This window comes from Hemiscyllium ocellatum, unplaced genomic scaffold (genome assembly GCF_020745735.1).
Source record: "Hemiscyllium ocellatum isolate sHemOce1 unplaced genomic scaffold, sHemOce1.pat.X.cur. scaffold_384_pat_ctg1, whole genome shotgun sequence".
NCBI classification, from domain to species: domain Eukaryota; kingdom Metazoa; phylum Chordata; class Chondrichthyes; order Orectolobiformes; family Hemiscylliidae; genus Hemiscyllium; species Hemiscyllium ocellatum.
Window position 1 is genome coordinate 443,702 of NW_026868685.1, and position 72,089 is coordinate 515,790.

Genomic DNA, 72,089 nt, shown 5'->3' on the forward strand with positions numbered 1-72,089 from the left:
CAGCTCTCTGTCGTCCACTCTGTCCCCGCATCTCTGTCCCCACGTCTCTGTCCCCTTAAGTCTGTCCTCCTCTCCTGTCACCCCCTCTCTGTCCAGCCTCTCTCTGCCCCTCGCTCTGTCCCACCTTCGCTCTGTCCACCCTACCTGTCCCCCTGTCTTCTGTCCACCCTCGCTCTGTCCCCCCTGTCTGTCCCCCCTCGCTCTGTCCTCCTCCCTCTGTCCTCCCTCTCTCTCTGTCCCCCTCTCTCTGTCCGCCATCTCTCTGTCTCCTTCTCTCTGTTCCTCTCACTCTATCCATGTATCTCTGTTCCGCTGTGTCTGTCCCCCCCTGTCTCTGTCAAGCTCTCTCTGTTCCCCCCTCTCTGTCTCTTTCTCTATGTTCCCTTCTCACTGTCCCCCCTCTCTCTGTCCCCTCAATCTGTCCCGCCTCTCTCTGTTCCCCTCTTTCTGTCCCCCATCTCTCGGTCCCCTCTCTCCTTCCCCCAATCTCTCTCTCTCCCCTTCTCCCTGTTGTCCTCTCTCTGTCCCCCTCCCTCTGTTCCCGCTTTCCCTGTCTCACCTCTCTCTGCCCCCACTCTCTCTGCCACCCTTCTCTCTGTCCCCCTCCCTCTGTCGCTCTCTCTGTCCCCCCTCTCTCTATTCACCCTCTCTCTGTCCCACTCTCTCTTTCCCCATCTCTTTGTCCCCCTCTCTCTGTCCCCCTCACTCTGTGCCCACTCTCTCAGTCCCCATCTCTCTGTATCCATCACTCTATTCCCGAATCCAGACCCGCTCTCTCTGTTCTCCTGTCTCTGTCTCCTTCTCTCTGTCCTCCTCTCTCTGTCCCACTCTCTGTCCCCCTCACTCTGTCCCCCACTCTCACTTTCCCCCACATCTCTGTCCCCACCTCTGTCCCCATGTCTCTCTGTTCCCCTCAGTCTGTCCTCCTCTCTCTGTCACCGCCCTCTCTGTATCCCTTCTCTCTGCCTCCTCTCTCTGTCCCACCATTGCTCTGTCCACCCTCCCTGTCCCCCTGTCTTCTGTCTCCCCTCGCTCTGTTCCCCTCTCTGTCTCCCCTCTCTCTGTCCCCTTCTCTCTGTTACTCTCACTCTATCCCCTTCTCTCTATCCCCTTCTCTCTATCCCCTTCTCTCTGTCCCCCTCTCTCTGTTCCCCTTTCTCTGTCCCCTTCTCTCTGATCCCCTTCTCTGTTCCTTCTCTCTCTGTCTCCCCTCTCTCTGTCCCACTCTCTCTGTTCCCCTCTATCTGTTCTCCTCTCTGTAACCCTCACTCTGTTCCCCACTCTCGCTGTCCCCCAGCTCTCTGTCCCCCACTCTGTCCACACGTCTCTGCCCCCACGTCTCTGTTCCCCTAAGTCTGTCCTACTCTCTCTGTCCCCCCTCTCTGTCCCCCCTCTCTCTGTCCGCCTCCCTCTTCCCCCCTCTCTCTGTCCCCCTCTCTCTGTCCCCCTCTCTCCGTTCCCCCTCTCTCCGTTCCCCCTCTCTCCGTGCCCCCTCTCTCTGTCCCCCTCTCTCTGTCCCCCTCTCTCTGTCCCTCTCTCTCTGTTTCCCTCTCTCTATCCCCCTCTCTCTGTCCTCCTCTCTCTGTCCCCACTCTCTCTGTCCCCAATCTCTCTGTGCCCCCTCTCTCTGTCCCCCCTCTCTCTGTCCCCCTCACTCTGTGCCCCCGCTCACTGTCCCCCTCTCTCTATCCCCCTCTCTCTATCCCCCTCTCTCTATCCCCCTCTCTCCATCCCCCTCTCTCTCCATCCCCCTCTCTCTATCCCCCTCTCTCTATCCCCCTCTCTCCATCCCCCTCTCTCTCCATCCCCCTCTCTATCCCCACTCTCTCTGTCCCCACTCTCTCTGTCCCCCCTCTCTCTGTCCCCCCTCTCTCTGTCCCCCCTCTCTCTGTCCCCCCTCTCTCTGTCCCCTCTCTCTGTCCCCATCTCTCTGTGCCCTTCTCTCTGTCCCCTTCTCTCTGTTCCCTTTTCTCTGTTCCCCTCTCTCTGTCCCCTCTCTGTACCTCTCTCTCAGTTCCCCTCTCTCTGTCCCCTCTCTTTGCCCCCCTGTCTCTGTCCATCCTCTCTCTGTCCCCCCTCTATCCCCCTCCATCTGATCCCCCTCCACCTCACCCCCCTCTCTATGTCCCGCTTCTCTGCCCCCCTCTCTGTCACCCAAACTCTGTCCTCCCCTCTGTGCCCACGTCTCTCTGTTCCCCTAAGTCTGTCCTCCTGTCTCTGTTACATCCTTCTCTGTCCTCCCTTTCATTGCCTCCTCTCTCTGTCCCACCCTCGCTCTGTCCACCCTCCCTGCCCTTCTGTCTTCTGTCTCCCTCGCTCTGTCCCACCTGTTTGTCCCCATTCTCTCTGTCCCCTCTCTCTCTGTCCCTCCTCTATCTCTGCCCCCTCTCTCTGTCATCCCTCTCTCTGTCCCTCTTTCTCTGTTCCCCTCTCTCTGTACCCCATCTCTGTTCCTCTCTCTCTCTCCCCTCTCTTTGTCCCCCTCTCTCTGTCCCCCCGTCTCTGTCCGCAAACTCCCTGTTCCCCTCTCTGAGTCCTATCTATTTGTCCCCCTCTCTCTGTCCCCTCTCTCTCTATCCTCCTCTCTCTGTCCCCCAGCTCTCTGACCCCACTCTGTCCCCACGTCTCTGTCCCCCCTCAGTGTCCTTCTCTACACGTCCCACCTCTCTGTCCCCTCTCTCTGTTTCCCTCTCTCTGTCCCCTTCTCCTGACTCTATCCCCATTTCTTTGTCCCCTCTGTGCCATTCTCTCTGTTCCCCTCACTCTATTCCCGTTTCTCTGTCCCCACTCTCTCTGTCCACTTCCCTCTGTCCCCCATCTCTCTGTCCCCCTCCCTCTGATCCCTATGTCTGTTCCCATATCTCTGTTCCCTTCTCTCTGTTCCCCTCTCTCTGTACCCTCTCTTTGTCCCCTGTCTCTGTCCCCTCGTCTCTATCCCCAAACTCCCTGTCCCCCTCTCTCTGTATGCCTCTCTCTGTCCCCTTCTCTCTGTCCCCACTCTCTCTGTTCCCATCTCTCTGTACCTCCACTCTCTGTTCACCTCTCTCTGCTCCCTCTCTCTGTCCCCTCTCTTTATCCCCCTCTCTCTGTCCCCCCTCTCTCTGTACCCCTCTCTCTCTCTCTGGCCCCTTCTCTCTGTTTCATCCTCACTCTGTCCACCCTCCTTGTCCCCCTGTCTTCTGTCCACCCTCTCTCTCTGTCCCCCCATCTGTCCCCCTCTCTATGTCCCACCACTCCCTCTGCCCCCTCTCTCTGTCCACCCTCTCTCTGTTCCTCTCACTCTATCCCCGTATCTCTGTCCGTTCCCCTCTCTCTGTCTCCACCTCTCTGTCCCCCCTCTCTCTGTCCCCCTTCCTCTGTCTCCCTTCTCTCTGCCCCCCCTCCCTCTGTCCACCTCCCTCTGTCCCCATCTCTCTGCCCCCCTCCCTCTGTCCACCTCCCTCTGTCCCCCCTCATCTGTCCCACTTTTTGATTAGATTACTTACAGTGTGGAAACTGTGGACCAACAAGTCCACACCGACCCGCCGAAGCACAACACACCCAAACCCCTTCATTTACCCCTTACCTAACACTACGGGCAATTTACCAATTCACCTGACCCGCACATCTTTGTGACTGTGGGAGGAAACCGGAGCACCCGGAGGAAACCCACGCAGACACGGGGAGAACGTGCAAACTCCACACAGACAGTCGCCCGAGGCGGGAATTGAACCCAGGTCCCTGGTGCTGTGAGGCAGCAGTGCTAACCACTGTGCCACTGTGCCGCCCAACCACTGTGCCACTGTGCCGCCCGAACTTTCTCTGTCCCCCTCTCTCTGTTCGCCCTCTCTCTGTGCGCTCTCTCTCTATCCCCTTCTCTCTGTTCCCCTCACTCTATCCTGTTCTCTCTGTCCCATACTCTCTGCTTCCTTCTCTCTGTTCCCTTCTCTCTGTTCCACTCTTTCTGTACCTGCTTTCTCTGTCCCCCCTCTCACTGACCTCCTCTCTCTGTCCACTCTTGCTTTGTCCCCCCTGACTGTCCCCCTCTCTCTGTCGACCTCTCTCTGTCCCTCCACTCTCTCTGCCTCCCTCTCTCTGCCTCCCTCTCTCTGTCGACCTCTCTCTGTCTCTCCACTCTCTCTGCCTCCCTCTCTCTGTCGACCTCTCTCTGTCCCTAAACTCTCTCTGCCCCCTCTCTCTGTCTGCCCTCTCTCTGTCCCCTTCTCTCTGTTCCTCTCACTCTATCCCCGTATCTCTGTCCCACGCTCTCTGTTCCCCTCTTTCAGTCCCCACTCTCTCTGTCCCCCATCCTCTGTCCCCCTTCCCTCTGTCCCCTTCCCTCTGTCCCCTTCCCTCTGTCCCCTTTCTCTGTCCCCCTCCCTCTGTCCCCCTTTCTCTGTCCCCCTCCCTCTGTCCCCTTCCCTCTGTCCCCCTTTCTCTGTCCCCCTTTTTCTGTCCCCCTCCCTCTGTCCCCCTCTCTCTGTCTGCCCTCTCTGTGTCCCTCTCTCTCTTTTCCCCTCGCTCTGTACCCCTGTCTGCCCCCTCTCTCTGTCGACCTCTCTCTGCCCCCCTCTCTCTGTCGACCTCTCACTGTCCCTCCTGTCACTGTTCCTCTCACTCTATCCCCGTATCTCTGTCCCGCGCTCTCTCTTCCCCTCTCTCTGTCTCCTTCCCTCTCTTCCCCTTTCTCTGTCCCCTCTCTCTGTCACCACTCTCTCTGTATCCCCTTTTCTCTGTTCCCCTCCCTCTGTCCCCCTCCCTCTATCCCCTGATCTCTGTCCCCATCTCTCTGTCCTCCTCCCTCTGCCCGCCTCTCACTATCCCCCTCCCTCTATACCCTTATCGCTGTCCACATCTCTCTGTCTCCCTCCCTCTGCCCCCCTCCCTCTGCCCCCCTCCCTCTGCCCCCCTCTCTCTGCCCCCCTCTCTCTGCCCCCCTCCCTCTGCCCCCCTCCCTCTGCCCCCCTCTCTCTGCCCCCCTCTCTCTGTCCCCCTCTCTCTGTCCCCCTCTCTCTGTCTCACTCTCTCTGTCCCCCTCACTCTGTGCCCCCACTCTCTGTACCCCTCTCCATGGTCCCCTTCTCTCTGTCCCCACTCTCTTGTTTCCCTCTGTCTGTCCCCTTCTCTCTTTCCCCCTCTCTCTTTCCCCCTCTCTTTGTACCCTCTCTCTGTCCACCCTCGCTCTGTCCCCCTTGTCTGCACCCTCTCTCTGTCGACCTCTCTCTGCCCCTCCTCTCTCTCTGTTCCTCTCACTCTATCCCCGTATCTCTGTCCCGCTCTCACTCTTCCCCTCTCTCTGACTCCTTCCCCCGTTCCCCTCTCTCTGTCCCCCTCTCTCTGTCCCCCTCTCTCTGTCCCCCTCTCTCTGTCTCCCTTCCCTTTGTCCCCTTCCCTATGTTTCCCTCCCTCTGTCCCCCTCTCTCTTTCCCCCTCCCTCTGTCCCCTTCCCTCTGTCCCCCCTCTCTCAGCCCCCACCTCTTTAGCCCCCTCTCTCTGTCCCCACTCTCTCTGTTCCCCTCTCTCTGTCCCCTCTTTATGTCCCCTTCTCTCTCTGTCCCCCCTTATCGCCTCTCTCTGTCCCCTCTCTCTTTATCCCCCTCTCTCTGTCCCCCCTCTCCCTGTCCCCCCTCTCCATGTCCCCATCTCCCTGTCCCCCCTCTCTCTTTATCCCCCTCTCTCTGTCCCCCTCTCCCTGTCCCCCATCTCCCTGTCCTCCTCTCTCCGTCCCCTTCTGTTTGTCCCCTTCTCGTCCTCCCCTCTCTCACTCTCCCCTCCCTCTCCCCCGTTCTCGCCCTCCCCACCCTCCCTCACCTCTCTCTTGCACTCTCCATCCATCTTGCCTTCCCCTCCCTCTCCCCCTCTCTCACCCTCCCCCTCTCTTGCCCCCCTCACTCGCGCTCCCCCTCTCTCCCATCCATTCTCTCACCCCCTCTCTTTCTTTTGCCCTCCCCTCCCTCCCTTCCCTGTCTCGCCTTCTCCCTCCCTCTTGCCCTCCCCTCCCTCCCTTCCCTGTCTCGCCCTCTCCCTCCCTCTCTGCCTCCCCTCCCTCCTTCCCCTCTCTGACGGTCCCCTCCCCCTCCTCTCCCCGTCTCTCGCCCTCCCCATCCTCCCTCACCTCCATCCATCTTGCCTTCCCCTCCCTCTCCCCCTCTCTTGCCCTCCCCCTCTCTTGCCCCCCCACTCGCTCTCCCCTCTCTCCCATCGGCTCTCTCTCCCTCTCCCTTCTCTCGCCCTCCTCTCCCTCCCTCCCCTCCTCTCTCCCTCTCCCTCCCTCTCAGCCTCCCCACCTCCTTCCCCTCTCTCACCCTCTCCTTCTTCCTCCCTCCCCTCTCTTGTCCTCCTCTCTCTCACCCTCACCGTTCTCTCACTCTCCCCTCCCTCCTTACCCTGTCGTGCCCTCCTCTCCCTCCCTCCCCTCTCTCTCCCTCTCCCTCCCTCTCAGACTCCCTTACCTACCTCCCCTCTCTCGCCCTCCTCTCTAGCCCTCTCCCTTCCTCTCGCCCTCTCTTCCCTCCCTCTCTCGCCCTCCCCTGCATCCCTCTCCGCTCTCGCCATCTCCTTCCCTCCCTTCCCTCTCACTCCATCTCCCTCCCTGAAGCCCACCCCTCTCTCGCCCTCCCCTATATCACCCTCCCCTCCCTTCCTCCCCTCTCTCGCCCTCTCTCACACCCTCTCCATTCTTCTCGCCCTCCCGTCCCTCCCCTCTCTTGCTCTCCCCTGCCTCCCTCTCTCTCTTGCCCTTCCCTCTCTTGCACTCCTATCTCTCGCCCTTAATTCCCTCCCCTCTCTTGTCCTCCTCACTCTCACCCTCACCCTTCTCTCACTCTCTCCTCCCTCCTTACCCTGTCGTGCCCTCCCCTCCCTCCTTCCCCTGTCTCCCCGCCTCCCTCTCGCCCTCTCCTTCCCTCTCGCCCTCCCCTTTCTCGCCCTCCGACCTCTCACACTCCCCTCTCTCACCCTCACCCCTCTCTCACCCTCCACTCCCTCCCTTCCCTCTCATGCCCTCACACTGCCTCACGCCCTCCCCTCCCTCCTTCCCCTCTCTCGCCCACCCCCTCTCTCGTCCTATCCTCTCTCACCCTCTCCCTTCCTCGCACCCTCCCCTCCCTCCCCTCTCTCGCCCTCCTCTCTCTCCCTCCCCTCTCTCACCCCCTCCCCTCTCTCGCCAACCCCGCCCTCCCCTCTCTCGCCCTCCCCTCTCTCGCCGTCCCTTCCCTCCCCTCCCCCTCTCTCGCACCCTCCTTCCCCACCCTCCCTTGCCCTCTCCCTCACTCGCCCTCTCTCTCCCTCTCGCCCTCCCAGCCCTCGCCCTCCCTCTCGCCCTCCCTTCCCTCTCTCGCACTCCCCTCCCTCCCTCTCTCGCCCCCCCTCTCTCTCACCCTCCCTCTCTTTCCCCTCCCCTCCCTCGCGCTCTCTCGCCCTCCCCTCTCTCGCCCTCCCCTCACACCCTCCCCTCTCTCGCCCTCCCCATCCCTCCTTCTCTCTCTCTCGCCTCTCTTGCCCTCCTCTCTCATCCTCCACTCCCTCGCCCTCCCCTCTCTCGCCCTCCCCTCCCACTCTTTATCCCCTCTCTCTTTCCCCTCTCTCGCACCCTCTCTCACCCCTCTCTCTCCCTCTCACTCCCTCCCTCTCCATCTCTCGCCCTCTCCCTCCCTTTTCCTCCCCCCCTTGCGCTCCCTCTCTTGCCCTCCCCCTCTCTCACCCGCTCCCTCCCTCTTGCCCTTCCCTCCCCTTCCCCTCTCTCGCCCTCCCCTATCTCACCCTATCTCTCACTTGCCCCCCTCTCTCTCCCTGCTCCTTCACTCTGTCTCCACCTTCTCTCACTCTCAACCGCCCTCAATCGGTGTCTCTCTCCCTCCGTTTCTCTCTGACTGAATCTCTCTCCCTCCTGTCCCTCTCTCCCTCTCTCTCAGACACACTCTTTCTCCCTGCTCCTTCCCTCTCCCTCTGACCCGAGACTGGAGGTGGGGTGTGGTTGGTGGGTGGTGTGGGGGGGGGGTGGGGGTGAGATGGGGTAGAGATGGAACTGCTGGAGGAGGCAGAGACGGGCAGGACAGAGAGTGTGAGGGTGAGGGAAAGTGAAGAGTGGAGGCAGGTGGAGAAACCGGGGTTGGGGGGATTGTGTGTGAGAGGGAGACGAGGGAGAGTGAAAGGGGGAGGTTGTGAGAAAGAGTGAGTGTGCAGGAGAGAGAGGGAGAAATGTGGAGAAAGAGTAGGGGAGAGGTAATGGGGAGGCCAGGCCCAGTGGGGGGGACAGAGGGAGTTAAACCCAGCTCCTGAGCTCAGGGGGCGGTGCCCTCCCCTTCCCTGAGGACCAGGACTTGGGGCTGAGTCTGTCTCTCTCCAGCTCAGCTTCTCCAACACAAAGACACACAACAACATCGGTCCCTCTGCTGCTCGGCACGCTGTCATCAGCATTTTTATTGGTTACAAATGGAAGTGATGGATACAGTCAGTGGGATGGTGCCTTTTCTCACTGGCCCCTGAGTTGTGAGAAACATTGAAATGTTTCCCTGTAACCCCCCTGTGGGATAAGGAGGGACAAACCAGCGCTCCCCTCAGTCTGTTACCATAGCGACAGGCTGCTCCATCGCTGAAACACTGAACTGAAATGAGAAAATCCCGGATGGTGTGATTAATGAGGGAATTTGATGGATGGATGGATTTGGGTGAAGGGATATTTCAGCACATTCTTCAGCTGCTGCCTGAACTTAGTCTGGGTCACGGCATAAATCGCGGTGTTTGTGCAGCAACTGAGGAGCTGCAGCATGAAGCCCAATTCCTGCACAAAGTCATGGAGATATATAGAGTCATACCCAATATCATCCATCCGGTACCATATAGAATACAGCATTAATATTGACCATAACAGGATGAAATTGGCCGAGATCACAAACAGTAAAATGATGGATTTTTTTCGGTTTCTCATTTCTGTGTCAGACTGAGCGTCCCCATTGGTGTGAGCGCGGAGTCTCCTGCGGGCTCTGCTGGTCACTAAAATGTGTCTGACGGTGAGAACATTGAGCAGCAGAATCAGGAGAAATGGGACACCCGGGGTTAGAATGTGGTGGAGGACTCGATTGTGACCCAGACACTGGAGAATCGAACAGCGTGTGTTACATCACAAAACCAGGGGGCGTTCCCCAGCCAATACCGAGCCGTGAGCATAAAATACCAGGAAATGTTCTTTAAACAGCTCAGCACAGTCACTGCTCCCAGAACCACAGCCGCCGTTTTCTCACTGCAATATTTACTTTTCAGCTTCTGGCAACAAATGGCCACAAACCGATCAAAGGTGAAAGTGACGGTGAACCAGACAGAGCAGTCAGTGGCTGCATAAAGCAGGACGGCATGGATATTACACACGGGGACGGAGTCCCTCAGGAAATAAAACTGTTCCCGATAAACAATGGGAATGTGTCTCAGGATCAGGTCGAGGATAATGACCAGGAGATCCGCCGCTGCCATGGCCCCCAGGTAACGTCTGACACATGGAGACAATCCACAATCTTTATAAAGCAGGACGTAGATGGTCACTACGTTAACTGTGAGGAAGGAAAACAAACCCATTATCCATCAGCCTGGAGGCAAAGGGACCCGTTTGATCGGGGACCCAGTGAGATTTTCAAATGTGTCCCTGTATTCAGGGATTTATTAAAATAATTGGAGCTGGAATAACAAATAGGAAGGTCGGAATTACTGACAAAAATGTGACATAAACCACAAGAAACCCTCCCTCCCCAAACACACAGAGACACATCCATAAGGACAGATGGTTTCTAGAACATTCCCACACACTCGATCACTCGAGAGCAGACACAGGTCACTCCTTCCCAGTTCCTAATACGGAGGGTGGGAACGTTGTTGTCCTGAAGGATTCTCTCCCAGTTTCCTGAAGACAAACGGAGTCTGGGAATTTCGTATATTTTGGTCTGAATTGTGGTCGATCCTGTGTCGTGGAGAAATGTAAACGCAGGGGAAACGTATTCCCCCTTTAACTGCCTGAGGGGCCTTCGGAACAGTGTCTCCTTCTCCCTGGAACGGGATCTCTTCCCTCGGGATCTTATCGTTTGTTCAATTCACTGACGTCCGGCCGTTCACAAACAAACAACGTCAGGGACAGAACGTTCCGGGGAATGTCAGTTATAGAATGTCAGGGACAGAACGTTCCGGGGAATGTCAGTTATAGAATGTCAGGGACAGAACGTTCCGGGGAATGTCAGTTATAGAATGTCAGGGACAGAACGTTCCGGGGAATGTCAGTTATAGAATGTCAGGGACAGAACGTTCCGGGGAATGTCAGTTATAGAATGTCAGGGACAGAACGTTCCGGGAAATGTCAGTTATCGAATGTCGGGGACAGAACCTACCGGGGAATGTCAGTTATAGAATGTCAGGGACAGAACGTTCAGGGGAATGTCAGTGATAGAATGTCAGGGACAGTAACCAGGAGCAGTTATAGAATGTCAGAGACCGAACCCCACCCCAGTGCATTGATCTGTACCCAGGAGCAGTTACCCTCCCAGCATGTAGGGCTGTGTACCCCACCCAGTGCATTGATCTGTAACACAGGAGCAGTTACCTCCCAGCATGTAGGACTGTGTACCCCACCCAGTGCATTGATCTGTAACCCAGGAGCAGTTACCCTCCCAGCATGTAGGACTGTGTACCCACCCCAGTGCATTGATCTGTAACCCAGGAGCAGTTACCCTCCCAGCATGTAGGACTGTGTACCCCACCCCAGTGCATTGATCTGTAACCCAGGAGCAGTTACCCTCCCAGCATGTAGGGCTGTGTACCCCACCCCAGTGCATTGATCTGTAACCCAGGAGCAGTTACCCTCCCAGCATGTAGGACTGTGTACCACCCCAGTGCATTGATCTGTAACCCAGGAGCAGTTACCCTCCCAGCATGTAGGGCTGTGTACCCCACCCCAGTGCATTGATCTGTAACCCAGGAGCAGTTACCCTCCCAGCATGTAGGACTGTGTACCCCACCCCAGTGCATTGATCTGTAACCCAGGAGCAGTTACCCTCCCACCATGTAGGACTGTGTACCCCACCCCAGTGCATTACCCAGTAACACTGTTAGATCCCTGCCCAGTGAGTGGAAACTTGCAGCCCATGCTGGAAGTGACAGGATGTGCAGCTCCCACCCATTTCCAGCTCCATATCCCCACTGTGCCATGACAAGGGGGTGCTGTGGGTGTGAACATCACTGTCTGAGAGAGATGGCAGGGGTATCAGTTTAAATATCACCACATGGGAGGGGTTTGGGGTATAGACAGAGAGGGGGAGACTGAGAGACAGTGTCATGGAAGGATGTGTTCCCAGGTGTCAGAATGCTGAAATGTAGACACTTCGATAGCATCCGGTAACATGAACCATACTTCCCAGGAAAGATGGGAAAAGGGAGATTGGTGTGAGGTCAGATGAAACAACAGCTGCTGTGTGGCTTTGAAATTACGTGTATGTAATTTTAATTAGTGTCATATTGAAACAGTATATTGCTGTAGAGTTGGAGTATGGTAATAAGCAGTTAGGAGAAAGAGGGTCCCAGAGTTGTGAATAGTTGATGTAAAATGTTCACTTTCAGAGTAAAAAAAATACATTGATACTTTTTGTTTAAACACTGGAATTTGGGAGTTCTCTATCACTCATATTTCAACAGTTTACAAGGTAACTTGAGCATTTCTTTATGTTTAGTTTAGTTTAACTTACCAGATGAGCTTCACGCCGTGCCCTAACAATTGCTGTGTGTGTATCTGTGTGTCTCTGTGTGGGGCAGGTCTGGCTGTCTCTGTGGTGCTGAAAGTGATGCAATGCCACCCTCTGCTGGCCTCCACACGCCACTGCACAGACATTGGCAGAGGGTGAAAACCAACAGGGATTCACTCAGAGAGGGGGAGGGAGAGGGCAGCTGCTCACAGCACCATCCAAACTGATGTCTTATCCATGTACTGATCTAAATGTCCTTTAAACGTTGTAACTGTCCCTATTTTCACCAGTTCCTCTAGAAGTTAATTCCACACACACGCCAGCTTCTGTCTGAAATAATTACCTCTCCTGACTTTTGTAAATCTTTTTCCTCACGCCTCAAAATATCCCTCAGTTTTGAATCCCCAACTCTCGGGAAAAGACATCAGCCCTTTAGCTTATCTGTACCCCTCATCATTTTATAAACCTCTGCAAAGTTACCCCTCCACCTCATACTCTCCAGTGAAAAAAGTCCCAGCCTATTCAGCCTCTCCTTATAGCTCAATCCCTCCATTTCCAGCAACATCCAGGTTAAACTCTTCTGAACCCTCTCCAGCTTAGTAATATCAAGGTCAATAATATCAAAGAGAATAGTCAAGGTATTTGCTAAGGGTACGGGGGAGACCAAACTAGAGGACATAGGCTTAAGGTGAGAGGGTAACATTTAAAAGTGACGTAAGGGGCAGCTTTTTCACCCAGAGGGTGGTGTGGCTATGGAATGAGCGGGCAGGATGACCAGACTGGACACAGTATTCCAGGAGAGGTCTCACCAATGTCCTGTACAACCTCAATATGACGTCCCAATTCCGATACTCAAAGGTCTGACCTATGAAGACAAGTGTGTTAAACACCTTCTTAGCCACTTTCTATATCAGATGCAAATTTTAAAGAATTAAACATGACGGCCTAGGTCTCTGTACTACAACACCACCAAAAGACCCTACTTTTAATTGTATAGGCCCTGTTCTTGTTTGATTTACCAAACCCAATGCCTGGCATTAATCCAGACTATCCTCCATCTGCCACCCCTCAGCCCAGTGTGCGATATGACTGCCATCTTCCCCTCCCCCTTCAATTTTAAAATGCCCACCCCTCTCCAGGAGGCCTGCACACTCTTGCCATGATTTTCACAAAGACCCTGACCTTGGGTTGCCTTGTGTGGTTAGAGGGAGGAGGGACAGATTGCAGACACAGTCGTGGGGAGGAGAGGCTGGACAGTAATCAGCGGCCTGGTATCATTTCATGGTTTTAGGCAGAGGGCAGACACATGTTAGAGGTGGGTAAGATTGATCGGTGTTTTGGGGTCAGAAATTAAGCTCTTCCTTCGCCTCTGGTGTTCAGTAATAAACATCTATTTGAGACCCTTCATTGGGCAGAGTGTTTCTGCGGGATTTCTTTCCCTAATATTGCAGACTACAGATAATAGCGATTAAAGATGGTCATAGTTAATTTCAATATTCAGCAAGTACACTCAATATCCTACAGTTGAGACAAATATCTTGCATTTGTTTAATAATACAAAGTGTTGTTTGTAATTCAGTAATAGTAACCTGATTATAATCAATCCACACTGAGCTGGAAGCGGGCACTAAAATATGACCCAAAATCTGGGTATGGTAGTATAGTGGGCAGTGTCCGTGTCTCTGAGCCAGAGCTCTGGGTTTGATTCCAATTCCTGAACTTGTGTCGTAGTGTTCCTAGCTCTGGACGAGAAGGCCTGGATTGAAGTCCTGCCTGTTGCAGAGGTATGTCACAGTATGACAGAACAGGCTGATGGACAAACATACAGGAGAATGAGGTGAGGGAAGCCATTAGCGTCCCTGCTGAGTACACTTGCAAGAAGTGCACCCATCTCCAGCTCCTCCAAGCCCGTGTTAGGGAACTGGAGCTGGATTTGGATGAACTGCGGATCATTCGGGAGGCAGAGAGAGTCATAGATCAGAGCTTTAGGGAAGTAGTTACTCCGAAAGTTCAAGATAGATGGGTGACAGTGAGGGGGAGTGGGAGGAGGAAGCCAGTGCAGGGACCCCCTGCGGTCATTCCCCTCAAGAACAAGCATACTGTTTTGGATACTTGTGGGGGGGATGACTTAGCAGGGGCAAGCAACGAGGTTCAGGCCTCTGGCACGGAGCCTGGCCCCGTTGCTCAGAAGGGAAGGGTGGAGAAAGGTAGAGCGATAGTTCTTGGGGACTCGATAGTGAGGGGTACAGACAGACGGTTTTGTGGGGGTGACAGTGACTCACGTTTGGTATGTTGCCTCCCAGGTGCAAGGGTACGTGATGTCGCTGATCGTGTTTTCCGGGTCCTTAAGGGGGAGGGGGAGCAGCCCCAGATTGTGGTCCACGTTGGCACCAACGATATAGGTAGGAAGAGGGGTGAGGATGTCAGACAGGCTTTCAGGGAGCTAGGTTGGAAGCTCAGAGTTAGAACAAACAGAGTTGTTGTCTCTGGTTTGTTACCCGTGCCACGTGATAGAGAGTCGAGGAATAGGGAGAGAGAGCAGTTAAATGCGTGGCTACAGGGATGGTGCAGGAGGGAGGGATTCCGGTTTCTGGACAACTGGGGTTCTTTCTGGGGAAGGTGGGACCTCTATAAAAAGGATGGTCTACACCTGAACCTGAGGGGCACCAGTATCCTTGGGGGGAGGTTTGCTAGTGCTCTTTGGGAGGGTTTAAACTAACTCTGTGGGGGCATGGGAACCAGGACTGTAGCTTTAGGGTACAGGACCTTGAGTGTAGGGAGGTTATGAATAATGCAGCGATCTCGAAGGAGGGTGCCTGTAAACAGAAGGGTGGATTGAAGTGTGTATACTTCAATGCCAGAAGTATAAGAAATAAGGTAGGTGAACTTGCAGCGTGGGTTGGTACCTGGGACTTCGATGTTGTGGCCATTACAGAGACGTGGGTAGAACAGGGACAAGAATGGCTGTTGCAGGTTCCAGGGTTTAAATGTTTTAGTAGGATCAGACATGGGGGTAAAAAAGGAGGAGGTGTGGCATTACTTGTCAAAGATAGTATTACAGCAGTAGAATGGACGATGGAAGAGGACTTGCCATCTGAAGTAGTTTGGGCTGAGGTTAGAAATAGGAAAGGTGAGGTCACCCTGTTAGGTGTTTTCGACAGGCCTCCTAATAGTCCTAGAGAAGTAGAGGATAATATTGCGAGGATGATTCAGGAAAAGAGTGAAGGTAGCAGGGTGGTTGTTATGGGGGACTTTAACTTCCCAGATATTGACTGGGAGAGCTATAGCTCGAGTTCATTAGATGGGTCGGTGTTTGTCCAATGTGTGCAGGAGGGTTTCCTGACACAATATGTAGACAGGCCAACAAGAGGTGAGGCTATACTGGATTTGGTTCTAGGTAATGAACCAGGCCAGGTGTTAGACTTGGAGGTAGGTGAGCACTTCGGGGACAGTGACCACAACTCGGTGACTTTTACTTTAGTGATGGAGAGGGATAAGTGTGCGCCGCAGGGCAAGAGTTATAGCTGGGGGCAGGGAAATTATGATGCAGTGAGGCATGACTTAGGATGTGTGGATTGGAAAAACAGGCTTCAAGAGAAGAACACTAATGAGATGTGGGGATTGTTCAAGGAGCAGCTACTACGTGTCCTCGATAAGTATGTACCAGTCAGGCATGGTGTAAAGGGCCTTGTGAGGCAGCCGTGGTTTAGTAAGGAATTGGAATCCCTTGTGAAAGGGAAGAAGGCGGCATATGTAAAGATGAGGCGTGAAGGTTCAGTTGGGGCGATAGAGAGTTATAAGGTAGCCAGGAAGGATCTAAAGAGAGAGCTAAGAGAAGCGAGAAGGGGACACGAAAAGTCTTTAGCTGGTAGAATTAGGGAAAACCCAAAGGCTTTCTATAGGTATGTCAGGAATAAAAGGATGACTAGGGTAGGTATCGGTCCAGTCAAGGATAGTAGTGGGAAGTTGTGTGTGGAGGCGGAGGAGATTGGAGAGACACTAAATCAATACTTTTCATCAGTGTTCACTCAGGAACAGGACACTGTTGCTGATGTGAATATGGAGTCACAAATGATTAGAATGGATGGTCTGGAAATATGCAGGGAAGAGGTTCTGGGAATATTGGAGAGGATGAAAATAGATAAGTCTCCTGGGCCTGATGGCATTTACCCTAGGATCCTATGGGAAGCTAGGGAAGAGATAGCAGAGCCATTGGCCTGGATTTTTATGTCGTCATTGTCAACGGGAATAGTACCAGAGGACTGGAGGATAGCGAATGTGGTCCCCTTGTTCAAGAAAGGGAGTAGGGATTGCCCTAGTAACTATAGGCCAGTGAGTCTGACTTCAGTGGTGGGCAAAGTCTTAGAGAGAATGGTAAGGGATAAGATTTATGAACATCTGGATAGGAATAACGTGATCAAGGATAGCCAGCATGGTTTTGTGAAGGGCAGGTCGTGCCTCACAAACCTTATTGAGTTCTTTGAGAAGGTGACTAAGGAAGTGGACGAGGGTAAAGCAGTAGATGTTGTGTATATGGATTTTAGTAAGGCGTTCGATAAGGTTCCCCATGGTAGGCTAATGCTAAAATTACGGAGGTATGTCATTGAGGATACATTAGAGGTTTGGATTAGGAATTGGCTGGCTGGAAGGAGACAGAGGGTAGTAGTTGATGGACTATGTTCATCTTGGAGTGCAGTTACTAGCGGTGTACCACAAGGATCTGTTTTGGGACCATTGCTTTTTGTTATCTTTATAAATGATCTAGAGGAAGGGCTTGAAAGCTGGGTAAGCAAGTTTGCGGATGTCACAAAAGTCGGTGGAGTTGTGGATAGTGAGGAAGGAAGTGGTAGGTTACAGCGGGATATAGATAAGTTGCAGAGCTGGGCAGAAATGTGGCAAATGGAATTCAATGTAGCTAAGTGTGAAGTCATTCACTTTGGTAGGAATAACAAGAAGATGACTTAGGATGTGTGGATTGGAAAAACAGGCTTCAAGAGAAGAACACTAATGAGATGTGGGGATTGTTCAAGGAGCAGCTACTGCGTGTCCTCGATAGGTATGTACCAGTCAGGCATGGTGTAAAGGGCCTTGTGAGGCAGCCGTGGTTTAGTAAGGAATTGGAGTCCCTTGTGAAAGGGAAGAAGGCGGCATATGTAAAGATGAGGCGTGAAGGTTCAGTTGGGGCGATTGAGAGTTATAAGGTAGCCAGGAAGGAGCTAAAGAGGGAGCTAAGAGAAACGAGAAGGGGACATGAAAAGTCTTTAGCTGGTAGAATTAGGGAAAACCCAAAGGCTTTCTATAGGTATGTCAAGAATAAAAGGATGACTAGGGTAGGTATCGGTCCAGTCAAGGATAGTAGTGGGAAGTTGTGTGTGGAGGCGGAGGAGATTGGAGAGACATTAAATCAGTACTTTTCATCAGTATTCACTCAGGAACAGGACACTGTTGCTGATGTGAATATGGAATCACAAATAATTAGAATGGATGCCCTGGAAATATGCAGGGAAGAGGTTTTGGGAATATTGGAAAGGATGAATATAGATAAGTCTCCTGGGCCTGATGGCATTTACCCCAGGATCCTATGGGAAGCTAGGGAGGAGATAGCAGAGCCATTGGCCTGGATTTTTATGTCGTCATTGTCAACGGGAATAGTACCAGAGGACTGGAGGATAGCGAATGTGGTCCCATTGTTCAAGAAAGGGAGTAGGGATAGCCCTAGTAACTATAGGCCAGTGAGTCTGACTTCAGTGGTGGGCAAAGTCTTAGAGAGAATGGTAAGGGATAAGATTTATGAACATCTGGGTAGGAATAACGTGATCAGGGATAGCCAGCATGGTTTTGTGAAGGGCAGGTCGTGCCTCACAAACCTTATTGAGTTCTTTGAGAAGGTGACTGTGGAAGTGGATGAGGGTAAAGCAGTAGATGTTGTGTATATGGATTTTAGTAAGGCGTTCGATAAGGTTCCCCATGGTAGGCTAATGCTAAAACTTCGGAGGTATGGCATTGAGGATACATTAGAGGTTTGGATTAGGAATTGGCTGGCTGGAAGGAGACAGAGGGTAGTAGTTGATGGATTATGTTCATCTTGGAGCGCAGTTACTAGCGGTGTACCATAAGGATCTGTTTTGGGACCATTGCTTTTTGTTATCTTTATAAATGATCTAGAGGAAGGACTTGATAGCTGGGTAAGCAAGTTTGCGGATGACACAAAAGTCGGTGGAGTTGTGGATAGTGAGGAAGGAAGTGGTAGGTTACAGCGGGATATAGATAAGTTGCAGAGCTGGGCGGAAATGTGGCAAATGGAATTCAATGTAGCTAAGTGCGACGTCGTTCACTTTGGTAGGAATAACAAGATGATGGATTACTGGGCTAATGGTAGGCTACTTGGTAGTGTGGATGAGCAGAGGGATCTTGGTGTCTATGTACACAGATCGCTGAAAGTTGCCACCCAGGTAAATAGTGCTGTGAGGAAGGCATATGGTGTACTGGGCTTTATTGGCAGAGGAATTGAGTTCCGGAGTCCTGAGGTCATGTTGCAGTTGTATAAGACTCTGGTGAGGCCTCATCTGGAGTATTGTGTGCAGTTTTGGTCGCCATACTATAGGAAGGATGTGGAAGCTTTAGAACGAGTGCAGAGGAGGTTTACCAGGATGTTGCCTGGAATGGTAGGAAAATCTTATGAGGAAAGGCTGAGGCACTTGGGGCTGTTCTCATTGGAGAAGAGAAGGTTTAGGGGAGATCTGATAGAAGTGTATAAGATGATTAGGGGTTTAGGTAGGGTAGATACTAAGAACCTTTTACCGCTAATGGAGTCAGGTGTTACTAGGGGACATAGCTTTAAATTAAGGAGTGGTAGGTATAGGACAGATGTTAGGGGTAGATTCTTCACACAGCGGGTTGTGAGTTCATGGAATGCCCTGCCCGTATCAGTGGTGAACTCTCCTTCTTTATGGTCATTTAAGCGGGCATTGGATAGGCATTTGGAAGTTATTGGGCTAGTATAGGTTAGGTAGGATTCGGTCGGCGCAACATCGAGGGCCGAAGGGCCTGTACTGCGCTGTATCCTTCTGTGTTCTATATTCTATTACTGGGCTAATGGTAGGCTACTTGGTAGTGTGGATGAGCAGAGGGATCTTGGTGTCCATGTACACAGATCTCTGAAAGTCGCCACCCAGGTAAATAGTGCTGTGAGGAAGGCATATGGTGTACTGGGGTTTATTGGTAGAGGAATTGAGTTCCGGAGTCCTGAGGTCATGTTGCAGTTGTATAAGACTCTGGTGCGGCCTCATCTGGAGTATTGTGTGCAGTTTTGGTCGCCATACTATAGGAAGGATGTGGAGGCATTGGAACGAGTGCCGAGGAGGTTTACCAGGATGTTGCCTGGAATGGTAGGAAAATCTTATGAGGAAAGGCTGAGGCACTTGGGGCTGTTCTCATTGGAGAAGAGAAGGTTTAGGGGAGATTTGATAGAGGTGTATAAGATGATTAGGGGTTTAGATAGGGTCGACACTGAGAACCTTTTACCGCTAATGGAGTCAGGTGTTACTAGGGGACACAGCTTTAAATTAAGGGGTGGTAGGTATAGGACAGATGTTAGGGGTAGATTCTTTACACAGCGGGTTGTGAGTTCATGGAATGCCCTGCCAGTAGCAGTGGTGAACTCTCCCTCTTTATGGTCATTTAAGCGGGCATTGGATAGGCATTTGGAAGTTATTGGGCTAGTGTAGGTTAGGTAGGATTCGGTCGGCGCAACATCGAGGGCCGAAGGGCCTGTACTGCGCTGTATCTTTCTATGTTCTATGTTCTATGTAGAATACTGTTACAGCTTTATGGGTATTGCCGAGTGGTGTTCGTGTCCCTACCTCTGGGCACAAAGGTCTAGGTGTAAATCCCAAAGAAGTGTCACCTAATATATCTGAACAAACCGATTAAAGTGGTTTTATAATTGTGGCTTGATGGAGAAAGAACAGGTGTCGGTGTTGCATTTCAGCATTTCGGCCCGGGATTATTGGAAGTACAGCCATTCTTGTTGATTGAAGTCACATTTCACAGCAGTAAAGGTTTATAAAATCAGAACGGTCATGGATAGGGTTTGTAGTCAAGGTTTTTCCCCAGGTTAGGGGCGTCCAAAACTAGAGGACATTGGTGGAAAGTGAGAGGGGAAAGATTTTGAAGAGACCTAAGGGGCACCTTTTCACATAAAGGGTGGTGCGTGTATGGACTGAGCTGCCAGAGGAAGTGGTGGAGGCTGGTACAACTCCAACATGTAAAAGTCATCTGGATGCTGACAGACCTGCCGAGCTTTTCCAGCAATTTATGTATTTGTTAAAATAAAACATTCATTTTAACACAGGTATCTGTGTTACCTGTTTGGATACAGGATTGGCTGGCCAGCAGAAGACAGCAAGTGGTAGCGGAAGGAAAATATTCTGCCTGGAAGTCTGTGGTGAGTGATGTTCCACAGGGCTCTGTCCTTGGGCCTCTACTGTTTGTAATTTTTTTAATGACTTGGATGAGGGCATTGAAGGATGGGTCAGCAAGTTTGCAGATGACACGAAGGTTGGAGGTGTCGTTGACAATGTAGAGGGCTGTTGTAGGCTGCAGCGGGACATTGACAGGATGCAGAGATGGGTTGAGAGGTGGCAGATGGAGTTCAACCTGGATAAATGCGATGTGATGCATTTTGGAAGGTCGAATTTGAAAGCTGAGTACAGGATTAAGGATAGGATTTTTGGCAGTGTGAAGGAACAGAGAGATCTTGGTGTGCAGGTACATATATTCCTTAAAATGGCCACCAAAGTGGACAGGGTTGTTCAGAAAGTATATGGTGTTTTGGCTTTCATTAACAGGGGATTGAGTTTAACAGTCGTGAGATCTTGTTGCAGCTCTTTAAAACTTTGGTTAGACCGCACTTGGAATACTGTGTCCAGTTCTAGTCATCCTATTATAGGAAAGATGTGGATGCTTTGGAGAGGGTTCAGAGGAGGTTTACCAGGATGCTGCCTGGACTGGAGGGCTTATCTTATGAAGAGAGGTTGACTGAGCTCGGACGTTTCCATTGGAGAAAAGGAGGAGGAGAGGGGACCTAATTGAGATATTCAAGATTATGAGAGAGATAGATAGTGTTGATAGCCAGAGACTATTTCCCGGAGCAGAAATGGCTAACACGAAGGGTCATAGTTTTAAGCTGGTTGGAGGAAAGTATAGAGGGGATGTCAGAGGCAGGTTCTTTACCCAGAGAGTTGTGAGAGCATGGAATGCGTTGCCAGCAGCAGTTGTGGAAGCGAGGTCATTGGGGACATTTCAGAGACTGCTGGATATGCATATGGTCACAGACATTTAAGGGTGCTTACATGAGGATCAGTGGCCGGAACAACATCATGGGCTGATGGGCCTGTTCTGTGCTGGACTGTTCTATGTTCTATGTATTCTGAATACATTAAACATTTTATTTTTTAATGACGCAGGGCCATATAAACATATCCTCAAATTGACCGAGACCATGTTCTGCTCAGGGTATGGCTCTGTGTATGACAGCAGCAATGATGCACCGACATGGAACAGGGAATGTGATGGAGACATAGTTTGGACAATGTACAAGGAGACCTCACATGGTCCAGTTTGGGAGAGAATGACATTATTGTGTGATTCAACTCAGAGAGGGAGAAAATGTCACCTGCCCGAGAAGAAACGGCCTATTGCACTCTCTCTCCTTCATTATTCCTCATCACAGTAACGTGTACGAGCTAAAACAAAACTCTACTGTTATTGTTACCATTCTTATTTTTATAGAATCCCAGCAGTGTGGAAACAAGCCCTTCGGCCCAACAAGTACATACCAACTTTCCAAAGAGTAACCTTCCCATGCCCTTACAGTTACCACTGACTAGTGCACCTAAAGTAGAAATCGCGGAACACGATGGACTATTTGACCAATCCACTTGAATTATACAGCTTTGGGCTGTGGCAGGAAACGGGAGCACCCATCAGAAGCTCACGCAGACAAGGGGAGAAGATCCAAACTCCACGCAGATAGTCACCCGAGGCTGGAATTGAACTCATGTCCCTGATGCTGTGATGGAACAGTGCGAACTACTGAGCCACTGTGCTAACCTGGAACCTCCTGCCAGCCTAATGCAAAGGGAATTCAGCCAAATCCAACTCTCCCAGGATAAAATCCCATTGCTAGCAGCTGTGTGAGTAGAATATCTTCAGAAGCAGAATCACATTTTGGACAATCTCTCAATTTTTCCTTTTGTCATGAGTTACACTAATATTTGGATAAGGTTCTTTCAACGTGAAATTGCACAGATTTGTGTGTGTGTGTGTGTGTGTGTGTGTTTGTGTGTGTGTGTCAGTGTTTTTAGAATGGGAAATATCGAGTCTTTATTTGCAATACGCAAACAGTTTGCCATCCATCTTTCCATCATAGTTGGAGTAACATTGCTCTGGATCGTAAACGTGTTGTTTTAGCAGATTACAGAAACTAGCCTGACTTGTTCCTAAAACTGACCCTGACCCAGTCTGAGACCGATATCATCGGCCATATCACCGACCTGGTTACATTTAACATTTGTTGTGAGCAGTGGGGGAGTGGGACTAGAAAAGGAAACAGTGACCCAAAAAGCCGGGGAACTATAGACCGGTGAGCCTGATGTCAGTGGTGGGTGAGTTGTTCGAAGGGATTCTGTGGGATAGCATTTACATACGTTTGGGAAGGCAAGGACTGATCTCATTAATGTGTCATTAATTTGATTGAGTTTTATGAAGAGGTGACAAAGAAGATTGATGAAGGCAGTTTGGTAGATATTGTCTATATGGACCTCAGCAAGGTGTTCATAACATTCCGATTGGTAGGCAGATTAGTAAGGTTCGGTCACATGGGATACAGAAGAAGCTCATCACAATTGGCTTGAAGGAAGAGGGATATTTTTCAGACTGGAGGCTTCTGAGCAGAAATTATACACTTAATGGTAAGGGCCTGGGGAGTGTTGTGAAACAAATGGACATAAGGCTGCAGGTACATTGTTCCTTGAAAGTGAAGTTGAATGCAGACAGTGCGGTACAGAACACATTTAACACATTTGCCTTAATCAGTCAGAGCATTGAGTATAGGAGTTGTGGTGGAGGGAAATGGGGTTAGCGTGGATGGACATTTACAAGGTGGAGTCGAACCCTTCTGTTAATTAAAACCAAACACCCAGAAAAGGTCGCCTCACCTCGTAATCTGTTAAAATATGAGCGACACAATTCTCCTACATTCCACTATTTAAACAAAGATTAACAAGTTTATTTCTTAACTTTATTAGTGAACACTAAACAACAGCTATTCACAAATACAAGCCCCTCTTTTCTTAGCTACTTACTATCTGACTCGAACTCTGTAAAAAGTATGTTGTTCCAACAACCCACATATTAAACATTACAATCTCAAGACCATACAGTCTCTATCTTCCCCGCTGTATTCACTCTTTCAGCTGCTGATCTCCTTGGTTCATTTTTTTTATTGCAAAGAGGTTTGCATGAACATGTGTCTTTGATAGAGTGTGTTTGAGATGGTCAGTTAGCACTCCTGCTCTACAGCAGTTGCTCTACTGTTGGATGGCAGTAGCTCTCTCTAGTGTTCAAAATGCTGGGTTTATATACTCCCCATGATATAATAATTCTCATAATTTGATTGCTTTCCAGGCGTCCAAACAATAATATTCAAATTCTGTTGGCTTCTGGTATCCTGAGTGTTATTTAAACTCTTTGGTTACATTTGTATGGCTGTCAAAACAGCAACCAAAACTCAGGAATCCATTTCTCAGCTAATGGTGACATGTGGAACAGTGTGACCTTCAGCTGGCATCTGTGGCTTTAATTTCTACTCAGTAAAACTCGATCTGTTTTAAAGTGTCCATATATGTTTTTGTCTTCATAACATCTCCCCGCTTCAGAAAATAAAATGAACTAGCTGAATGAAAAGATGTCAACATTTGTTTTCCTCTAACTCTTAATCCCAATTTTATGAAATACCAAAGTGTTAATCTCAGTTATATCATTCATATTAATTCTGCAAACCAATACAACACTGGAATAAGTCAAATCTTATCTACACTTTTTCCTTTAAATCCGCGAATACATATCTGCTATCACATTATAGGAGACACAGCATGAACACTTTGTAAGTTTAAAGTTGGTAAGGTAAGACTCCAATGAAATAGTCTCATATTCTGGTCTTTAAATATTCCAAAAAATGCGAGAGATTTGTCGTTGTCCACAACCATCTCCGACAATTTGTTTGTCATATACACATTAAAATATCGTCAGGCCAGTGTGCAACATAATAATTCTTGTTCAATAATGGAGATTTTCTATTTTTTTTCTCTGTTGGATATTGAGTTTTTTCGACAAGTAGCCAATTAGCCATTCAATTCCATCACCTTTTTCCATATCAACACATCTCTGACCCCTATATCCCGAGCATCAAACACAATTTTCAAAGGGTTTCAGAATATTTGGTGCAGCTAAAACTGGTGTAGTGATTAAACCTGCTTTAAAATTCTCAAATACCTCCTGGCATTGTTCTGTCCACCACAATTCTGTGTTCTTCTTCAGTAAATCCATCAGTGTTGCCAAGACGCTGCTGAAGTTTTGAACAAACTTCCGATAGAATCCACTCAGTTCCAAAAATCAAAGCACCTCGTTCTTCGAGGATGATCGTGGAAATTCCTCAAAGCCCTTCGTTTTTGTGCTCCATGGGGTCAACCTTCCATGTCGAATATAATGTCCCAAGAACATCACCTCCGCCTTCGCGAATTCCATTTTCTTTCTGTTTATTACCAAGTTTGCTTCTTGTAATCGTTCAACATGCTCTGCCAACTGTAACATGTGAGCTTTTAATCACTTGCTGAAGATCACTACATCATACAGATAAGTTGCACAATTTGTTCATATGGCCACCCCTCTATTCTTGAGTGTTAAATGTGGCTGGTGCATTATTCATCCAGATGAAATACTCGACAAAGTTTTTTTGTCATCTCCGGTATCTTTACCAGGTAGTTTAACTGACTTCACACTTTTTTTTAATTTGAAAGGGGCCTGGCTTTGAATGGTTTTCTTACCACTGGTGGCGAAACTAATACGTCATCCCCACGGGAAATCGTCAAAGTTTCAGAGTTTTTATCTGCCACCTGCGTCACTCTACACTGTGCCCTCTTCATGTGCTGTTTAACTAACTCACCTACTCGGTCTAATCTCTCTCTCACCTCTGATACATAATCCAAGTGTGAGATCTCCGACTTTGGTCCTGTCAATTTATATTTAATTAGTTTCTAAGGACCTCTCACTTCATGTACGAATATTAAATCAAAGGAAGTAAAGTGAGTTGATTTATTTGGGGCATCTCTAATTGCAAACAATTTAATGGGGCACCTTTATCCCAACCATTCGGGTAATCCTGACAGTACGCTGTTAACATGGTCCTCAGTGTCTGATGCTAACTTTCCAAGGCTACCTGGGATTCAGGATGGGACGCACTTGATTTGAAGTGCTGTATGCCTAAGATATCCATGACTTCCTCAAACAGCTGAGCAATAAAATGAGACCCTTGGTCTGACTGAATCTCTCTGGGCAGTCCACAGCGAGTAAAGAAAGCTACCAATCCCTCCACCTTCATTTTTGCCTTAACACTCCAATAATGGAATTGCCTCTGGAAATCTGGTAGACGCATCCATTATGGTCAGCAAATATTGGTTTCCACTTTTACTTTAGAGAGGGGAGCTACACAATTAATCATAACCCACATGAAGGGTTTCTCGAATGCAAGAATTGGCAACAAAGGTGCTGGTTTTATTACTGCCTGTGACTTACCGACCATTTGGTCTGTATGTCACGTACAACAAAAATGAACCGCGTCCTTGTGCATTCCAGGCCATTAGAAATGCTTCTGTACCTTAGCCTGAGTCTTCTGTACACCTAGGTGACCGCCTGCAGAGAGTTTATGTGCGACCCGTAACACTGTACATTACTGCTAACACAATCTCGTGCACTTCGGACCATTTCCCTTCTGCAGTAACCTATCATGGTCTCCATTTTAATTTTATGATTCTATGTTTAAGTTAATAACGTTCAACAATATATTCTGATTCCTTTTCTGTGTGTGTGCATGTATATGTGTGTGTGTGTATATATCTGTTGTAAGTCCATTAGACTTTCTGGACTAAACAGCTCTGCCTGATCCTCTGCCTGTTCAGGTTTTTCCTGCACCGTTACATCAAACAGGGTGTCAGTTCACTGAGCATCAACTCATTTGTCTTTTGAGTTCATTTCTTCTTCCTGCTGTAACTTATGACAGTGGGATCTTGTTACTACACAGTCTGGAAAATATCCTGGGTAATTTTCCTTTAACTCACCAATTCCCTCATCTTCCTTTGTCTTCTCCACCACAAGAGGTGTCCCTCCCAACTTGCTTCCTGCTAAATCGTTCCCAAGAACAAGCTCTATTCCTAGAACTGACACTCTGTTACTCACTGTCACTGTTACTTCCCCAAACTTGATTTGGCATTCCATCCTGATGTTACACAAGGGAATGCTTAATTTCTGTCCCCATTCCACAAGTTATCACGTTCTTGATTATAATGCCAGAAAGAATGAAAAAAAAACCTTTCAACTCTTACTATTAGAGGGTGAGAGAAAGTGAGGGCGGCAGATGCTGGAGATGAGAGTTGAAAAGTGTGGGGCTGGAAAAGCCCATCGTGTCGGCAGCATCCGAGGGGCAGGAGCGTTGACGTTTCAGGCATCAATCCTTCATTAGGAAAATTGGGCGTAAGGGAGGGTGAAGGAGGTTGAGAAATAAATGGGAGGGTGGGGGGTGGAGCTGGGTGAAAGGGAGCTTTGAAGGCAATTAGTAGATGCAGGTGCATTGTGATGGTGATAGGTCGGAGAGGAGGGTGACAGGACACCTATCGGTGGTAGGACAGCTGGAACCCTCAAACTGTACAGCATCAACGTTGACTTCACCAAATTCCAAATCTCCCCTCCACCAACCTCTCCTAGATCCAACTGTTCAACCTAGCATAGCCCTCTTGAACTGCCCTAACTGTCCATCTTCCTTTCCACCTATCGATTCCACCCTCCCCTCCGACATATCACTGTCACTCCCACCTACATCTTCTTATTGCCTTCCCAGTGACCCTCCCACCAGCCCAGCTACTACTCTCGTATTTATCTTCCAGCCCCCTTGTCCCCCCACCACGTTCCGGACAATGGGTTTCTGCCTGATATTCGATTGTCCTGCTGTTCGGACGCTGCCTGATCTGATGTGCTTTTCCGGCGCCTCACTTCCCAACTAATAGAGAGTGAGCAGATCCCTTATCTCACAAAATTATAATTTCTTATCCTTCTCCCCCTGTTCTTTCTGAGTAAACTTTACCTACAGAGGCGAATTCTTTAGAGAGATCAGGCACTGCCTCCATACCCAGCCCTTGCCGAGGCTGTGCAATGTCCTGCAGCTCCTCGGCTGCACTTGGGGTTTCCTTTACCAGTTTTACAAATGCCACTGGCTTAGCCTCTTCTACCGCATCTTTCGCCAAAATGTCTTCCTTTAACGCCCAGCATGGTGTGTCCCAGCTAACTGCAGTGAAAACAACTTTTTCCCTGTGCCCTTCTTAAACCATCGGCACTGTAATATTATGTGTTCCACTCCCTTATAGTGAGAGTACCTGAGGCCTTTCACCACCTTTCAACCCCCTTGGGCTCCTTTCTTCACCTGTGGTAAACTATTATGAGCTACTGTTCGCTGTGTAATGTGTGATCTTCCCTTCTCCCAATTTCTATCCCTCACAGGATGAAATTCTTGCCAGAAGCTAAATTGCATCACATGCCACAATGCATAGTTACCTGCCATTTCTGCGCGCTTCTCACTTCTTGAACTTTCTATTCATTCACATGACTTTTTCCAATCTCTGGAAGTGAGTCTTTTAACTTCTCCAGCTGATTAATCTTCCTTCAAGCCTCACAGGTCTTATCCATTTTTAAGGCCATAACCCACCTATCAAAATGACTGTGGTTAATTCTTTCAAACTCAATATAAGTCTGACCTGGTTCCGTCTTTATTTTTCCGAATTTCTGTCTATATGCTTCAGGTACCAATTCATAATGAATCAAAATAGCCAATTTGACATCTTGATAATGTCTGGATTCCTCGTCTGACAGCGCTGCACATACCTCACTAGCTGTGCCCACCAGATTAGTCTGAACTAGCATTACCCATAAGTTCACTGGACACGTCATCTGCCGTGTCATTTTTTCAAATGAAATAAAAAAAGATTTTGACATTTTTCTCACCGAAATATGGCAAGTTACTAACCTAGTTGAATACATCCCTACGTTCTCCCTTCATCTCCATCTTGTTAATTTAACTTTCTTACCTAATTCCCAACTTCTGAATTTCAATTGCCCTCTCTAATTCTTTCTCTTCTCTTTCTCTTTTTTCTCTCTCTGTTTCCGTCCCTTTACTTATCTTCTAACTCCAGTCGCCACATTTGCAATTTAAGTTTTTATAACTCTACTACAGTTGCCTATTTCTCTGATACATCAAAGTGCTTGACCAACTCCATTACAATTTCAGCTTCCCTTTTCTCCCTGGTTAAACCCAATTCCAACCTATTGGCTAATTCTAAAAAATGTCCTCCTTCTGTATTTCGAAGTTTCCTTGGAAAATTCGGGAACCTCTTCAGTAATGTTAAAAGCCATTTCCCTTACTTTTCATTTAACCAACCACAAATAACAAAATTAAACGAATTTTCCCAATGGTTTCATTTGAAGTTCAAAGTTGCAATGAGTTGGAATTTGCTGGGATCTGTTGTATCACAGATATGTTCAAGTCTGTCCAAATGCCATATGGCAAGGCCCCAAACTGTTATAACATCAATGTCAAACCCCTCTGTTAATTAAAACCACATACCCAGAAAAGCTCACCTCACATCATAATCTGTCAAAATGTGAGCGACAGAGAACTCCTAAATTCCACTAATAAACAAAAAAAACAATTTATATGTATGCAAGTTAGCTCACTGAGCTTGACAGTATGTTTTCAGAAGTTTCGTCACCATGACTATGTTTCTTACATTGGGTGATGCCATTTCCGGTAATTTTAACAATAGTATGTAGACAGAATCTAAATTGATGAGTTTATTGATGGACTTCTGCTTAGAATACCATTTCTCTAAGAAGGTCCTTGCGTGTCTTAGTATGTGTGTGTGCTTTGTCCCAATCAAAGTGGTGCCCTTCTTTGTCTGTATGTATGGAACATAGTGATAGTGCGTTATGTCTTTTGATGACTACTTGGTGTTCATGTATCCTCGTAACACGACAACAGGACAGTTTCAATGGTGGAAAAAAGATTTTATATACACTGTGTAATCAATGTGTGTGTGTGCAGATAAGTCACAAATGATGTATAAAATTTATAAAATATTAAAACATTATTTGATCCTCTCAACGTTCCCTCTTTTTCTGGGATTCCCAACTCTAATTTCTCATTCTTACCAGGATGTGTGCTCCAAATTCTTGATTCTGGTGTCCCAACTTATTTCAATATGTTGGCCTGCTGGGTTCTTTCCAAAGCTAATGTCTGTCATATCATTGGAGACAAATGTTCTGGCATCAGACTTAGCATTTGAACATAATACTCTGCTGTACGTGCACTGTACAAAGGACCACAGCACACAGACATTGCCAAAGTATTGGGGGATGTTCATCTGCTTCTTTCGAGAATGTGGTTTTCTCATTTTCCATATCTCCATATCTATATCCTTTCTCTCTTGTTCTCCCTTTGTAGCTGGTTTAGAATTCCACCAATTATTCTTCGTGTCCCATCTCTCAAAGCTCCTTCTTTTAGTTTACATCTGTTCAAGATGTAATGTGGTTATAATTAAGCAATGTCACTACAAAGACATGCAGGAGGAGCTGTCCAGAGTTAATTGGAAGGGGAGCTGAGCAGGAAAGACCATGGAGCAGCAATGGGAGGAGGTTCTGGGGATAATTTGGAAGATAATACAAGAAATGCAACCCCAAGAACATGAAACATACTCCTGGGAGGACAAGGCAGCCATGAGTGTTAAGGCATCAATTCAAAAGAGAAAATATACAATGTGGTGTAGATGATTGGGAATCCAGAGAATTCATTGGCTCTGAAACTACATAACTCTGGTATCACTGACACTACAGAGCTCTTAATCATGATCAGGGAAAGAAACAGAGGAAAAATAATCGCTTAAACACAGAAGATTGTATTTCTCAAGGAAAAAGATTCAGGTGAATTAAGCATTTGAATTAAGATAAGTTAAGTACTTTTGCAGAATGTGTCAGATTGGAAGCAAGACCCGGGGAGACAGACCCTCAGCAGAATGAGAGTTTGAAAATTGAAGTATTTCCACATCAGAAACCAGGTTAGGTCACTGAGTGCAGGGCTAATGGGTGAATGGGTCTCAGTGAGAATTGGGGAACAGACAGCAGAATTGCATTGCAGATATTGCAGCTCCAAACTGCGTATTCATGTAGTGCTTTAGACCACAGCAGCGGGAGAAGCAGAACAGCATCCAACCACAACCTGTAACTTTTTTGCCAGGATAACACCTCAGTCTGTCATTACCATCAACACCATCTATTGCTCAGTGACGAGTGTGAGGGAACATGTCAGAGTCAGAATCACATGAACCTTAACCTGATGCTAACTCATTAAAGCTACCAGACTTGACCAACAGATCTGAACGAATCCCTGCAGTCCTGCCACATTCAGTTATAAATGGTGATGGATGATTAAACAAATAGCTGGAGGAGAGGGATCCACAAACATCCCCACCCTAAATAATGGAACAGACCTGCACATCAGTGTAAAAGAGAAGGATGTTTTATCTGCACCATCTTCTGCCAGAAGTGTTGAGTCGATGATAATCATCACCCACGCCATGATGCCCACAAAATCACAGATGCCAGTCTTCAACTAATGTGATTCGCTGCACGTGACATGAAGAAACAGCTGAACACAGTAGATATGACACAGGCAATGGGCCCTGACCCCATTCCTGCAATAGGACTGAAGACTTGTGCTGCGTAACAAGCCGTGTCCATGGGGGATCTTTTTCATTCCATCTCCAACTCTAACATCTCCCTGGCAATGTGGAAAATTACTCAGCTAAGTCCCGTTCCCTAAAACGGGAATAATTACAATCTGATCATTTACCACCCCCTCCGTCCCATCACCACAGTCAAATTGGTGGGAGTTCTTTTTGACAGAGTTGTCAAGCAGCACAGAAATATCCTGCTCAGTGTTGTCTCTGACAGGTCCCCATGTGGAGATGGTGCTGTTGTGGAAATGTCACTGGATTACTAATCCAGACCAGGCTAATGCTCTGGCAGCAGGTGGAAGTTAAAGACAATTAATAAAATATCGAGATCTAAAACCTGGGGTCAGTAACAGTGATCTTGAAGCCAATATCGATTGTAAACAGAACTTCCTTCTCCAATGTACTTTTAGGAAGTGAATCTCCAGGGATTTCCTGGGCTGGCCTAAAACTGACTCCAAAGACCCTGACATGAGATAAACATTTCAATGGTCTCTGAAACGGCCAATCAAGGCACTCACTTGTATCAAACTACTCCAAGGACTGAAAGGATGAAACCGGACAGAACATCCGGCCTCAGCATCAGTGTCGGAAAAGGGAATGGGTACACAGTCCTGTCGACCCTGCAGAGACCTCCTTCTTAACATCTGAGAACTTGTGACAACATTTACCGAGCTTTCCCACTGACTGCACAGAAACAGCGGGAAAGGAGTAGGTCATACAACACATTGAGCCTCCCCCATTCTAGTTCATGGAAAAAAATCTCCTCAATGCAATTACCCCACATGATATGCATATCCGTTAATGTGAGTAACCTTTGGAAGTTATAAAATAGGAAATGCAGTAGTACGTTTGGTCCATTGAGTTTGCTAACCAATTCCATGTAATGATGGTTGGCCCTTCATTTCCGCCCCGTACTCCTGCTCTCCCATCATCCCTTTACTGTCTCTGAATCCTTATTTATAATCAGTGTCTTGGTTTCCAGGTGCAAGCCAATTCCCCAGGGTCACCAGTCAGTGAGTGCAGACATTTATTCTCATCTCATTGCAGAGTGACCTGCCTTACCTAATACTGTAGTTCCTTGTTTTAGTTATCCCAGTCAGGGGACTATCATCCCTGCTTTTAATCTGTCTCACCCTGTCAGAGTTTTGTATATTTCACTGAGATCTCCACTCATTTTCCTAAACCCCATGGAATACAGGCACAGTCACCCCAAACTCTGCTCCCACAACAAGCCTGTCATCCCAGAGATCAGTCTGGTCATCCTTCACTGCTCTCCCTCAATATCAGGTTGATCCTTTATTCGGTAAGGAGACCAAGCCTGCACACAATGCTGCACAATATTCGAGATGGGATGTCTCCAAAGGCCTGTACAGCTGCAGTAAGACATCCTTTCTCCTGGACTCACATCCCCCTGAAATGAAGGTCAACACACCATTTATCTTCTTTACTGCTTTCTGTTTCTGCAATATTGCTTTCAGCGACATATGTACAGGATATACAGATCCTTTTCCGTGTTATAGCTCCCCACTTGGTGGGTCTGTGTACACTGGTCAGTGTGTCAATGCCATGCCCAGTATTGACTTCTGGTTACAGAACTCACTGCGCTGCAGGGACCTCAGAGGTTGATGCAGAAGGAAACAACAAAAAGGAGCATATGTCCCTTTGTAAATCAACGTGTTTCAACCAATCCTTTTCAAATTGTAGGATTCCAGTTTATCATTTCCACCAAAGGGCACACCGTCACCTCTATCCACATTGTTCTCCATCTGTCACGTATTTACCCATTCACTCCATTTGTCTTAGTCTTCTTGGTGCTTTTTTACATCCTCCGCACCCACTCACAATCCCACATCCATTAGTGCTGTCAGCAGGCTGGGATGTATTGCATCTGATTCCAGCAACCAAATATTTAAAGGACATTGTGAACAGCTGGGCCCCAAACACCGATCTCTGTGTTACCTCAGCAACCGTCCTCTGTTAGTTTCTATTTCTGTATTTCGTCAATCTGGGTGTCACTGGCTGGGCCAGCATTTATTGCCTGTCCCTAGTTGCTCTTGAGAAGGTAGTGGTGAGCTGCCTTGTTGAACACCGCAGTCCCCCTGCTGTGGTTGACCTCCAATGCCATTAGGGAGAGAATCCCAGAATTCTGACCCAGCGACTGTGAAGGAGCTGTGATATATTTCCAAGTCAGGATGGTGAATGGCTTGGAGGGGAACCTAAAGATGATGGTATTTCCATACATCTGTAGCCCTTGTCTTTCTAGATAGAAGTGGTCATGAATTGGGAAGATGGTTTCTGAGGATCTTTGGTGAATCATTTCATTGCAGCATGTGGATAGTAAAACACTGCTGCTGCTGCGCGTTGATGGTGGAGCATTGTGGGTGAAGGGACAGTCAAACTGGCTGCTTTGTCCTGGATGGTATAAAGCTTCTGGAGTGTTGTTGGGTCTGCACTCATCCAGGCAAACTGGGAGTCTTCTGTCACACTTCTGACCTATATTGTATTGACATGCATTGTAGATGATGGACAGAATTTTGGAAGTCAGGATGTGAGTTACTCGCCGCAGCATTCCTAGCTTCAGACTTGCTCTTATAGTTACAGTGTTCATGTGGGGAGACCAGTGAGTTTCTGAGCAATGATTACCCACCAGGACTTTGATACTGGGGGATTCAGTGATAGTAACACCATTGAATGCCAAGGGGCAGGTTAGATTGTATTTTATTGGTGATGGTCATGGTCTGGCATTTGTGTGGGCTGAACATTACTTGCCACTTGTCAGCCTGGATACTGTCCAGATCTTGTCGTGTTTGAACATGGACTGCTTCAGTATCTGAGGAGCCACAAATGTTGCAGAACATTGTACAATCATTGGCGAACATCCCCACTTCTGACCTTAACATGGAGGGAAGGTAATTGATGAAGCAGCCCTGAAGAAGTTTCTGTTCACTGCTCGAGGGACTCCGACAGACATGGAGCTGAGTTGACTGACCTTCATCAACCACGACCATCTTCTTACGTGTCAGGTATGATTCTAAGCAGCGGGGTGTTTGCCTCTGATACCCATTGATTCCAGTGTTGCTAAGGCCCCTTGATACCACACTTGGTCGAAGGCAGCCTTGATTTAAAGGGCTGTCACTCTCACCTCACCTCTGTAATTCAGCTCTTTTGTCCATGTTTGAATCAAGGTAATGAGATCCGGAGCTGAGTGGTCCTGGGGGAGCCCAACCTGGTCATCATTGACCAAAGTATTGCTGAGCAGGTTGCTGCTTAAAAGCACTGAGACCTTCCACCACTTTACTGATGATCGAGAGTAGGCTGATGGAGTTGTAATTGGCCAGATTGGATTTGTTCTGCTTTTTATATACAGGAGATACTTGGGGTAATTTTCCACATAATCAGGAAAAGCCATTGCTGTAACTGTATTGAAAGAGTTTGTTTAGGGGAGTGGCAAGTTATGGAGCACAAGTTTCCAGTACTATTGCCAGAATGCTGTCAGAGTATGGACCCTTTGAGTATTCAGTATCTCCAACTCGAATTGGTTGATGACTTGTAACTGAATCGCTGAGGACCACTGGAGGAGGCTGAAATGAATCATCCACTCAACATTTCTGACTGAAGGTTGTTACGAATGCATCAGCCTTATCTTATACACTGAAGTGCTGGGCTCTTCCATCATGGAGGAAGGGGTTATTTGTGAAACCTCTTCCTCCAGTGAATTGTTTAATGGTCTCCAACGTTTCTCGACTAGATGTGGAAGGACTGCAGAGCTTGGATCTGATCCTTTGCTTATGGGATCACTTAGCTCTGTTTATCACTTACTGCTTATGCTGTTTGGTGCACACAAGTAGTCCTGTTTGGTGGCTTCACCAGGCTGACACTTCATTGTCAGGTTTGCCTGGTGCTGCTCCTGCCATCCTGCACATCCATTGAACCAATGTTGATCCTCTGGATTGATGGTAATTGTTGCGAGGGGGGTATGCCAGGTCATGAGGTTGTGTGGCTGTACAATTCTGCTCCGATAGATGAACCACAGCACCTTATGGACACCCAGACTTGAACTGTTAGATCTGTTCGAAGTCTGCCCTATTTCGCACTGTGATAGTACCACCCAAAATGGTGAATGTTATTCTCAATGTGCAGGTGTGACTTTGTCTCCACAATGACTATGCGGTGGTCACTCTTAACGATACTGTCATGGACAGATACTTCTGCAATTGGCAGTTTAGTAAGGCTGTGGACAAGTGTATATTTTCCTCTTGTTGGTTCCTTCACTGCCTGCCGCAGAACCACTCTAGCAGTTATATCCTTTAGGACCCAGCCTTCTCGATCAATAATGCTGTAGCTGAGATACTGTTGGTGGTGAACATTGAGATACCCCACCCAGAATGCTACCCTCAGTGCTTCCTCCAAGTGTTGGTCAGCATGGAGGAGTACTGATACATCAGTTGAGAGACGCTGGTACTTGGTAATCAGCAGGAGGTTTCCTTTCCCAAATGCAAACTAATGCCATGGGATACGAAGTCACTGTTGAGGACTCCAAGAGCAATTCCCTTCTAACTGCATCCCACTGTGCCGCCACCTCTGCTGTGTCCATCCTGCTGATGAGACAGAACATATCCGGGGAAGGTGATGGGGTGTCCAGGTCATAGTCATACTCACAGAATCATACCTTACAGACAATGTCAGGCTGTTGCTTGATGAGTTTCTTTGTTTCTATTCACTGTTTAGTGCCAGCTGTCCCATTCTCGAAACATGTCCATATATTAGCCCCAATCCACTCAGATTTGATATTGCAAATTGGGCTTGGAGCTTTACCAACATTTTCCTAAAAATCAAAATGTTTTACATCCATTACTGCTCTTTCATTTGTCAGCCAGTCTGCTTCTCAAACATAATTCCCATTTCATAAATCTATGTTAGTGTTGTCTATGACTATTACATTCAGCCACAATAATTTCTGCTAAACGATTTACTTACAATGTTCTATGTTCCACGTACTCTATCATTTTCCCACACCAGACTTGGTTTTCCTTATATTATTAGAAAGTTCTGTGTAGACAGAACTGAAGTAGTGCTTCATAGTTCTGCCATTTCCCTGTTCCCCATTCTCCATTCTCTGGTTCCAAACTGTAAGGAAACTACACTTGTTTTCTCATATTTCTCACATTGACATAATTTAACAAGCTATTACAGTTCACACTTATAACCCTTATGAATATAACTCTTCAGAAACCCATCAATTCCTGCCTTAAAATGCTCCAATAATTGACCTTCCACATGGTACACTCACGGGAGCAAAGACTCTGTGCCGACAGAAGTACAGCACGATCTATATTAGTCCCACTTTCTACAGCAGTCCCATAGCCTGGAATGTTATGACACTTCCAAGTGCTTGTCCAAGTACTTTTTAACGATTGTGAGGTTACTCGTGATAATTCCCCTCTCAGGAAGTAATCCCAGAAGCCCACACCTCGAGGTGAAAAAATGTTTAAATCATCTCTGAACCTCAAACTTTTCACTATAATTTCCTTTGTTCTTGACCCTCTGACTAAAAGGAACAGTTGCTGTCTATCCCCCCTGTCCGTGTCGCTAATAATCTTATCCTTCTGAATCACTGACCCCTCAGCTTTCTCTGCTCCAAAGTAAACAACCCGGGCTTATCCAGCCTCTCTCCATAGCTGATATGCTCTACCCCAGGGAACATCCTGGTGAATCGCCTCTGCACTCCCTCCAGTACAATCACATCCTTCCTGGAATGTGGCTCCCAGAGCTACATATAGTATTCCATTTTGGCCGAACCAAAGCCCTGTATAGGTCTTATATCTCCACCCTGATTAGGAAACACAATACTCAAGGTCCAATTCTTAACTTGTCCATTAACCTGCCCAGCAGAAAGTGAGGACTGCAGATGCTGGAGATCAGTGCTTAAAAAATGTGTTGCTGGAAAAGCGCAGCAGGTCAGGTAGCATCAAAGGAGCAGGAGAATCGTTGTTTCGAGCATAAGCCCTTCTTCACGAATATTTCCGAAACGTCAATTCTCCTGCTCCTTTGATGCTGCCTGGCCTGTTGCGCTTTTCCAGCAACACATTTTTAAGCATTAACCTGTCCAGTCACATTCAGGGATGTGTGGAGAAGCACAATCTGAGCTTCCCAGTGTGCTGCCATTCATTGAGTCCTCCCCTGCCTGGTTCCTTCTCCCAATGTGCATCACCTCATATTTATCAAGGTTACATTGTATCTGTTATTGATCTGCCCATCTGACCATTTCATCTTCATCTTCCTGTAACTTAAGGCCTTCCTGCTCACTGCAAACCAACCGGTCAATCTTTATGTCAAATGTACACTTACTTATCACACCTCCCTGCCTCTCCACCTTGCCCCTCCACATTCACATTTGTTTTTGTTATGAATAACACAAACAATAAGGGACACATCACTAATCCCTGTGGTACACCAGGGGACACTGGTCTCCAGTCACACAAACAGCCTTCTCTCTCTACCCTCTGCCTCCTGCCACTAAGACAATTTTCGTTGTAACTTGTCAAGTTATCATTTATATTGTGAGATTTTACGTTATTTTTCAGTTTCCCAGCTGGAAATTTGTCAAAGGCTTCCCTACAAAGCTAAACAACCGACCTCCTCAAGCTAATTCAATCAAATCAATTAGATGCCACTTCCTTCTGATAAAGTCATGATGATTATCCCTGATCAGACCTTTCGACTCTTATTGGAGTTCAATTTTCTCCTTCCCTATTTTCTCCAGTAGTTTCCTTAACAGTGACCTAATACCCGCTCGTCTATTGTTCCCTGGTCTATCTCTCCCACCCGAACTGTGAAGTGGAATCGTGTTAGCAGTTCTCCAGTTCTCTGGCACCTCCTCTATGGTCAGATCCTAATTAAAATATTCAGACAGGGTCTTTCCTCCATTCACCCCAACAGCCGCCTGTGATACAACTCATTCAGACATGGAGTTAGGTCCAAATTTATACAGAACAAAGCCTCAAATACTTTCTCGTATTTTACATCAATCTGTTCAAGAGTTTCCCCATCCATCTCCTTGAATTCTGTACTTGTCTTCTCCGTCTCTAAAGTAAAATAGATGTGAAGGTCTCATGTAACAGTCCATCAATGTTCTCCACCTTGACACACAGATTGTCCCTTTGGTTTCTAATGGACACTAACTGTTTGCTGATTATTCTGCTCTACTTGTCCGTGTAGAATCTCGTGGGATTCTCCCAGATCTCGCCTACTTGTACTTCTCCATGTCCCTGTTATTCAGTCCCCTCTGTGTTTCTAAGTTTCACTGCAACCACCTCTCATGTTTCAAAACTCGAGATCACAGAGTGAGTTTCCACATCAGAAAATCGTGCCGTTTTAGGGATGAATCTGAATAATACCTTTTGCAGTTCCTCTGTAGTCAATATCTTATTTCTTAGATTGGGATTCCGAACAATACAAAATACTCTCATGAACACTCGATACAACTGGTGCATGACGTCTTCTATATTCCAATTACAATCACCTGAATGTAAAACTAATTTTTTTCTTTGCTATTTTCATATGTTCTTCCTAATACCTCTCGCTTTAACCTTTCTTATGAGCTTACTGTGTGAGTTTTTAAAAAAAAATCTCATGAATATTCAACTCTACGTTATCCAATGGTTCTTCATTGCCTATGTCCACAAGAATCATCTTCAAACCATTCCAAAACAAATGTTTGCCACTTCTGGTTTTCCTTTCATCGGTATATTCTCACCCTCCCAAGTTATGTTATTACCTTCTACATGTGTAGTCGCGTGTTCTTTGTAATCGAGTCCAACAGACACCCGACTGCGGATGACAAGATAACTGCTCTGTAGTTCACCCCTCTCCATCTTCATCCTTTCTTAAATGGTTGGATAATATTTGTAACCTTTGCCTTATACAGATTGGCTAAATGACTTTCGAGAATGTGTCGGAAGATAAAGTAAAAATCCACGATGCAATCAACATGTCTATTGCTGCTTCCTCATAAATCCTTGTGTGAAGTACATCTGGTCTGTCAGATTTTTAAATATTCAATCCAGCTTTCTTTTCAAAGATGACCTCAACATTGATAAGAATAATCTTACACTTTACTTACACAAGTCCCATGGTCACTTGGTATTTCTGGAAGAATTTCTGGACATTCTTCCAATGAAGATAGACGCAAATAAACTGTTTCTTTTCCCTGCGATTTCTCTGTTCTCTGCAATAAACTATCCTGAACGCACACCAACTGTTCCACATTTGACCTTGTTTTTATTTTTTTCATACATTGATAGATGCTTTTTAGCAGTTTTTATGTTTTTCTTTCGTTTGCATGCTTTTTCTCTTTTCGATTTTCTTCTCAGTTTCTTGGTCATCCTTTGCTGAGTCCTACATTTCTCTGAATCCACTGGATTACTACAACTTGGCATTTTTATAAGCTGCCTCCTTTCATCAAATAGGTAAGTGAAGGTGGGGTTGAAAGTGTTAATCGGAGAGGAGGGTGGACCAGATTGATAGCAAGGAAGGTGGACGCATAGGAATGTACAAAAGGGCGATGCTGACTTGGAGGGTTGGAGTGGGATAGGATGGGATTAGGGGAAATGGGGAAATCCACTATGATCCCCTGTGTTTGGAGGGTCCCAAGGCAGAAGAGGAGGCGTTCTTCCTGCAGGCTTCTGGTGGCTCGGATTTGGCGATGGAGCAGGTCCAGGACCCTCATGTCCTCGGCAGAGTGGGAAGGGGAGTTAAAGTGCTCAGCCACAAGGTGATGGAATTGTTCAATGAGGCTGTCCCAGAGATGTTCTCTGAAATGTTCCACAAGTTGACCTTCTGCCTCGCCAATGTAGAGAAGAACACATTGGGTTCAATGGATGCAGTAGATGAGGCGGTCTGTCTCCCTTCATCACCTATCACTTTCAACCCCACCTTCATCTACCTCCCGCAATCCCTGCTAATCTCCCCCCTGCCTCACCCCCTTCTCATTTATCCCTCAGCCCCCTGGGCATATAAGCTTCATTCCTGATGAAGGCCTTATGCCCGATACATCGATTTATCTGCTCTTAGTATGCTGCCTGACTGTGCTTTTCCATCACCACACTCTTCCCCTCTGATCTCCAGCATCTGTAGTCCCGACTTTCTCCTCACACCTTGTTGGCTTGCATGACTCATATTTATAACAGTTACTTCAAATAAAACAAAAACTGTCATGTTCTCAAACAGCATTAAAGAAAACCAGTACATTGTGATCACTGTTCCCAAAATGTCCTTTCCAGCAAATTTTTCAATTAGCTCTTCTGATCACTCAACACCAATTCCTAAATAACCTGATATCGAGCTCAGTGCTTAACATAATGCTCATGTAAACCATCTCACACGTGGTCATGAAATCCATTTTTCCCAGCATTAGCATTCAATTGGGTTAACTGAGTTTAGATATAACTTAAACAGTACATTATCACTGCAGTAGCCACAAATGTGCATAACTCATTTCCTGTTTTATAACATAACCAAAATATGTGTATTGCAGCTTTCACTTTGATATATAACTCCCATCAATGTTTGCTCCTCCTTGCTTTTTTTTAATCTCCACCTTACTAGATTCTGTGGAATCTGAGCGATGTGGGCTCTGGGGAGATTGATGGTAGAGATCATCTCGTCCCATCATTTATGATCTTCTCAAACTTTAATTACTCCAGATCTCCCGTTATGCAGTGGAGTAGAGAAGGACAATGATCTTCCAACAATGCTCTGCATTCCCCCAGAGAGCTGAGACTGCTCTAACCGAGGTGGGAACCTTCCAGCAGGCCGGTAAAGTGTTGCTGCTGTTGTACAGGCTCTTAGTGAGATCGTATCTAGAATAGTGTGTACAGATTTAATCTCTTCAATGAAGAAAGGATGTTGTTACATTGGAAGCAGCTCAGAGATGGTTCCCTCAACTGATTCCTGCAATGAAGGTGCTAGCTTATAATGAAATGATGATCAGGTTGACCCAGTAGCCATTGGAGTTTACAAAGATTCAAGATGATCTTATTTGAACATAAATGGCAGAAGGAGTGAACGAGTGAAGTGAATTACACAGATAGTGGAGGAATCCGTTCCGTTCTCCAGCCTGTTACACAGGAACAACAGGAGGATATTCAGGCCTTCGACCCTGTTACACCAAAACAGGATGAGGCTATTCAGCCCCTGGGGCCTGATATACATTTACAGAAGGAGGCCAATCAGCCAGTCGAGCCTATAACAGTAGGCCATGCTGCACCATTATCCTGTTAAACAGCAACAGGATCAGTCCATTCAGCCTCCTCAAGTCTGTAACATAGGAACTGGAAGATGTCACACAGTGAGTGGAGATTGTTACGCTGGGATAACAGGAGACCATTCAGACCCACCGAGCCTATTGCAAGGGAATTGGATAAGGATTAAAAACTATCTGACACTTCTTTCATGAGAAAGGAAGAGGCAATTTAGACACGTGTCTGTTGTGTTGGAACAAGAGAAGACCAATCAATCCCTCGGTCCCATCTCTGGATGAGGAGACCGTTCAGTATTTCCACCTGTTATAGAGAAGTATGAGAAGACTCATCAGCCCCTCAAAATGTTACACAGCAACAGTAAGATTCCATAATCTCCCAATCCTCTAAAGCATCAACAGGAGGATGTCATTCTGGCCTTGGAGATGGTAACATGTGAACACCAGAAAGACATCAGCCCATCGATTTTGTACACCAGCAGGATGATGAGTCCATTCAGCCACATGTGGCTCTTACACAGCATTTGGACCAGATCTCTTAAAACCGTGTGCCTTTTAAACAGGAATTCAAAGAAAACGTAAAGCTTTTCGAAAGGGAAGAACTTGTAATAATGGTATACATTAGGGACGAAAGTGTAACAATAAACTATTGTAATTTAAGGCAAATTGTTAGAGTCCATTGTTCAGGACATTTGCAAAGTTAATCCACAATCCATTAGAGTCAACATGGTTTTACGAAGACTAAACCGTGTCTGAATTGTTTGCTTGAGCTATTTGAAGATGTCACAAACAAGGTGGGTCGTGGGAATCCTGGAGATGGAACATATCTGGCCTTCCTGAAGGCATTGGATGTGTCGCTTCTCCAAAGAGTAAGTGGTAAGATCAGACAACATGGGTCTAGGAGTAATTTATTAGCTTGGATGGAGGATTGGTTAACCAACAAAATGGAGTCAGATCGATAAATGTATAACTTTCTTTTGGCAAATACAATTTGTGGGGTGACATTGATTTCAGGACTCATGCCTCAACCATTTGCGATCGATGGAATGACTGTACTCTGTAATGGGATCGAAAATACGATGCCACATTTTCAGATGACACTAACATCGGTGGGAAATTACTTCAGAATGATGATGCAAGAAATTTTAAAACTATGTGGTAGGTTGGGTGAATGGGCCAACATTTAGCAAGGAAAATTAAAGTGAAGAAATATGGGGCTTTTAGGGTGTATGTTTGCTCGCTGATCTGTGGGTTTGATATCCAGACATTTCATTACCTGGCGAGGTAACATCATCAGTGGCGACCTCCAAGTGAAGCGAAGCTGTTGTCTCCTGCTTTCTATTTATATTTTTCTCCTGGATGGGGTGTCCTGGGGTTTGTGGTGATGTCATTTCCTGTTCGTTTTCTGAGAGATTGATCGATGGCATCTAAATCTATATGTTTGTTTCTGGCGTTGTATTTTGAGTGCCACTACAAAGAAAAAGCACCATTTCGACTGGGACAACACATCTATCCTGGGACAGGCTAAACAAAGACATGCCAGAGAATTCCTAGAGGCCTGGCACTCCAACCACAACGACATAAACAAACACATAGATCTAGTTGCCATCTATCAACTCCTCAGAAAACGAACCGGAAATGACATCACCACAAACCCCAGGAACCCCATCCAGGAGAAAGATAGAAATAGAAAGCAGGAGTCAACAGCTTCGCTTCTCTTGAAGGTCGCCACTGATGATGTTATCTAGCCAGGTAATGAAACGTCTGGATATCAAACGTACAGCTCAGCCAGCAAACCAACAACCTAAATCTCAACCTGAGCAACAAACTATCAAAAACCTTGCAAAAGCCATGAGCGCAACACGCTATAACTTGCCCGTAGATGGGAAAAGAATGCCATCCGAGATAGTTCCACCCGCGAACAGCTGTACTCTCTGCATGAATGTTTAAGAAAACAAGTACTGCCAAAATGTCTGCAATATAAACGCCGATAAAAACACCTCAAGCCAAAAGTTTAACAGAACAAAACGGCCACAGAATGCTCCGAGAATTAATCAATGACGCCCACCACAGACTCTGAAAATACAAACGGGAAATTGCGCGCCAAAAGCCGTTATTCAAACAAGCAACAAACCAAGTATGGTCAGAAGTGATAGAACAAGCCATCAACACCAAACAACGACAAAGACAGATAAAGAAAAATCCGGACGTGAAGAAAAAACTGGAAAACTCACAAAAAAAAACACAAAACCGATAACACAGGGACATGGATAAAGAACTTACCAGACCGGACCCTATCAGACACAGAAAAAGCGGGACTAGTCAAAGGATTAAATTTCAATTACCGAGCCGCTGACAAGAAGGAATTACTTGCGGCATTAGAAACCACATTGAAGGACAACAATCTCATGGAAGAAACACAACAAACGATCAGACAGACAGTTGCACCTATTCTCAGCTGAAAGAGGGAAGGAAACAAACTGACCACACAAGAAAAGAAAGCCCTAGAAAACCGCAAAAAAGACAAAGACATCATTATATTACCTGAAGACAAAGGTCGCTCACAGTCATCCTGAACAGAAGGGACTACATAGAAAAATCTTATGCACTACTCGCAGGCACCAACACCTACCAACAGGTGGCGCTTGACCCGACCACACAACTAGGAAACAAAATTACTTACCTCCTAAGAAAATTACACAATTCCGGACAATTAAACAAGACAGAATTCCAGAAAACGAAACCCGATGGGACCAATACCCCACAATTCTAGGGAGTACCAAGAATCCATTAACCAGGAGCCCCCCTCAGACCTATAGTCGCACTACCCAGAACACCAATTTACAGACTAGCCAAAGAACTACACGCAAGACTAAAATACCTAGTAGAAGATTCACAACACTCCATCCACTCCACCCAGAAAGTCCTAAAAATCATCAAAAACGCCTACATAGAAGAAGACGAAGCAATGATCTTATTCGACATAACAGCACTCTACACCTCCTTTAACATCGACCTGGCAACGGAAACACTTACCACACTTTTAGAAGAGACCATCACACACACCAACCGCCATCAATCACATTACCAATGAAAATATCATGAAGTTAATGGACCTGTGCCTCACCACCCACTTCACCTTCAAAAACATAGTCTACAAGCAAACCAACAACACACCCATGGGATCTCCACTTGATCAGGATTCATAGTAGAAGCAGTAATGCATGGACTAGAACAAACAGCCCTACCAATCATCAAACCAAATATCTGGATTCGCTACATAGATGACACTTTTGGCATCACAAAATGAAACAAGATAGAAGAGACATTTAACATCATCAACAACACTCTCACAGGCATAAAGTTCACCAAGGAGGAAGAAACCGACAACAAACTCGCATACCTGGACGTCACAGTCGAAAGAAAGGACAATGGAGAACTACAAACCTGCATATAGAGAAAACCGACAAACACTGACCAAATACTTAACTACACCAGCAATCATCCCAACACACACAAACGAAGCTGTATCAGGACACTATTCCAACGAGCCACCAGACACTGTAGCTCAGACGAGATACGCAAAACAGCGGAGAACCACCTATACGAAGTATTCAAGACGAACAGATACTCAAGAAATACAGTGCGCAGGTTCCTCAAGGACAAACCACGACAATCAGACCAAACACAGCCAGAAACCCTAACCACCTTACCATACATCAAAGAAGTTTCAGAAATGACAGCCAGACTAGTGTGACTCCTCGGAATCTTCGTAGCACCCAAACCCAGCAACACTCTAAAACAAAAACTAACAAACTTAAAAGACACAGTACAACTCATGGACAAAACCAATGACATCTACAAAATTCCTTGCAAGGAGTACCATAAACACTACGTAGGACAAACAGGAAGAAAGTTAACCACCAGGATCCACGAAAACCAGCTAGCCACAAAATGACACGACCCTCTCTCCCTCGTAGTCCTACACACGGATGAAAAAATCCATCATGTTGACTGGGACAACACATCTATCCTGGGACAGGGTAAGCAAAGGCATGCAAGAGAATTCCTAAAGGCCTGGCACTCCAACCACAACGCCATAAACAACACATAGATCTAGATGCCATCAATCAACTCCTCAGAAAATGAACCGGAATTGACATCACCACAAACCCCAGAAACACATCTTGGAGAAAGATCTAAATATAAAGCAAGAGACAACAGCTTCGCTTCCCTTGGAGGTCGCCAATGATGATGTTACCTAGCCAGGTAACGAAATGTCTGGATATCAAAACTACAGCTCAAGGAGCAAACATACACCCCAAATCTCAACCTGAGCTACAAACCTTCACAAACCTTGAGAAAAAAAAAGTGGTGCTATTCACGTTGGCCAGTATTAATGGAGAGACAAATTATTATCTAAATGGCGAGAAAGTTCAAAGTGCTTTGGTGCAAAGGGATCTGGATGTCTGCTTGCATATCACAGAAAACCTGCATATGGGACATACCAGGAAGTGAACAACCGCTTATCACACCCCATATCATTATTTCTGAGCTACACAATGCCAGCATTCGATACACTAGGGAGCCAAAACCCAAGGCCAGGGAAAGATACAAAGGGACAGAGAGATTCACATTAAGGACTGAAACAGACAGTTAATTAACTAAAAAGATGTTGTGGAAATATGGGGAAAAAGTCAGGGCAGTGGGACTAATTGAAGAAGTGAGATCTTCGTGAGTAAAATTACAAGAATGAGAACATTCAATAAAGGCATTGCCAGATAAGCTGAAATGGTTTGTTACATCAAAATCTGAATCTGCTTCACAGAACACCACAAACAAGACTGGGACAAGATGACAGGCCCGTATGGAGAGCTGTGCAGATCATGCTCGCGTGTTGCTCAGTAAACTGCACTATCTGCCCAGTATGAGAGTATTGCAAACTTTACTATCATATGTTAACTATATTCACATCAGGTAACTGCCTACAATGGGAAGGTTTGCTCTCTCTGCTTGTGTGTGTGTGTGTTCATCAGGGAGAGAGTGTGTGTGCATATGTGCGCGTGATTGACGTGGTTAAATGAGAAACACATTGTCTGAGAAAGAACGCACATGAAGAAAACAATTTTAAATACGAACAACTGGCAGGCTTTTTATTAATCAACAGAGAGAACGAGGGAAGTTTCATGGACAGATACGGTAAAGTGTTTGAGAATGTTAAAATAAAGGCATTGCCAGACACAACAGCAATATACGTCAGCGTGCATGAATGACAGATGGGTGGGAGTTTGGTGTGAGTTTGAATCAGATTTGTTTGGGCAGGTTTGAAGCCGGGAGCATCAGCAGCAGATTCTTGCCTTCATTGAGACTGTATTTCATATCTCATGATTCAAACAGCAGATGGAATAAACCAGTGCGACATATTCTGGACTGATGAGTATTTCAAGTTAGAAATGGTCAAGGAATGGTGTCAAGAATCAGCTCAGTGTCAAAGGGATCTCCCACTTTTGTGACATGTCTGCTTCTGCTGCAGCTATTGTCCAGGGATGGGGTTGAAACAGTAGAGGAAGTGGAGTTTGTAACCAGAACAGTAGACAATGACCTCCATGCTCTTAACAGCAAAGGCAATGATATAATGTATTGTGGTTCTCCCCTGAAACAGAATAGGTCAACATAGATACAAGGAGTAACACTGCCAGAGCAGAGAGCGTGACAGTAATTGAACACCTTCATTGATGTCAGTTAGTAGTGGTCTGTAAAGTGAATATCTGGATTGAGAGATTCCACAGGAACAATAATTTTGGCAAGAAGTGTAGACTATTTGAAATAACAGTAATACAGTCATAACTGGTTCAAAGAAAACAAAATCTGGACAGTGACACTCACCAGGAACGCCAACGATAGCCAGGAAGGGATAATAGAAGTATTGAATAACGAGAAGAGCGTAATAGATCCGTGATGATAATGACGGCCAATCAAATGCAGAAAGATACCAAACATAAACGGATAAACTCCTGTCTATTGTTGAAATATTCCTGTCAAATGTTCTCAGATTCTGATCCATTGTTGGAATATTCCAGTCTAATATTCCCAGATTCTGATCCATTGTTGGAATATTCCAGTCTAATGTTCTCAAATTCTGATCCATTGTTGGAACATTCCCGTCAAATGTTCTCAGAGTCTGATCACTCCTCCCCCACGCTCTGGATCTGCTGATCCCTGTCAGTGCTGTCGGTGATGCTCCCGCTCATGTTATGGGTTGACTCATTGTACGGAGGCCATTTATCATTAAAAGATGGACACTCTCCACTGAGATAATTCGAATCCACGGAGGTTGCATTAATCACAGTCACTGAACAAACAGACTCAGTTAACCAGTTCCATACATCACTTTAAATTTACTGGTTTTGAATGGAATAGTTGAGGTTTGCTGAGGGATGGACCACAAATCTTTCAAACTTCTTAATCTTTTTTTCCTTGTATATGAGAATATTAACAGACCACGGCAACAACCTATATTTGTTCCACTCTGTTTATGAAAGGAGGCAGTTATATAAAAAAAAACAAATGGGCTGCATAATAAGAAGTCGGTTGGGCAAGTTTCTAGATACCTGAACACAAAGTACGGTACTTATTGACCAGTGTGAGGCTACTCATGGTTTTAATGCCCTGCTATCAAATCCTTTCGTAACCTTGAGAAAGAGCATTGAGACTGCTGCTCAGGAACTGGGCAAAACAATTCTGTTCCTATGGACCTCTAACAGAGGGATAAGAGAAGGCCATTCAGCCCATATTAGTCTGTTGCTACTTGAAAAGGTGGAAAACTGGAATATTGGCACATTTTGCCAACATAATCATTCAAAACAAAGGGATGTGTCACTGCAGCTGTATGAGGTGTTACTGAGAGGGCACCTGGAGTACATTGTGTTCTCTGTGTTTCTGTAACTGAGAATGGTTGGACCACCATTAGATACAGTTTACCGGCAGCGCGTAATCCACGGGTTGCTGTGTCATTTGATGTCTCGGGTCTGTTACACAGGGAAAGGAGGATGCCATGAAATCTCTTGAGTCTATTTCTGAGGGACAGGAAGAGGTCATTCAGCCTCTCCAGTCTATTACAGAGGGGCAGGAGGAGCCAATTCAGCCTCTCGAACCTGTTCCAGAGGGGCAGGAAGTGTTTATTTAACTTTCAAATCTGTTACACATAAATATAAGTTTCAAACTAGTTGTGGAACAGGAATGACCTGATGTAAACATTAAAGTTCCTACTGTGAATAAGGTCAATTTTGAAAGTGTTAGGTGAGCCCTGTGAAAGGCTGATTAGGATACCCTATTTGCAGGTAAAGGGATGGTTGGAAAATGCAAGGAGATTAAAACTTGGTGTCAGAGAGTCCAGTGCCATCGTGTGCCTATTAGTGAAATGGGCAGGGCTGGTGGGTGCAGGGAGTGCTGGGTGGCTAGATATATTGAGGCTCTGGTCAAGTTAAGGAAAGTGGTATATGTCAGGTTAACAGGGCTGAGATCAAGTGAGTCCCGAGGGGGGTATAAGGGAAGTAAGTGTATAGTCAATGGGGAACTCCAGCCAGAAAAAAAATGGATATGAGATGGCTTTAGAAATAGGGTTAACGAGGCATTGAAGCAACTGTAACGTCCTTTAATGGCAAAATATTAACTAGGACGAGAATAGGGCACCTTACAGGTCAGTAAGGCAACCTATGTGCGTAACCATAGGAGATGGAAGGGTTACTAAATAAGTATTTCTCCTTAGTGTTTACTGTAGAGGAGATTACAACAGTGAGAGAAGGAAGAAATATATAGTGATATCTTGAATAGTATCTATATTACAAGGAGATATCGGACATTTTAAAACATACAAAGGTGAAGAAATCTCTGGGACCTGATCAGTTGTATCCTCGAAGTTTGTGGGAAGCTCGGAAAGAGATTGCTCAGCATTTTGCTGATATATGTGTATTATTGATTTACACTGGTGAGGCCTCAAAAGACTGCAGGGCTGCTAACATAGTGTCATTATTTAACAAAGTAAGGAAAATACAGCTAAATATAGATCGGTGAGCCTGACGTCAATGGTAACTAAATTGTTGGGGGGGAGGTGTTGGTTGATGGAAAGGATGTATATGCATTTGGAAAGACAAGGACTGAAGAGAGCTTTGTACATTGGAGATCACGTCTCACTGACTGGGTGGAATTTTTGAGGAAGTGAAGAAGATGATTGATGACGGCAGGGCAGTGGATGTTATCTTTATGCAATTCAGTAAGATAGCCAAAATGTTCTACATGGTAGACTAGTTATCAAGGTTAGACTGCCTGGAATCCTGGAGAGCTCGTCATTTTGGCCCAATTTTTTCTTGAATATTGGAGATAGGGCGTGACAGTGGACGTTTGTTCACTGAACTTGGAGACCTGTGACTAGTGGTGTGCCACAAAGATCAATAGTGAGTCTTTTGTTGCTTATGCACATCATTTGTACTTGAGTAAGTGAAGTATGGTCAGTAAGTTTGTAGATAATTCCAATTTTGGTGGTAATGTCGACAGTGAAGAATAATGTCTCAGAATATAATGAGACGTTGAGTGGTGAGCTGAGGAGTGGCAGATGGAGTTTATTTTAGATAAATGTGAGGTGTTGCGTTTTGGCAAGAAATATCAGAGTAAGAAATATAGGTAGGGTCCTGTTGAAAGTCGCCAATCAAGGATAACTCCATAGAAATTATGGAATCCCTACAGTGAGGAAACAGGCTATTCTACCCATCGAGTCCACACCGACCCTCTCAACAGTATCCCACTGGACAAACCCCTACCCTATCCCGCTGAGCCTGCATTTCCCATGGCCAATCCATCTCGCCCACACATGCCAGGGTACCATGCACAATTTAGGATGGTCAATCCACCCTTACCTGTATATCTTTATACTGTCGGAGGAAAACATAGTACCCGGAGGAAACTCACACAGACACGGGGAGAATGTACAAATACCACACAGTCCGTCATTCACGGATGGAATTAAACCCAGATCGCTGTCCTGTGAGGCACCTTGTGGTGCAGGTTCTCAGTTCCTTTAAAGTGCCGTCACAGGTAGACAACATAGTGAAGAAGCCACTTGGTGATCTTCCCTTTATTGGTGTGTGCTTTGACTCTAAGCATTTGCATGACGTGTTGGACCTGTACAGGATATTTGGCCACTTTTGTAATATTGCCTTTAATTTTGGGCTCCCCTCCCTGCTGTCGGGGAGATGTTGTCAACCTTGAAAGGGTGCAGAAGAGATTTAAATGAATGTTGCAGGTGTTGGAGGGTTAGAGTTACAGGGAGAGTTTGAATAGGCTGGGGCTATTTTCAAGTATTGAGCCTAAGGGGTAACGTTAAAGAGATTTATAAAATCATGAGGATCATAGATAAGGTAAACAGTCAATGTCTTTTCACAGGATAGACGAGTCCAAATATAGATAACCAAGGTTTAAGGTGAGAGGAGAAAGATTTAAAAAGGGACGCTAAAACAACATTTTCACACAGACACTTCTGTGTGTATGGATTGAACAGCTAAAAGAGGTAGTGGAGAAAGGTACAGTTACATCTTTTAAAAAGCATTTGGATGGATACATGCATGGGAAGTGTTTAGTGGGAGATGTCCAACTGCTGGCAAGGGGGAACGAGATTAATTTAGGATATTTGATCTGTATGGATGACCAGACCGCAGGATCTTTTTCCGTGCTGTACATCTCTGAGAGTCTATTGATAGAAGGAGGTTATTCAGGTTCTGAATACTGTCAGTCAGCTTGTTTGCTCAATTACTGAGAATCAAATACAAAAATAAATCATTCAGATTTTGATGGTGTTTTTCAGAAACAAGAGAAGGGCTTTTACTCAAGAAAAGTGGTAAAGGATGTGAAGAGGCTTCAGTCCCTCAACTCCATTCCACAGAAGCAGCAGTTGAGCACAGAGCTATTGGAGCCTGTTACTCTGGAGCAGGAGGAGGACATCTATTTTCACAAAACTTGGATTAGGCGACAGTCACTCAACCGCTCGAGACTGGGACACAAAAACAGGAGGGAGTCATTCAACAGCTCGAGACTGGGACACAGGAACAGGAGGCAGTTATTCAACTGGTCGAGACTGGGACACAGGAACAGAAGGCCATCACTCAACTACTCGAGACTGGGACACAGAACAGGAGGCAGTTATTCAACTGTCGAGACTGGGACACAGGAACAGAAGGCCATCACTCAACAGCTCGAGACTGGGACACAGGAACAGAAGGCCATCACTCAACAGCTCGAGACTGGGACACAGGAACAGAAAGCAGTCATTCAACTGCTCGAGACTGGGACACAGGGTCCAATCACAAGAATGAAAACAAATAATAAAGGTATTGCCAGATGTTTAGCTCTCTCACATTCGCAATCCAACTCACATAACCACTCCATCCATTATATGTTCATGATGGAGCACTGTGTAGATCCGGCTAGCGTACTGCTGAATGCAACCCAGCAATATCCAGAATGGAATTCTGTGCAGCCCACACCACTGCTCGACCTATAATCATGGGCTAAATGTCCAGAGTGGGGAGCTGTGCAGACCGCATTGGTTCATTCATATATAAACCCAGACTGTTGCATTGTTCGGTGACACTGTGTTAGATTGCAGCCCAGTGTGGGGAAACTTGCAAACAATGCTGAAAGTGACAGGATGTGCGGCTCCCATCCATTTACAGCTCCATATCTCCACTGTGCCTTAACAAGGGGTGCCATGACGTGAAAATCACTGCGATGGAGAGATGTAAATGGAAACAGTTTAAATACCAATAGTACTGATTAAGGCGAGTATCACACCAGTATTTAAAGTTGAAATGACTGAGATAATATCCAATGAGGTTTGGTGAATGGTGCAAAGTAGTTAGAGGGGGATGGTAATGTTATAGTGGTTGCACTATAAGCCTCCAAATCAGCAATGGGAATTAGAGGAAGAAATATACAGGGAGACTGGGGAGACTTGCAGGAACAACAGGATTGTTATAATAGGTGATTTCAATTTTCCGAACATAGACTGGGACTTCCAGATGGTTAAGAACTTAGATGGAAAGTGATTCGTTAAGTGTGTTCAGGAAAGTTTCCACAATCAATATATAGAATAACATGCTCGGGAAGGGACACATTCGACCTACTGTTGGGAAATAGGGCAGGATAGGTGAAGGAGATAAAGTGGAGGAGCATTTTGAGAAAAGTGATTAGAGTTGTATTAATTTTAAAATAGTTATGGGAGGGACAAAATTGATCCACAGATTCAACTTCTAAATTGAGGCAAGGCGTGTGTTGTTGGAATTAGACAGGGGATTGCAGGGGATGATTGGAGTTGTTTGTTTCGAGGTAAAAGGATTTCGGGCAAGTGGGAGGGCTTTAAAAGTGAGAGAGCTCGAGTTCAAGGTTTCCATTTTCCTGTGAGGGTGAAGGCAAAGTGAGACTGGAAGAGAGAACCCTGGATGTCAAGAGATATTGAGGCTCTGACCAGAAAAAAATGGAGGCGTGGCTCAGGTTCAGGCAGCTCGGTTCAAGGGAATCCCTGGAGGTATACAGGAGATAGAGGAGTTTAGTGAAGAAGGAAATCAGCAAGGCGAAAAGGGAGTATGGGATAGCCTTGGCTGAGAAATTTAGAGAGAATCCAAATTCAGTATAATAAAGATAAAGAAGCTAGGGAAAGAATAGGATGCTTTAAAATCCAAAATGCATGTGTAAAACCTCAAGAGATTGGTGAATTCCTCAATTTCCCCTCTGTGTTTACCATGAAGAAAGACATGAAGACCTGTGAACTTTAGGAGGTTAGTTGTCAAATCTTGGTACTGTCCATATCACAGCAGAATTGCTGTTGGATATATTAGAATGAACAAAGTCAGACAAATCTCTTGGTCCTGACCAGATACATCCAAGAACACTGCAAGAAGCGAGAGGTAAAGCCTAGGCGCCAAGATCTGGAAGACTGGGCGGTAGCAAACGTTGTGCCTTATTCCAGCGTGGCTGCAAAGAACAGCCCAGGAAATATAGACCAGTAAGCTTCACACCTGTTTTCGCTAAACCACTTGAGAAGCTTCTGAAAGATAAAATGTGCATGCATTTGGAAATACAAAGTTTGATTTGAAGCAGTCAACTTCGTTTTGTGCGTAGCGGATCATGCCTTACAAAGTTTGTTAGAGATTTTTGAGGAAGTGACGAGGGCACAGTGGTAGACATCTTCTATTTCGATTTCAGTCAGACCTTTGATAAGGATCCACACAGTAGCCCGCTCTAGAAGATTATATCACATAGAATCCAACGTGAACTGGCAAATTGGCGACACAGTTGGCTTAACATTATGAAGCAAACGGCTATGGTGGAGTTATGCTTGTCGGACTGGAAGCCTGTGACAATTGGGGTGCCTCAGCGGTCGGTCCTGGGCCCATTGCTATTTGTTATCTATATCAATGATTTGGATCAGAGTGCACAACGCAAGGTTAGTAAGTTTGCAGATGATACTAAAATTAGAGGCATCGTTCAGAGAGAGGAACATTATCAGAAATTGCAGCAATACCTTGACCAGCTGAGAAAGTGGGCTGAGAAATAGCAAATGGAGTTTAATATAGATAATTGTGGAATGTCAAATCCAGGTAGGAGTTTAAGGATGAATGGAATGGACTTAAGGAGTGTAGTAGAACAAAACGACGTTGGAGATCAGGTGCACGGTTATCTGAAATTTGGGTCACAGGTACACAGGACCATGAGGAAGGCTGTTGGCACACTGGCTTACATCAGGGCATTGAGTATAGAAGTTGGGACGTTATGTTGCAGTTGTACAGAATGTTGGTAAGGCTACAGTTGGAGTATTGTGTTCAGTTTTGTTCATCTTTCTCGAGAAAGGATATCATTGAACAAAAAATAATGTAGAAGTAATTTACAAGATGTTTCCTGGGCTAAAGTGTTGAGTTATAGGAAGAATTTGGACAGGTTAGAACTTATTTCTTTACAGAGTAGGAAACTGAGGTGGTTCTTATGGAAGTATAGATTTTATCAAATTATAAGATGCATGCCTGGGGTGAATACTTTTTTTTTGCAAGGTTAGGGAATCGAAGATGAGAGGACATCCGTTCATGTTTGGAGAGAAAAATAAAACAGGAACCTGAGGGTCATCTTTTTAACACTGCGTGTGGTACGCATATGGACTGAGCTGCCAGGGGAAGTGATTGAAGTGGGTACAATAACAACATTGAAAAGGCATTTGGACAAATACACAGATAGGATAGGATTAGATGGATACAAAGCAAAGGCAGGGAAATGGCAGATTGGCAGATAAGGGGCAATTACACCATGGTTTGTTGATGGAACATGGCTGGCGTATCAGATGGGCTACTACAGAGGGAGAACATTCTCTTCCCAGAGGGAGCCACACCACTAGACCCACCAATCATGGTCTGAGTTCACCGCTCAGCTCAGTGCAGTATCTGAAGTCTGAAGAAATGTCCAGTAGTACAGGACAAATATCAATAACCTTCCCTGCTCTTTCAGGATAAGTGTCACCGTATTCTCTCTGCTCCCTCACACTCACTGTATATCTGTGATCGCACCTAGCCCCGACTCTCATAACTGCATGCAACGCTTACTCTCTCTCTCTATCTCTCGCCTTTGTAAAACATTCCACACAATCATGGAATATTCTGGAGAATGCCGATTATGGAATGTTCCAGATAATGTTCCAAATAATTCCCAGTTTCAGGAAATTGCAGTTTCCCAGTGTATAACATATAAGAGGAAGGAGTAGAGAAGTACGTTTTTCAAATCACATACAATTCAAACCATGCTGAGGCCATTCAGCCCTTCAAACATGCTGTGGCATTTAATAAGGTCCCCGCTGAACTGATGGTCTTCTCAGCTCCATGTTACGGGAACTTTGAGTCATTCAACCCCCGAGATTCCTGTCATTGGCCAAACAGCACTCAGACACTTTTACCCTTTTATTTCAAGCGCCTGTTTGAGGGCATTTCCCATGGTTACGGCTACCTAACAATATATTCCATCATATTTATACTTTCATGCAATGGTCAGCATGCTTTACCCAGACCGAACAAAAATCTACACTTATTTTATGGTTATAGATATCCAATCACACTTAATAATTCTGGTTATTTCACTTGACTCACCTTAATGATATTAAAACAAATACAGCTTCTAAACACGTCTTGTTATAAAATACAATTTCGAGCAGAGACCGTTTTTACACTTAGCCGTCATCTTGACAATTACGTGAATTGTACCACTTTACTTGTTATGAATGTTTCTTTTACCCTTAGTCTGAGACTGTTTCTGTCTGTATAAGTCACAAAGTTCGCCCATTCAGTTGGACAGACGGCTGGTTTGTGATACAGAGGGAGGCCAACAGTGCAGGCTCGGTTCCCCACACCTACAGAGGTTACCATGAAAGGGACGCTCTCTCAACCTCACCCCATCACCCGAGGTATGGTGATCCTCAGGAGAAACCAACATGAGTGGTCTCTCTGATGAGAGTACTTTGTGACTCTATTCTATCAATGTTAGCATTTTAATTTTCAAAAATATTTTATTGAAAAAGAGATTTTTAATATTATAATAAATCAATAACAACACAACTCAAATAACTGAAAAAAATACATCCAGTTGCATGTATATACAAAACAAGTTAAAACACTACACAGACAGAAGAAAAACAAAACTAAACAATAAATAATGAATAAACAATACACCTCAGCACAACAAAACGACAGCTCTCGTTCATCAAGAGCATTAACTGATACATTTATTTATGTTCATGGTTCTTCATCGATGGATATTAGATTCATTAGACAATATCGTCATGGTTATATAAAAACCCTTCTTGGAGTGGCCGATAACCCTGTATTGCCGTAATCCAAAAAGGGCTGCCATGTCTCATATAAATCTTTGTTTTTTTGGTGCACCATACCAGTGATAAACTCGAAAGGGATATTCTCCATGAAGAGCTGACGACGACCCAAAAGACTATATTTACTAACATGGAAAGTACGGAAAGTAAGGATACCTTTATTTTTCCCCATGTTTATCTGTGGAAACTACCCTGGGCAGAACCAGGAAAACAGAAACCAGGTCCATCTCCAATTCAGTCCTCAATACCCACTCTATCACACCTACCACAGTGCTCACATTTAGATGAAGCCTGTAACAGGACCACAAGCAATGAGTAAGAGTGCCTGTAGTCATTCTGCATTTAGGACATGAAGGTAATCCCACTTTGCATTTTGAGAGACAATTTGGTGTCAGATAGACCCTATGAAGAATTTTCAACTGCATTGAATGGGTCCTACTACAGATCAAAATCCTTTGAGCATTTTCACAAATATCCTCCCATGTCTCTGAAGTGTTCTGAACTCTCTCTCGCAGGCATCACAAAGCTTCAGAGTCTTGTCTGAGGGGACACTCTCCAACTAATGATAGAGGGTAATGACAGAGAGTGTATTCTGAGCAATAGGCACCCTCTTCCCTCCATCGGATCTGTAAGAGTATGTTAAAAATCTGCTTTTTTAAAAATCAAACCTCTGATCTTGAAAAAAAAATGCAGAAGAGGTATTTACCAGGTAGTCCATACGTACGAATTATTTGATCAAATTATATCATTAGTTCTCCATCAATTAACACGTGGTGACACAGTGGTTAGCGCTGCTGCCTCACAGCACCAGGGTCCCAGCTTTGGTTCTGGTCTTGGGTGACTGGCTGCGTGGAGTTAACATTCTCGCCATGTCTGTGTGGGTTTCCTCCCACAGCCCAAAGATGTGCAGGTTAAATGAATCTACTCCCCACAATCTGTGGGTTAGTTGCAATCTGGTTAGCTTGATAAAAAGTCGCTTATGTTGCCATGTAAAAGAGATAAACCAGCCATAAAGTCTCTTAAATATCTGTCTGGAAAACATCAAAGGAAGCATTCACAAGGGGTATCACAAATAAGGAAGGAATTCATTTTAAGAGCAGCTTTCCGACCGAGCTAGGATATTGGATTTGCCTCCCATCTTTGACGGTCTTGTTTAATGTTGTCAAACAAATCGACATAGTTCACGTTAAATCAATGATCAAAGATGGATGTAATGAATAGACTGAGATAGGGAAACCATCCCCGTGACGATTTAAAAGGAAACCAGGATTTGCCCTCAACATCACGCATTTCCCCAAGATCTCCCATAGGCATGGCCTCCAACTTTGTAAAGATAATCTTAAAGTCCGAAAAAGTAATAAGCGAATTAATCATTGCATCACGTGAGCTACCAAAATTGCGTGATTTGACAAAAACATAAGACCATCTGCATACAACATAATCTTATGTGACTTCTATCCCACTTCTGGGGCCGGTATGTTGGGATAATATTCCGAATTGCGCAGGTTGCCACCGAATCTAGGATTGTTGCAGCGAGGGGGAAGACATCAACCCTCGTGTGCAATTTCTGTGGGTTAAAGAAGAAAATGAAATCCCTACTTGTGAGGCAGATTTGCCTCCAGACATCCACCAGCTCTAGTTCTGCACACAAATTCACTAATTGCATACATTATAACGAGGATATTGAGGGACGTTTGGATATTCTGTCCACCGTAGGGCCATAAGACAGTCGAAATTTCCTTCTACAATAATGTGCCACGATGCAAGATAACTTAATTTGGGAAAGGCATCTTCCAGGAGCTTGAGAGGGTGCACCGGGTGGCAATAAACATTCAAAATAATGTATCAATTCCCATAGTTCAAGGCTTTGAGGATTACGATCCTTCCATGGGTGTTTAATATAATCTAGTAATTTAAATGAAAGATTGTTCCTATCCATTATGATTTCCCCCACTCTTAGTATTAAAACATGAGAAATAAACCCGATCAAACCCTCCCTGCTGTAACGTCAAACGTTCCTTGTAATCAAGGTGCATCTCCTGCAATAGAACAACATTCACTCTCTCTTTTGTGAGACGATAAAGTACATTTTCCCTCTTGAATGGCAGATGGCTCCCCTTCATGTTCCAGGTACACCGTTTAAGCACATCATTATCCATAACATACTGGAGCAACATTTGAACTCGAGAGAGAATTTCATATCGAATTACACATCGCTAAGTATTGATGACAAAAGACTCATCGAGCTTAAATCTGTACAAACTAAAACTACTGCAACCAACAAGCTCTCAAAACTTTCCAAAGCTAAAAACATTAAAAAAAGAACGAAACAAAATCCAAAGTACCAATGGCACTTTATAGAGTTTTCTCAACTCCACCCCCCAACCCCCCAACACCCTACCCAATGGGGACGCTTACATATCACAAAACTTTATCTTCTGCCCGCTTCCAATATGGCATCCAGGGCAATTAATAACAATTAATAGGTGGGCACTTAATCATCACAACCACATTTGTATATCGCTCCAGCTTGAGCCGCACCCCAGACACAAGCAAAGAAAGAGAAAACGAGTAATGATAGTATGAAGAAGTTAAAAGTGAGTATTCTACCAATCCCCGACTATAATGTAACACTGGTTGATACCAGAAAAATCCAACAAAATTTCTTTGAGAGAGAAACATGATTATCTCAACATCCAGCTTACTTTAAAATGTCCACAAAGTTTTTGCTTTCTCTGGAGAGTCAGACAAGTTCATGGATCCATTCAAAGCAATACGAAGCACCGTTGGGAACCATAAGGAATACTGAATCCTGAGTTCCATTACTCTTCTCTTGACGTCATCACAATATTTTATTTTCTGTATCACCGCCGCTGAAAAGTCCTGAAGAAACATAATCCTGGAGCTTTCATGAATTAAAGCCATCCGAATATACATTGAGCTTCCATCAGTTTTGAATTATATTCCTGGATGTTCTGGAGCCGTGTCATTTGGTACTATCGTCTACATTTCCCTCCAGATCGCCCATTCCTGCCAATCCCCGATAATCCTCGACTCCATTGTTATTTATGAACCTTCTGTCTGTGCCTCAAAAATATTCAATACCTTTGCCTTCAATGATTTGTGGGGAAGAGAGTTACAAAGATCTACAACACTGAGAAAACAAAAATAAAACACAAGCTCTGAGTGTGAGATTATTTTTTCTTTGTCTCCTTATCTGAGGAAGGATATAATTATATTGGAAGTAGTTCGGAGATGTTTCACTTCACGTATTCCAGGAATGAGTACCTTATATTCCAAAGGCTTTAACAGGTCACTCTTGGAAACAGGTGATCTTATTAAAATATACAAGACCTAGAGGAGAGTGGATCAGATAGATACCTACTGGGTATAGTCCAAATTTATTGTCATTTTTATAGAATCTCTTCAGTGTGGAAGTAGGATATCCCATCCATTAAGTCCACACTGACCCTCCGAACAGCATCCCCCTTGATCTGCCCGCCCTTCCATTTCCATGTGAACCTGCATTTCCCATGACTAACCTACCCATCCCTGGGCACTATGGGCAGTTTAGCATGGCCAATCCACTATAAGTTGCATATCTTTCGACTGTGGGGGGAAATTGGAGCATTGTGAGGAAACCCCACACAGAGCGTCGCCCGAGGTTGGAATTGAACCCAGCTCCTTGGTGATGTGACGTAGCAGTGCTAATCACAGATCCAACATGCACACCCGTTAGTTCTCTTAGTTAATTGTGGCTGACTAAAGAAATCTGCCTGACTTGTTCCTTCCACTGAACCTGACAGTCTGAGAGCTTTATGATCTGCCATATCACCAACCTGGTCACATTTAAAATTTGTTGGGAGCAGTGGAGGAGTGGGACTAGAAAAAGAAACAGTAACTCCGTCTAATCTCAGTCAGAGCAAGAATTAGGAGAAATTCTCCAAGTGGGATTTCATTCAAGCGCGAATTCTCTTTCCCAGAAGTTTGGGATGGCTGAATCTTTATATTATATTGTGCATGGTTTCACCTGATTGCCCATAGACAGGTGAATCAGGGATAATGGCGCATGGAGAGAGAAGTGTAGTTGGGACCACTATGAGATGAGCCACGAGCTTATTTACTAGTGGAGTAGTGTCCAAGGGCCGAATGGCCCATTCGTATCCCTCAGCCCTGTGTTCTGATGTTCTATTCAGCCCTTCAGACCTGATACAGAGGGGAAGATCGAGGCCACTCCGATGGTGAGGTGTAGTTTCGGAAACATACTTGGAAAATCTAGGCTAGGTCAGGAACCGACACCCACCCCCAATCCCTCTTTCCAGGCTTCCCCTCTCTGTAACTTCTGCTCCAGATATTTGTCATGTTACAGACCCAGATTCGCTGGGAATACAGCCCCCATACCCCACCCGGGGTTAACTCAAACAAATCATCTGCTCTCCCTGAGTGCAACATTGTACAACACAACTTCCAGAAAAATACCCAGTTACTTTCCAAAAGCATATCATGTGAAATTAATAAATAGGAACAAGAGTAGGCCATTCGGCCCATCAAGCTAGTCCTGTCATTTAATAAGAATATGGCTGATCTACTCCAGTGCTCAACTCCACTTTCTTGCCGACACCTTGTATCCCTCCACACCTCTCTGGGTTAGGGAATTCCAGACATTTACTATATTCTGAGGTAAGACACCACTTTGCATCTCAGATTGCAATCGATACTTCTTTTTCGGTACCTATATCCTCGAGTGTGACACTCTGCCCAGGAATGGAAACAATTTCTCAATATCTGCCTTCTCAAGCCCTTTCTGTGTGTTGGATATTTCAGCAGTATCACTCACCATTCATTTAACCCCAATGAATAATCGCTTCACTATTATCGAGGTTCTCAGTAAGTCAACCATTTCATCCCAGGAAGCCGCCTACTGTCCCAACCTAGTTATTTGCTGCATCAGCATGCTGACATTATGTTTCATACACAGGACGACTCCAATCTCTTTGTACTGCTCCTTTTCTGGAAGTCCTCTCCGTTAAATAACAGCCTGCCTTTTGATTCTCAGTGTCATCCACAAACTCGGATGTATATTGCACTCAGCTCCCTCCTACAGGCTGTCAGTATAGACTGTCAATAACTGATGCCATCGGACTGATATGTGTGGTATTCCAGCAAATTCACATTTATCATAAAGATCCATTCATCCTGACTCTCCGATTTCTATGTGTTCACCAATCACCATCGCATGTCAATACATTATTCGTCATCCTACGAGCTTCTGGCTTGAGTAAGATCTTTTATTTGGTCATACCCTGTGGAAAATCTCTGGAAAGCCTCTTGTCTATCAGATTCCCCCCATATCAAATCCGCTTGTTACATTTTCAGGCATCTCCAGAAAAAGTTTGCATGATCTTACAGGGCAAAATATAACTTCCCTTTCACCAAACCACACTGACCCTGCGTGAATCTTTCCTCAATGCCCATGCTGGCCAGGTTTTGCAAACTATACTAGCCCCATCTGCTTTCATTTGGCCCATATGCCTCTAAATGTTTCCCATTCACATGTTTGTCAAAATGAGTTTCAGATGTTGGAGCTGTACATGGATCTACCACTCTTCCTGTAGCAGCTCATTCCATTTCCACAACACCCTCTGTGTAAAAACATTGTCTCTGTGTCCCTTGTAAATGTTCCCCGTTTCAACTTAAGCCTATGCCTTCTATGGTTGAACTCTCCCATCCTGTGGAAAAACCCTTGGATATTCACCTGATCCATACCTCTCATAAACTTCTGGAATGTCAGCCCCACAACCTTCTACACTCCATCTGATACTAACTTCAAGAACATACATTTTAAGTTAAGTACTGCAAATTTGAAACTATATGAAACATGACAGTAAAACAGTACTCAGCCCAAACTTCATACTGTTATTTGTCTTTCTCCATATTAAATACTGATGCAGCATGAAATGCTTACAAGTGACAATAAGAGGTCAAGCACCTGAATTTATTTGTCTAAAGGGGGTGATGATCTCGACAATGAAAAAGTATCTATGGCCAGATCTATATAAGACCATATCTTCAAAATGTCCCCTTCTGGCCTCCCTATGGCCTTGCGTGCTTGTGTCTTGCTTACCTTGCACTCAATAGAGAGAACTCCTTTCCCCCAGTTACACCTTAATTTAAACCCGCTTTACATACTCTTCATTTATCTTTTGTCACACTCTCTTTTCCCTGTCACCCATTCCCCATCTCTGGCACGGGGTTTAAAACCACATTTTCTAATCATTTTCAGTACTGAAGAAGTCTCACACTAGACTTGAAACACTAATTCTGTTTCTCTGTCTCTGCAGATGCTGACAGACCTGCTGTGTTTATCCAGAAATGAATAGGGGCATAGAACAAATTTTCAGTTAAACAAATAACGATCGATACTGGACATAGAGTACCAAAAATTGCTGGAGAAACAGGGAGCTTTGTAGAAGGTTCACTGGACCTGCAAGTTTATATCTGTATTCACTCCAGAAAATGCTGCAACATCTTCAGCAATTTCTTCAGCAATTTCTGTTTTTGAACAATTTACAACGACATATGTTAAAGATGCCCAAACATTCTGTCCAACATGGAGCACCATACTCTGGGAACCGAATGATAACGCATAAGTTCCTTGACTCTGAAACTGCAGAAGGCTGGCATCACTGACACTGCGGAGTTCAGAATCATCGTCAGGGAGAAGAACAGAAGGAAACACATTCACTTCAAATACTGAAGATGGTATTACTGAAAGGAAAAGATTCAGATTAATACCTTAAATTGATTGAGTGAAAGTAACAAATTGGAGGCGTGACAACAAGGAAAGAATTTCAGCAGAATGAGAATATGAAAATGGAAGGGTTGCCGCACCAGAAACCAGAGTAGGTCAGTGAATACAGAGCTGTTGGGGGAATGTGTCTCGGTGTGAACTGGGGGATAGTCAGTGGAATTGAATTGTAGACATTGCAGCTTAAACTGGGTTATCATCTGATGCTGTAGATCACAGCAGCAGCAGAAGCAGAATTGTATTCAATGACAATCTGCAACCTTTCGCTCAAGATAATCTCTCAGTACACTATCACCATCAAGCAGATCTATGGTTCAGTGCCGAGTGTGGGTGAACATGCCAGGGTCAGTACCATGTGTACCTTTACCTGAAGACAACCCATCAAAGCTACCACAATTGACTGGTTGCATTCGAAACAGCAGAACTAACATCTGGTACAGAGGCAGAAATGATCCCACGACTAACAAATCTGATCTAAGCTCTGTCATCCTGCCAAATATAAGCATAAATGTCGATGGACCATTAAACAAGTTACTGGAGGAGAGGACTCCATAAATATCCCCATCCTAAATAATGGAACCGTTCTGTACATCAGTGTAAAAATCAATTATGTGGTGTCTGCACTATCCTCAGCCAGACATGTTGAGTCAATGATCCACCTCACCCTGTCATGATGCCCACAGAATCACAACTAATTCGATTCGTTGCGCGTGACATGAAGAAACAGCTGAACACAGTAGATACGACAAAGGTAATGGGCCCTGACCCCATTCCTGCAATAGGACTGAAGAGTTGTGCTACACAACAAGCCGTGTCCCTGGGGAAGCTGTTTCATTCCAGCTCCAACTCTGACATCTCCCTGGCAAAGTGGAAAATTACTCAGCTATGTCCAGTTCCCTAAGAGGGGAATAAATACAATCAGACCAATTATCACCCCATCAGTCCCATCACGACAGTCAAAATTGGTTGGAGTTCTTTTCTTAACAGAGTTGTCAAGCAGCTCAGTGTGGTTTCCAATAGGTCCCCATGCGGAGAAAGTGCTGTTGTGGAATTGTCATTGGATTATTAATACAGACCAGGCTAATGCTTGAGCAGCTGGTGGAATAATAAAAACAAGTATTAACATATCGAGCTGTAAAAGCTGGTGTCAGTAACAGTGATCTTGTGTCCAATGTTGATTGGAAACATCTATCTCCTTCCCAATATACTTTCAGGAAGTGAGTCTCCCGTGCTTTCCTGGTCTGGCCTAAAAGTGACTCAAGACACACAGACATGTGATAAACTCTTCAATGGTCTCTGAAACAGCCAAGCAAGACACTCAATTGTATCAACTGGTCTGAGCTCTTAAAGGATATACCTGATGAGAACAGCCGGCCCCAACCTTGGTGTCAGAAAAGGGTATGGGAAACATAGTCCTGTTGACCCTGCAGAGACCTCCACCCTAACATCTGATGGTTTGTGACAACATTTACAGAGCTTTCCCACAGACTGCACAGTAACATAGGGAAATGAGTACTTCACACAACACATTGAGCTTTCCCTGTGCTAGTTAATGGCTAAACATCTCCTTCATGCAGTTTTACCCATACAATATTCGTATGCCTTAATATGGTTAAACATTGTGAAATATAAAATGAGAACTGCTGGAGTCCCTTCAGCACAACAATTTTGCTCCTCCATTCAATATACAGGCAGTTCTCAGATAACGCGTGTTGATTAAATATAATTTGGCCGCAATGTGATTCATGAACCTTTATCCATGAAGTGAACTCTCATTCACTGTGACGCGATTCCTTGCCGGGAACCAGCTGAACAGCAAAACCCAGCCTCAGGATCCTCTGTCTGCAAAATGTACAATCAATGTGTTCAGCTAAAACAGGAATACAATCCGCTTTGGAAGCCTTGAAACTGAGCCTGAAACCGGGAATTGTAGTCTACATTTAGAAAGAACTTTATTTCAAACAGTGGGAGAATCTTGAGGAGAACTGAAATTTCCCCATCGGCATCACGTGGTCAGTCAACCACATGCGCTTTCTGGAGAAGAGTGTGGTGAAAGGTACACTGCTGTAGTCAGTGACTGTAGTTTGAAAGTGTTACATTTAGAGGACAGTTTCATGACAATAAGTGATTTAAAGATGTATTTTAGACTGTGCTAGTGTGTGTTAGACTAAAATTAATTTTTGCCTTTACTGATATTTTGGGGGGTTCGTCCCTTGCCCTCTTTTTCTCATAGACCCCATTATTAATATTGCGCGATTTTCTACAAAACGGTGTTGCAAAGGAACACAGCTGCTGCGCCATTGGAGAAAAACCTGGACTGATAGCTGATCTATCTTCACACGATACTCCTGCTCTCTCCCTACCCCTCAAATTTCCAGAAATCCTTATTTATATTCAGCGCCTTGATTTCCACAGCCTGATCTGGGAAAGAGTACCCCTGGTTCGCCAGTCTCTGAGTGCAGACATTTATTCTCATCTCAATGCAAAGTGGCCTGTCTGTACCTAACACTGTGGTCCTTTGTTTTAGACGTCCACGCCAGGGAATTACCATCTCTGCTTCCAATCTGTCTTGCCCTGTCAGAGTTTTATATATTTCACTGTGATCACCACTCATTTTCCTAAACGGCATAGAATACAAGCCCAGTCGCCCCAAACTCCGCTCCAACAACAAACCTGTCATCCCAGAGATCAGTCTGGTCATCCTTCACAGCTCTCCCTCAATGTCATGTTTGTCCTTTATTGGGTAAGGAAACCAAAGCTGCGCACAATACAGTACAATGTTCGAGATGCGGTCTCACTAAAGCCCTGTACAGCTGCACTTACTCTTACTCCTGTACTCAATGCCCCTAAAATGAAGGTGAATACACCATTTATCTTCCTACCTGCTTTCTGCTCCTGCAATATTGCATTCAGTGACTGGTGTACAGGGAGATCCAGATTCACTTCAATGTCACAGTTCCCCACTTGCTGGGTCTATATACACTGGTCAGCGTGCCAATGCCATTCCCAGTATTGACTTCTGGTTTTGGAACTCATTGCCCTACATGTACCGAAAGGGCTGCACAGAAATAAACAAAAATGCAGCTTAAGTTCCTTCATAGAGCAACATTTTTCAACCACGCCCTTTTTCAAATGAGAGGCTGCGATTTTATTATTCCAATCAATGTGCACAACATCTCATCTCTCCCATTGGTCTCCACCTGCCACGTATTTTCCCAGTAATTTCACTTGTCTCGGTCACTTTGGAGCTTTTTTACATCCCCCTCACCCACTCACATGCTGTCATCGTTCAGTGCTGTCAGCAGAGTTGGGGATATTGCATTTGAGCCCCTCAACCAAATATATGGTGTGTTTTGGGAATAGCTGGGGCCAAAGCCACGATCCTTGCTATATCCTACTAGTCTTCCATTTAAAAAAAATATTGTTTTATTCCTACTCAGTGTTTCCAGCCAGCTCTCCCATTCTAAAACCATGACCATATATTAGCCTCAATCCCACAGGATTCGAATTCGCACAATAGGCTTGGGGCTTTATCAAAACACTTTCTGAAATTCGACTCGTATTGCATTGAAAGCTTCTCCATAATTTTGCTAAAAGCCACTTTCTCAAATATGACTCCCATTTCCTAAATCTCTGTTGACTTTGTCGATGCCCATTAATGTCAGTCCAATACTTTCTTTAGACCGGTTAGTTGCTAATTTCATTACATTCCCTTTTTCTCGCCAGACTAAAGATCCCTAGTATTGCTAAGAAGTTTTCTTTTTTGTTTTGTTTTCCTCTGTGGTGGCAGACCTGAAGCATTTTGTCCATAGTTCTGCTATTTCCCGGTCCTCAATTATCTGGTATCAAACAGTAAGAAAACTGCACATTTCTTTCTCTTAATTTTGCCATTGACATATTTTCAGAAAATATTACAAGTTCTGTCTTAAAAACTTTGTTAAGAGATTCTTCAGAAACCTATCAATTCCTATTTTAAGGTACTCAGTGATTGACCTTCTACAGCCATACAATCACAGCAGCAAAGATGCTTTATCATCAGAAATACAGCACGGTCTAAATGAGGCCCATTTGCCAACACAATACCCATAACCACACTCGCATCAGATGACTGCCTACAATGGGAAGGTTTGCTCAATCTGCGTGTGTGTGTGTGTGTGTGTGTGTGTGTGTGTTCATCAGAGACTGAGGGAGAGAGTATGCACGTGCCCGATTGGCGTGGTTGAATGTGAAACATTGTTTGAGAAGGAACGCACATGGAGGAAACTATTTTAAATACGAACCACTGACAGGCTTTTATTTAATCGACAGAGAGAGAATGAGAGAATTTTCATGGACAGAAGAGATAAAGTGTTTGAAAATGTTAAAATAAAAGCATTGCCATAAAAATAGCAATATATATCCGGGTGCACATGAATGACAGTTGGATGGGAGGTTGGTGTGTGTTCGAATCAGATTTGCTTCAACAGGTTTGAAGTCGGGAGCGTCAGCAGCAGATTATTAACTTCATTAAGGCTGTATTTTATAACTCAAAGTTCAAACAGGCGATGAAATAAGCCAATGAGATACATTGTGGAGTGGTGAGTATTTCAAGTTAGAAATGGACAGGGCATGGTGTCAGGAATCAGCTCATGGTCAAATGGATCTCCCACAGTTTTGACTCGCCTGCTTCAGCCGCAGACATTAGTCAGGGATGGGTTGGAAACACTGGAATGAAGTGGAGTTTGTAACCAGAAGAGTAGGCAGTGACCTACATGCTCTTAATATTTAAATAACAAAGACAAAGATACAGTATCTTGCGGTTATCTGCTGAAACTGAGTAGGTCAACACAGAGACCCATGAGTAACATTGCCAGAGCAGAGGGAGGCAGTAATTGAACACCTTCATTGATATAGTTAGTAGTGGTCTGTAGAGTGAATATCTGGATTCAGAGTTTCAACAGGAACAATAATAGCGGATAGAAGTGTAGACTATATGAAAGAACAGTAACACAGTCATAACTAGTTTATAGAAAAAAATGAACAGTGACACTTACTAGGAACACCAATGACAGCCAGGAAGGGATAATAAAAATATTGAATAATGAGAAGAGCGTAATAGATCTTCGAGGATAATGGCCACCAATAATATGTAGAAAGACACCAAACATTATAGGATAAACTCCTGTCTATTGTTGGAATATTCCAGTCTAATTTTCTCAGATTATGATCCATTGTTGGCACATTCCGGTGTAATGTTCTCAGATTATGATCCATTGTTGGAACATTCCAGTCTAATGTTCTCAGATTCTGATCTCTCCTCCCCCTCTCTCTGGATCTGCTGATCCCTGTCAGTGCTGTCGGTGATGGTCCCGCTTATGTTATGGAATAACACATTGAACGGCGCCCAATTATATTTAAAAGATGGAAACTCTCCACTGGGATAATTAGTATCCATCGAGACTGGCATTAATCACAGTCAATGAACAAATAGGATCAGTTATCCTGTTCCATACATCACTTTTCATATCACAATAAAAGGGAACATTTACTGGTTTTGGATAGAATGGATGAGGGTTGCTGAGAGATGGACCATAAATCTTACAATTTTTATTTATTTTTCCTTGCGTACGAGATTATTAACAGAACACTGCATGGGTCTATATGTGTTCCACTCTGTTTATGAAAGAAAACTGTTATAAAATAACAGATCGGCTACATTAAAAAAAACGTCGGATGGGTAAGTTTCTAGATGCCTGAACGTACAGTATGATACTTACTGACCAGCGTGAGGCTATGCCACGTTTTAATGCCCTGTTTTCAAATCCTTTCATAACTTGAGACAGAGCACTGAGACTGCTGCTCAGCAACAGGCCGAAGCAATTCTGTCCCTATGGACCTCTTACAGAGAGATAAGAGAAGGCCATTCAGCCAAGATTAGCCTGTTGCTACTTGAAAAGGTGGAACTCTGGAATATTAGCACACTTTGCCAAAAAATCATTCAAAATAACAGGATTTGTCGCTGCAGCTGTATGAGGTGTCACTGAGAGGGCACCTGGAGTTCATTGTTTCTGTAACTGAGAAGGGATGGATCTCCATCAGATACAGTTTATTGGTTTCTCGTAATCCAGGGGTTGATGTGTCATTTCATGTCTTGTGGCTATTATACAGGGACAGGAGGATCCCATGCAGTCTCTCGAGCCTGTTACAGAGGAGCAGGAAGTGTTTATTTAACATTTCAAGTCTGTTACGCATAAATATTACGTTTAAACTAGTTATGGAATAGGAAAGACCTGATGTAAACAATAAGGTTCTAACTTTGAACAAGGATAATTTTGAAAGTGTTAGTTGAGCCCTGTGAAAGGCTAATAGGAATACTCGATTTGCAGGTAAAGTGATGGTTGGTAAATGCAAGGCCATCAAAACTTGGTTTCAGAGAGTCCAGAGCCAACGTGTTCCCATTAGTGAGATGGGCAAGGCTGGTGAGTGCAGAGAGTGCTGGATGGGTAGACATATTGATGCGCTGATCAAGGTAAGAAAGGAGGCATATGTCAGGTAAACAGAACTGAAATCAAGTGGATGCCCAGAGGATAAGGGCAGTAAGTGTATAGTCAATGGGGAAATCGGGCTAGAAAAATGTGAATACGAGTTGGCTTTAGAAATAAGGTTAACGAGGTATTGAAGAAATTCTACAAATCCTTTCATGGCAAAAGATTAACTAGGGAGGAATAGGCTACCTTAAAGATCAGTAAGGCTACCTATGTGTGGAACCACAAGAGATGGGAGGGATATGAAACGAGTATTTCTCCTGAGTATTTAATGTGGAGGGAGTTACAAGAGCGAGAGAATGAGGAAATGTTTGGTGATATCTTGAAAAGCTTCTATATTACAAGGATGTGTTGGACATTTTAAAACACATAAAGGTGAACAAATCCTTGGGACCTGATCAGTTGTATCTCAGACATTTGTGGGAAGCTGGGAAAGAGGTTTCTCTGCATTTTGCTGATATATTTGTATCATTGATTTCCACAGGGGAGGTGCCAAAATACTGGAGGGCTGCTAATGTAGTGTCATCATTTAAGAAAGGAAGGAAAAACCATGTAAATATAGACTGGTAAGCCTGACGTCAATTGTGACTAAATTGTTGGAGGGGGTTTTGAGAGAAAGGATGTATACGCATTTGGAAAGACAAGGACTGAAGAGGGCTTTGTACATTGGAGATCACGTCTCACTGACTCGGTGGAATTTTTTGAGGAAGTGATGAAGACGATTGATAAAGACAGGCCAGTGGATGTTGTCTTTATGGAATTCAGTAGGAAAACCAACATGTTCTGTAGACTGGTTAGCAAGGTCAGACTGCCTGGGATCCAGGGAGAGTTCGCCATTTAGATCCAACATCTTCTGGAATATCGGAGACAGGGCGTGACACTGGATATTTGTTCAATGACCTTGGAGACCTGTGACCAGTGGCGTGCCGCGAAGATCAACAGTGAGTCCACTGCCTTTTGTCACTAATACAAATCATTTGCATTTGAGTATATGAAGTATGGTCAGTAAGCTTGCAGATAATACCAAATTTGGTGGTGTAGTCGACTGTGAAAAATGATATCTCCGAACAAGGGGAAAGTTGATTAGGTGAGCCGAGGGGTGGTGGATGGAGTTAAATTTACATAAGTATGAGGTGTTGCATTTTGGCAAGACAAATTAGGGCAAGATATGTAGGTAGGGTTCTGTCGAAAGTTGCCACTCAAAGAGAACTCAATTTAAATTATCGAATACCTACAGTGAGGAAACAGCCTATTCGGCCCATCTAGGCCACACCGACCCCCTAACCAGTATCCTATTGGAGAAACCCCTACCCTATCCCTCTGAGCCTGCATTTCCCATGGCTAATCCACCTCACCTACACATTCCTGGGCACTTGTGGCAATTTAGCATGGCCAATCTACACTTGCCTGGATATCTTTGTACTGTGGCAGAAAACATAGCACCCGGAAGAAACGCACGCAGACACAGGGAGAATGTGCAAACTCCACACAGGCAGTCATTCAAGGATGGAGTGAAACCCAGAACGCTGTGCTCTGAGGTAGTAATGCTAGTCATTGAGCTATTGTGTCACCTTGTGGTGCAGGTTCTCAGTTCCTTGAAAGTGCCGTCACAGGTAGACAGCGCAGTGAAGAAGACACTTGGTGATTTTCCCTTTATTGGTGAGTGCTTTGAGTTTATGTGTTTGCAAGACATGTTGCCCCTGTCCAGGACATGGGTTTGGCCACTTTTGTAATGTTGCCTTTTTTTTCTGGTCTCCCTGCTGTCGGAAAGATGTTGTCAAACTTGAAAGGGTGCAGAAGATTTTTAAGAATTTTGCAGATGTTGGAGGGTTTGAGCTACAGAGAGAGTTTGAATAGGCTGGGGCTATTTTCAAGTGTTAAGGCTGAGGGGTGACCTTAAAGAGGTTTATAAAATTATGAGAGTCATAGATAAGGTAAACAGTCAATGTCTTTATCCCAGGATAGGCGAGTCCAAAATTACAAGTCGAAGGTTTAAGGTGAGAGGGGAAAGATTTATAAAGGTAAATGAGGCACAACACTTTCAAAGAGAGACTGCTGTGTCTATGGAATGAGCACCCAAAAGAGGTGGTGCACGCAGGCACAGTTACACCATTTAAAAGGCATTGGAATGGGTATGCGCATGGGAAGGGTTTAGAGGGATATGAGCCAAGTGCTGGCAAGGGGGACGAGATTAATTTACGATATCTGGTCAGAATGGACAACTGAATCGAAGGGTCTTTTTCCGTGCTGTACATCACTGAGACTCTGTTGCCTCTTGACTGTGTAACACAGGAACAGGAAGAGGCTATTCAGCTTCTGAATTCCGACAGTCAGCTTGTTTGCACAATTACTGACAAAAATACATCATTCAGATTTTGATGGTGTTTTACAGGAACAGGAGAAAGACTTTTAGTCAAGAGAAGCTGTAAGGAATGTGAAGTGGCCATTCAGTCCCTCAACGCCAGTCCACAGGAGCAGCAGGTGAGCACAGAGAGATTGGAGCCTGTTAGTCAGCAGCAAGTGGAGGACATCTATTTTCACAAACTTTGGATTAGGAGGGATCACTCAGTTGCTCGAGACTGGGACACAGGAACAGGAGGGAGTCACTCAACTGCTCGATACTGGGACACAGTAACAGGAGGCAGTCACTCAACTGCTCGAGTCTGGGACACAGGAACAGGAGGGAGTCATTCTACAGCTCGAGTCTGGGACACAGGAACAGGAGGCAGTCATTCAACTGCTCGACACTGGGACACAGGAACAGGAGGCAGTCACTCAAC

The 72,089-nt window shown here is 45.2% G+C and overlaps 1 long non-coding RNA gene across 1 annotated transcript; it reads left to right on the top strand.

The window, feature by feature from the left end:
* The first annotated feature begins 9,221 nt into the window (after window positions 1-9,221).
* Window positions 9,222-25,855, top strand: LOC132813563 (uncharacterized). The gene is made up of 3 exons (XR_009644108.1): window positions 9,222-9,456; window positions 20,050-20,142; window positions 21,489-25,855. It is a non-coding gene; the product is annotated as an uncharacterized LOC132813563 (long non-coding RNA).
* Window positions 25,856-72,089: the final 46,234 nt, after the last annotated feature.